We start from the raw sequence: 72,089 nt of genomic DNA on the forward strand, positions 1-72,089 counted from the left end.
GAGGCTTCGAGAACTGTAACTCGCTCCCAAGCTGCAAATGCATAACAGCCAGAGATGTTACGAAATTAATCTGAATAGGTATTTGTCTATGATTTCCTTATGGTAGGATCAGAATTTGGACTGCCAACGTTTTAGAAGTTGGCACAGTTGGGCTTATTGAAGGCGTTATTCGAATTGTTTATATTCTTCCCCCTAAAGCCTTTGTGCTGGTCGTTCATTCCTGTTCTTCCAGCATACAGTTAATCAAGAGTATTAGCGCCATCTGTAGTTGATCTACTGTATATTTACACGATCTTTGGTTCCTCACATCAATATCGTGGTTTCGCTTGAAGCAGCGTTGCACCAAACTCAGTGCGAAAAGCTCTCGCTTCATCAAAGAGAATCGGTAATCCTGTAGACTTTAACCACGAAAATAACAGTGTGCTCCATGCTTGTTACAAACTAACCAGACGAACCACAACTAAACAAATAAATGTCAAAAACACGGTTGTCAAGCCGTCAATGTTGCCAACTCCAACATTGTTGCCAACTTCTGCTATATAGTTTCTTCCAGGGTCAGAATTTGCCAGTGTAACTCCAAGGAAGAATTTAACTTATGGAAGAAAGTTATACTACATAACAAGACTTATAAATGACCCTGAATATAGCTGAGACGTAACTTCAATCTACGAGCTCGTGCTCGAGGACAATAGCTAAGAAAATTGGCAACCATGTTCACTTTAGCGTCCTTTCGTTCATTATAATTTAACGTAGAAGGTACTTTTCTGGTGTTTTTGGAATAATAAGCAGTAAAGTCGACGCGCTAGCTGCGTTAACGACAGGCTGGCTTTGAAGTCCACGGAGCCCGCTCACCAGCTGCAACAATCACATTGAACGCACAGTGTCGCCTCACATCTACTCTCCACAACTACTCTCCATAACTACTCTACGCCACCTTGTCCCTCCGCGCACAACCACCTTCCCCCGGTCTCCACATTGAAGTTGCAAAGTACGGCAACAGCGTATCCGCAGTCATGTGACTGAGACTCCACGTGGAGTAGACGAGCAGAATGACAGCTGCTCCCATTGGCTGAAGGTTGAGTGTGATTGGACGAAAAAACCTCGCCCACTATTTATCCCCACCCACGTTCGTGGCGGCGGCATTCTTCAGTTCTTCGACGTTAACGAAGTAAAGGATTGGACCCCACTTCAGTTCTCTTGATAATTAAAAGTGAAACTAATGAGCGAATTTAAATTATCGTCCGTGTTGATAACTGCTAACTAGTAATAAAATTCAATTTTATTGAAACTCAACAATGGACAGGTATAGAGCGGAAGGGCTGGTGTAATGTGATCTATTGTTGTAACGAATTTCAATTTCTTGCAGATATTTTTACAGCCAGTCAGTCATAAATTTGCTGTGAAATGATGGTGACGAAATTTTGACGTTTTATTATTTTATAAATGTTATACCTATGATCCAACCGTGAAGTTTCATATCCCTCAGGAACAAGGTGTCTGCATTTTACAGCCAGCGTTACATTGTATCTTTTGTATTACGACGTTAAGCTAGGAACTACCAAATGAAAGAAAATACAATACCCTTAGTAAATGTACAATAAAAACTACATCACTAATGTACGCTATATTGTTATTTCTCTTGCGGGGAAACGTGCTAGAAGTTATAGTGTTATCAATGTAGATCAACGGCAATTTTGTAGGGGACGACGGGTACACATGTCCTACAGACATAATCATGAACCAGTGTTCCTTAATCTGCGACACAAACACCTCTAGAGCAGCAGTTCCATTCTTCTTGAGTCACGAATGACTTTTGATATATGTATATTATTCGTTTCGAAGCACTGTCTCAAGGCAAAAATATTCATATACATTTATGACTTCTTTTACCTAACTAGAATTTTAAAGCTATTAGTCGATATATCGCATCTAAAGTTCATTCTAAATATAGTGAATTTTGATGTAAATTGTAATTTTGTTCCATTGAAAGCCTCCAAAAATGGAACATTATATATTTCTTTCTTCAGACATAAATTTTATACATACATGGCTGAAGGGCGACATCTAGTATTTACAGAAGTACTAAACCAAATGACAGTAGCATTGAAAATGGAAATTATGATTAAGCATTTTGCCACATTAAACTTCAAATTTCTATCTCATTCGACATGTTATTTTCTCCGCTAGTTTCAAAGTAAAATGGAGCTTACTTACATAAACGAAAAGCAATACCAAGATAATGTAAATTAAGGGAAACATTTGACACTTGACATACACGTGCTCTATAATACTATCTCCACTGGAAGAATCTATATTTTTGGCGAGCATAGTTTGGGAGCGGCTGATGTAGAGTTGCACTGAATAGTACCCAAGGATAAATCTTGGGAAGGGTGTTCATCACGAGGCACCTGATAAAAAAATTTTGTCTTACCCCACAGTAAATATATTTTCTGGAAGCTCGTAATGTCAATAAAATGTAACAAGCTTACTTTGATTTGATTGATTTTAAAGCTATCCGTGTGGTCAACTAAAGACAGAAGATCCCGGGTTCGAGTCCCGCCATGGTCATACGTATAGAGCCTCCCTTCATTAATATCATCTGTCACTTATTGTATAAATACAAATACGAAATGCAAAATTGATTTTTAAGTATCCTATGAAATATTCAGACGTAAAATCATTTAGCTTATTTACTATTGATAGATCATGACATTTATAAATATCATAATAATTTTCTTATATATGGGATGCAAGTTTGTTGGTCTATTTATTACGTATATTGGTTTCATTATTTACAGACTTATTTGTAAAACAGTGGCGTTTGTAATAAAGGAAATTAAAGTAAAATGTATCTCGTGAGAATATTCGAAACATTACAATTAATAAAAATAATCATTAACCACTGCCATCTATGAGCGCTATGTGCAATGTTAAAAAAGAGTTCGTTCATCACTCAAAATGACTGTTTATGTACGTACCAAAAAAATCTAGTCTTGGTGAAACCATTTCGGAGTACGCATGGTGCTGAATCTTAACCACGAGGACCGAAATATCTGACAGGAAGACATAATTACCTTAACTCTGGAGTCGTACCCACTGCAAGAACATTACGAGTTAATTTCTACCATTACAAAGCCATACTACCAGATTTATCTTCACTTCTGACTTTACTGCTAATCCCTTTAGTTTTTCTTATGATTTTTTTTTAAAGTTGGAGACTAATAGATTGTTCGCATATGAAATATGTCACTTATTAGAATCTATGAATGAAAAATTAACCTCTAAATATTTACCAGCAAGGTGTATGTGAACTTAAGGAATAATTTGTTAATGGCGTTCCATTATGTCAACCCTGTCAAAATTGTCGCTACTCAGGGGTGCCCACAGGGGGAGATTATGGCGCAGGTTGCGAAATCAAAATTTTTGGGGGGTCTTTCCCGTCAAATAATATAAAATTCAACATTTATATATTGTCCCGAATATATGGGATTGTCCCCTTTTTTAAAGAAATGTCCCTGTATCCCGGAAAATGTTCTCGGGACGCCCATTTGTCCCTCATTTACCTAAAGAAATAAAGAATTGAAATTTCAAAATCATTTTATACAAGAAATTAATAACAATTTATAACTAACCTAATTGGATACCAATTATCATTTACCACTCAATCCTCATATTAACATTGACGTAGAACTGCTCTTTGTCGATTGTCGATATGGCATTTCTATGATGACTATTCAGTGTACACTCGCCTCAATTAATACTCCGGGAGTTTGTTTCTTTATACAGCATATTTGCAGAAGATACAATTGAACTTACAAGTGCATCAATATACGCTTTGTAAAACACAGCTTATTACTACCTTCGTTGACCATGTACCAAAGAACGAAATGGGCTGGACTTAACGACAGTGGAAAGCATATTGCAAGTTCTGAATTTTATCGTAATGCATTGGAAAAAAGGGTTCTCTTAAAGGACGCAAGAGTTCACTCACATATTAATATATTTTGTAAAAATGTTGAAAATTAGTGATTAACAATGCTCTAAACAGCAATTGATTTTGTAATGTTTAAAAATGTTATAAAAATAAATTTAACTATATCCATATTTATATAATCTGTTATGCCCGTTTTTTTTTATTGGTAGTGTCTGCTGCCACGCATAGGCGGAGTTCTGGAGGGGCCAGTGGGGCTGCCCCCCAACTTAAAAAAAAACTAAAAAATAACACATGATTAAATTCATTTACTACATTTTTGTTATGAAGCCATACCTCAAATCTTGACGTTTGGCATGATTGCATGTGCAGTGATTGCGCCACAATAGCGGGTCTTAGACGATTTGATTGATGTTTACAGTTTGAAGAAAGAAAAACGGAAAATGACTTTGTGTTGAGTCAACAGTTACTGCTGAGGCATCAAAATACCTTTTCAATTTAATTTTTCTAAAATTTCTGAAGCTTACTATTGTACCTTAACTTTTTTGAAGTAATACGAGTATTGTACCAATAAAAAATTAATGAAATGCAAAATGCATTAATCGTACAGTTTTGCTTCTTTTAAAACTGACAACCAATATACTAATTAATATTTGTTTGCTTAAGCGAGGAAATTTAACATTTTCAAATCTAAACGGCCTAAAACTCAGCGTTTTTAAGTTGTTGTTTTTTTTAATTTCTGGGGGAAGGCCTCCGGACCGGTTATAAAGTAGGGGATATTCAATACCTGAGGGTTATTGAATATCCCCTAGTTTATAATATCATATGCTTCTCCCAGAGTCTGCCCCCCCAAAGCAAAAGCTCAAACTCCGCCCATGCTGCCACGTTGTTTTCCTGATGTAATCCAAAAGAGACATGCACGTGCCAGCAGACTCCGTCTTTGTTTTATCGTGATTTCATCATGCTATGTATGCAATTACGTCCGAAACACATACTGTCAAGTTTTAGCGATTACTTACACAAAAATATTTTAAGATTATGTCCCTTAGCATTGTTCTAATAATAAACCGAAATGCTCTCGTAGTTATGTTAGGTCGTGGTTAGGTTCTGTTAGCATTAAAATAATATCGCTAAATGCTTTCTAAAAAAAAGGTTCTAGATTACCTGTACATTCATTCCCACTAGTCATAAACTTGCATTGTTCTCGTCTTCATCTGCTCTTAATATTTGTAACATCCTCTTAGCAGACGAATTACGTGGCAGGAACAAATTTGACGCTTATTTTCACTCCTGACACGAGCGTGACAGCAGACTCGGCCCTTTTTGTTTTAGAAATATGCCAACCCTAGTGTTCTCCACTAGGATGCAATATCCACTCTTCAATATCAACAGTGAGTCTAAAATTGGATTGGAAATTATGGTGGTAGTATTGAGAATCCTAAGAAAGTATTGACATCATTAAATTAATATTCTTGAAAGCCTGAAAAGAGATGGATATAAAAATTTTCTTGCTCGCTTTGCTCGCAATATTGTTTTGCAAGAGTACGTGTTTCTTTGCAGCTTTACTGAGGTGAATCCGAAGTTTTATACTATAGATGCCTTACAAGACATAAGCGATATTCTCGATATTCATTATTAACATCACTTAATGAGTAGCGTTGGTATACTGCTTAATTTAAAGCTGGAGCATCATTTGGAACAAAAATGTATCGAATCCGTATTTCTAACTTCACGTCTCAGAAAAATTTCACTTTAACAAGATAAATTTGCAATGAAGATAAAATCCACGTAATTATTGTTATGGGTTACTAAAATAATTATATTTACCCCAAGAAATCGGAGGAGGGTGAGTTCTTTGAAAGAGGAACCGTATTATATTATCGTCCTGAGCTTTACTTTGTGGGGTTTACTACACTCATGCTCATAAATTAAGGATAATAGAGGTTTTGGTGCCCCACGATACAGCACTGAAAGAAACTAGTTGTGGTAGCACAGACACATGTTGAACACACAAGAAAGACATCCACATACCCTGCTTAACCATGTTTATTGCAGAAAACGTGAGAAAAACCAAAGAGCGCACATATGATACAAAGCAAGGGAGATTGTAAAATGTTGTTCCACAGTTCTTTGAGCATGTGCACAGGTTTCAGTATGGAATGTGATGCCCATGCACATTGACACATGCAGTACAACGACTTGGCATACTCTGGAGGGGGTTGTCGAGCAGCTGTTGGGGTATGGCCTCCCATTCTTACACCAGTGCCTGTCGGAGCTCCTGAAGAGTCCATGGAGGTGGAAGACGTGCGGCGACACGTCGTCCTAAAGCATCCCAAGCATGTTCGATTTGGTTGACGTCGGGGGAATAGGCAGGCCACTCTATTCGTATGATGTCTTCTGTTTGAAGGTACTCCTCCACAATAGCAGCTCGGTGTGGCCTGGCATTGTCATTCATCAGGAGGAACGTAGGACCGACTGCACCTCTGAAAAGACGAACGTAGTCTTGCAGAATAACATCCCAGTACACCTGGCCTGTTACAGTACCTCTGTCGAAGATATGCAAGGGTGTACGTGAACCCAGGATAATGCCACCCCACACAATGACACCACCACCTCCATACTGGTCCCTTTCGATGATGGTACCGGGTCGGTATCTGGTTCCTGGTTCACGCCAGATGGTTACACGACGAGAATCATTGTTGAGACTATACCTGGACTCGTCAGTGAAGAGTACCTGAGACCATTCTTCCATTGTCCATGCCCTGTGTTCTCTACACCAGTTGTTACGGGATACTCTGTGACCATTTGACAGTGGAATGCAAATTGCAGGCCTCCGGACGAATAAACCGTGCCTGTTGAGTCGTCTGTACACAGTGTGTCTGGGAACAACTGTTCCGGTGGCAGCTGCAAGGTCTCGAGCAAGGACCCTGGCAGTTCTCCGTCAGTGTTTCCGGGCACTTACGGTCAGATACCTGTCTTCTCGTGGTGTTGTACACTGTGGACGTTCACTGCTGTAGCGCCGAGACATGTTTCCAGTCTGTTGGAATCGTTGCCATAATCGTGAGATGACACTTTGTGGCACATGGAGCACCTGTGACACAACCTGCTGTCTTAGGCCCGCCTCTAGCCGTCCAAGTATCCTTCCCCTCATTACATCATCAATGTGTGTTTGTTGAGCCATTTCACACACACACTCACCATTCGCACAACCGAACACAACTGCACACTTCCTATCGGCACTGTACTCTGGTCAGCAGTTTCGCTCCTGTGAGTCATTTGTCTGCTTACAGCGCCACCACACACTGGATCAAGGTCATAGTCAACACAGGTTCTTTGGTACAGTACCCAGACATCATTTCAAGCTGCAACGTGCACATCAAATATTTCTTTGTACAAGATTCAGCATTATCCTTAATTTATGAGCATGAGTGTATATGATCTGAGTGCGCGAATAATATAATTTGGAGGGAAGCATGACATGATTTTGGGGGGGATTGCGCCATTGGCCTTTGGGGGGGGGGGATGGGAACCGCTTTCATTATAGGTTTTTACCAGCACTTTATAGTGATGTTTCAATAACATGAAACACTAGCTTGTGTGGGCGTCGTAGAACATCTTCGAAATAGTGCTGTGCTTTCGGAATTGAGTGGAAGTCACCAATAAAGATAACTGCCGTAAATTAAGAGATTTTCAAATGAAAATTTTACAGGAACTATGATATGAGTTGCATTGCATTTGAGTCGCATTTATCGACATGTGCCAAGATGACAAACACAATTCCTTTTCCCCCTACTTAATAGGTCGGCCTAAATTCTACTGGTGTTTTCAAAGCTTCGTCTACACTCTGTCGAGGGAATGTCCGGAGCGAACGAACGAAAAGAAATCTCTGCGCAAGTAATGACTCGAGAGGGCTCGACCAATGAACTCGTGAGTGCAACTACCAGCTGTTTGCAGCAGCGCGCAATGCTTTGCTCCCCCCATTTCGCTTTCCCCCCCTTCTCTTCTGTTATGCGCGGCATTGCTCCACAGATTCCAGTGAGATTTTTTGGAGATTAAGAAACTGAACTTGTAGACATGCGAGGGTATAACATGTTTAATAACAATTTTGTAATACGGTATGTGTGCTTGAGGAGGGACAGAGGTAGGAGGTTAACGCGACAAGTCAACAATATTTTGACTACAGTCATTGCCACCAAATTATATCATTTGAGCTGGAATCGTCTTAGAAAAACATTTCAACATGATCGACCCAATGTGTTTCAAAATGGCGAATTTGAACATACCGTAACAAAACTTTGGAAACTGCAATTGGCGCGGTTTTTGCGTGCAAGAATTCTTGGAAACCTGCAATGAGCAGGTATACTCCCTCACACTCAAGCACGACCAAGTGCCCAACAATAATATTAACATAAATTGATATTATTTTAAATAAAATAATATTAATTAAATATTATATTATTACATGAATAGGTAAGACTATGGAGAAAGACTAGATATATAAATATGTTTATTATTTATGTAACTTACGTGTAGTTAAGATTGTCAAAATTTGTATTAGATTCAGTTGTCGAACAATTAAATTTCTGATTAATATTTTATGCGTCATATTTGGTAATGGACAATTTATACATATATGTTTGCTACATATTTGGTAAGTGTTGACAAACACTTCATTATTTAACTACATATCCTAATAATTAAGAAAATCACTAATTTTCAGGAAATTGGCTACAAAAATATGATTTAATTAAATCTGATGGTTTGCTAATCAAGTCAAGTGTATGTCCTTGATCCTTCCAGCAAAATTATTAGAGCACTACCTCCATCTACAAGTAGTTCTGGCTCTTTTGACATTTCAGAACAAAGAACTCTCTCAGAGAACTGATTGACGACTGTGACAGTAATCATATTTCCACTTATTTCCCTGTAGAGTACCCTCTTTCGATTATACTCCCTAAGGTAATACTTCATACGATATACTGGCAAAGTGCATTTTTGCCTTGATCGCATGTGATATCAACGAACATAGTGTATGCATCATCTAGGAAGACCTACAAGACTATTTAGATGCAAATATAGACTCTATGGTGTCTTCAGGAATCCATACTTTTTTCTCCTTCCCATCAAAATAATGTTTTTATCTTGTGTGCGTTCTGTGCATTTGGAGATGCGATATTTCTTTTGTTGTTACCCATGAGGCTGGGAGAGTCTCAGATGTCATACTTCCGATTTCTCTATTTCTTTATATTTTCTCTCTGTCTGTCTGTCCCTCTCTATCTTTCCACAACCATTCTCTTCATCTGAACTCTTGCTATTCTTATTTTTCTATTTTGTCTTGTTCGACTTCTATATCCTTCTTTTTGTCTCTTCTTCCACTTTTCTCTTTCTTTGTAATTTATCTCTATCTCTCTCTTTCTCTTTTTATGCTCGGTAATCCTGTCACTGTTTTTCTCTTTCTTCTCCCCTTTTCTCTTTTTCTTACCTTATTTCTTTGTAATTTTCTTTCTCTTCACTGTTTCTCTAGGTTTCGTATCACTGTTTTTTTGTTTCTTCTTCCCCTATACTCTTTTCTTTCCTTATTTCTTTGTACGTTTCTCTCTCTTCTCACTGTTTCTCTATTATTCTTCCTCTTGTTCACGTTTTCTTCCTAGGTGTGTCTATCTCTGCTTTTGTGTCTTTCTTTTTCTTTCGTCACCTGTTTATTTCAACTCTCTCAAAAGTGAGGTCATTAATCTAATTCAATCAACCAATCAAACTCTCTTCCCTTTTTTTCTCTTTCGCCTGTTTTCGTAGAGTTTTCTATCAAATTCACAGCCTTCATTTCTGGGTCCTCGTATTCTGTCTGTATCTTTATCCCCGTGCTTGTGTGTGGGAACTTCACTCTACTATAAAATACTTTGAAAGTGTCCCATACAGACTATTTCATTGGTCAAATACCATTTCACGTTGAGCTATAGCTCACACACACACACCTCTGCCACAAAGAACGAAGTCCTGAAACGCGATTGTCGATAGATGGCAGAGGAAGCAAAATACATAACACATTAATACCGTGATTTTTTTAAACTCATTTCTTTTATGTTCTGTTTCTTTTCTATTTGTATTTTTGCACTTCTGGCAAAATCGCCATGATTCCATAAAATGGAGTGAAGAAACTCTCACTTAGAACAGGCGGGATATGAAACTTCTCGTGCATCTCTACTATAATCGTGGCCAGAAGGATGAATGTTGAATTAATAAAATACTTGTAGGGACAAATGTACAATCATGCCATGCCTAATATTAAGATCTTTGTTCTGCAACCGAGCTCAAGATTGTACTCTTATCAGCAGATAACGTGGAACTTGGAATGCAGTTGTAGGTACACTATTGGGAAGCTGAAATCAGGTTGTTGCCCTTTCTGCGACACTAGCTTTTCAAGATGGCAGCCTGTATCTCGCATACGTATTACGAAATTACAGACGACATTGTACTTGTCAGAAAAAAAGTGCATTTTAGATTCTCGTGACATGTACAGTCACCAGCAATAAACATGAAATGGGTGCATCTAGAGCCTGAAATACTCCCTTCCCAGCATGGCGTTAGTCGTGTTGCCTAACTCTACGGTGAACTTCAAAAGCACAATTTGAATGGCGAGTCCTACCACCGCCGTAGATTTAGGCAGCATTCATAACGCCATACAATGACGCTATTACATGAGGATCTAGGTGTCTAAATTTTATTGCGGGTGACTGTATATATTAGTCATGTATCGTGTTTAATTACGCATAGTAAGTATTGATAATAATTCTTCGTATGATAACACCATTAAGCCTTGTTTCTATGATACCTAAAAACTCAATATGCTGAACAAGGCAGAATTTATTTGATTTTAAAACATAAACTAAACGTTACGTTTCAACCTTCTTGCAAGGTCTTCTTTAGACTCTGTACCAAATACAAATAAAATAAGGTACAAAACAGGAAGTTATACGTACATATACCCAAAAAAATCACTCCACTCCAGACACAAGATTATTAGAAAGTTGTTTATCTGGAACATTCCTTTCCAGATGTTGCAGCAGGTGGCCTCCTCTCAACCGTTGTTTCATCTGACAGGCAATTTAGACGAGAGAAACAGGACATGGCATAGAGTCGGATGAGGCTAAGCAGATAGGAAGGGAGAAGAGAGTACTAGTGAGAATATGGAAGGATTCCAAGAAAATAGAGAATAAAGGGGAAGAAGACACAATGAACTGGAATTGGGGTCTGAACGTAAACAAAGAATGGAAGCAGGTGATAGAATGAGTGGAAAGGACAAGAGCGAAGGAGAAGAAAAGAAGGAAGAGGAATGAGGAAAAAAGGATAAGGAATAAGCTTCCAACCATGTTCCAGATGAAAGGAAATGTTTATCTAAATCGCCTGTCAGGTGAAACAACGGTTGACAGGAGGAGGCCACCTGCTGGAACACCTGGAAAGGAATGTTCCAGATAAACAACTTTCTAATAATCTTGTGTCTGGAGGGGAGTGACTTTTGTGCATATATATATCTTCCTGTTTTGTACCTAATTTCATTCGTATTTGGTACAGAGTCTGAAAAAGACCTTGCTAGAAGGTTGAAACGTAACGTTTAGTTTATGTTTTAAAATCAAATAAATTCTGCCTTGGTCAGAATTCTTCGTATGTATTTCGTGAAAGTATTTTCTCCTCTCTCTACCTAGAGAATCAACCAATACGAACTTTCGGTGTGATCACTGACATCGGTAAACCATTGGTTTTTCAATAATTCAACAGTTTCGGCTTGTTTATAAGAACCAGCAAAAACAGGAATGCATAATACATGCAATTTGCAGTATGGAGTACGATTTTTTTTAAAAAAAACCTTCTTGTTATTGATGCATGTTCCTCTCCTAGTAGCAGCATGGGACCCCGCAAAACCAACCCCCCACCCTTCTCGTACCAAACCACCCCCTCCAGTTCTATTCCATTTGCAGCTTCCGTTCGAATCATATGTACATCTTGTTCTCACACGCAACCACACATCGCACAAACACACACATGCATGTAAATACGAGGCGAGGAACACGGTCCGAGGTGGGGGAGGGGGGATAAAATTTACGCGTGTTCTATTCCGAACCCCATTCACTCTCGGTAACTCATTTAGAACTGATTTTCCTACAAGTATTTGTCATTTGATCGTTCTCGAACCAGGAGCACGATATGAATTATGTATCACGCCATGGGTTCGTCTGTTAAACCCGGCTTGTATCAATTCAATGATTCAAGCAGGTGGAAGAATTCGAACAGAGGTAGCAGCAACATGTGTAGCGCGTGCAAACCTGGATATGTGTGTTTTACATCGATATGCATGGTTCTGAATATGTGGAAGTGTATGGCGCCTCGCTAATTCCCGCTAGAGGGGGGAGGTGATATTCCTTGTCAAGAGTTATCATTGATTCCGATCCACTTTGCACTACAAAATTGTTATACAATGAATAAAATGGATTTATTGAAGTTTTAAAACACGTCCAGGATTCTGTATTATGTGCCTTTAAGGTAATTTAAAACGCGAGGGAAAAATTCAAGCTCTAATTGTGATTTCATTGATGAATTTCTGTTTAATATTAACATGGAAATCATTTGAAATAACAGTCCCTGATAGCGCTTGCCTTTGAAGTCAGATGTTAACAATTTATAAACGCCGTTTTAATTATCGCTAAACTAGGAGGAGCACCGCGCAACAAGTCTTTGGTGCATGTGGTCGCGAGTTTCATTCCCGAAGAAAGCCGCCAAGATTTCCGTGTTGGCCCAGCAACAACAACTAAATTAATGACAAAGGAATTTATGTAGTAATCAACGTTCTTGATAGTTATGTGTTATGGACAGAACGTTTTGAATTAGGAGATCTTCAATGTTTTTTTGCCCCGAAAAAGGCAATGAAAATTGAGGACCACAGGGAAAGATCGTGTTTTGTCCATTTTCTTGATTTTACACGAGAGCGTTATTTCCTTGTTATGAACACGTTGTTTCCCTGTAATCACGTTCTATTCTTGTACAATTCCTATAACTTGACAAGTTTAAAAACAAGACGCTGCAATTAGCTGTTACGCATCTCGCACCACTGTTCCCCACTCCATTCTCCGCAGCTACGTTGGTTCGCAGTGTTGCAACCCACAGGGAGTGGAATGGTCTGAGAATTTTCAACGAAATTTGTATTATCTTTTTCCTGGGCTGTTTTCTAAATGTCGGAGTACAGCAATTCAGCTCACCCCAACCCACTCGGTTTTTTTTTTAAAAAAAAACAGGCTACTGCTGAATGTCGCATTCAGAAAATGAAGTCATTCGCCCAGCAGTTTCTCTTCGTTATATACCTTAACGCGCGTGCGTAATACTACAGTTTACGATCCGCGCACCGCACGCATTTTCAAAGACCAGATTAAATCAAATGAACCACTGATAAACTGATATGAGCCGGCACCGTCAATCCACACAGTAAAAATTGTTTGTCATATTTGTTTTAGCTTAATTTTGCTGAGTTGGCACCACTAATACTCTCAAGGCCAGACCAGTACGTAGAAGAGTGGTGGGGAGGATGACGTAATAGGAAGTGCTCCGCAGCGATCTGCGCATATCGGGACTTAACCCTGTCAGGCTATAGATAGAAACACCCTTCACAGAGCTATTTGATAGCACCTTTACCTGAATTTTGCTAAAAAGGGACAAAGTACATTCTCTGCGTGTGGCCTTCAATTGATAATCAGGTTTAAATATGATATTAAGTTACTACTTCAACACAAAATCGTGAAGAGTTTGAATCTCGGCCTGAGCATGGATGTTTTTTGTGGGTGTCGCTACATGAATGTCATCATATCAGTACTCATCCTCATCCTCATTAGCTAAAAGTTGAGAGAAGGCGACGCTCAATAACAAAATCAAATTACATCTATCAACATTCTATCTCTATCGTTTATTCTTTCCTACTTATCTCTCCATTATCTGTCTCTTTCTCCATCCTTCAATCCGATTTTCAACCACTTCTTTGCACATGTCTCAGTAATATAATATTGACTTCTATTTGACAAGACAACGATCACTGAATTTACTGATCCGGAACTAGTCCAAGCGAACCTACCAACCTTCCCATAATTGATGTCCAGACACATTAAAGCGTTGGACGTTCAGTCTAATGAAACGACCGATCTAAATCAATGATGAATGAACATCGTGTAAACGTAAGTTGAACTAAATTAGTCCTAAACTAATTTAATTACAAGTATTGCCTTGGTAAAGAGGTAAACGTTAAGATTAAATGTTATATCACTACAAACGGGGACGGCACGTAACGCATGGCTGTTTTCAATTAACCTGATACGCGTTTAATCACATATGAGTAGTTACTTTTATTCTGACAGAGAGCAAATTCTGACCACGAAACCGCCTCGGTCATTAGTTGTTTGTTTGATAAGCAATTAATTAGTATTGGAAACAAATATATTTTGAATCATTTACTTGGTCTCAAAGATTCAAAAATGACTGACCAACACTGTAATCACAACTTTACCAATAACTCGCCTACTTTTTTTCAGGCCTACGTCGTTCTATGTGAACCAATTTGTTCACGAGCTATTCCGAGTAATTCATACAGCCCCACTTCCTCTCTCTCTCTCTCCCAATTTGTTGCCGATCTCTATGACGGAGTGGTTAGCACAGATCGCTACGACGCCAGGGGTCCCGGGGTTCGAATCCCGGTCTGGGAGTGGGTGTTCTTTGTGAGTGTCCCTTCAACAATTTCCCCCTATTCTAATCGTCGCTATTAGCCAAAAGTGGCAGAGAGCGACGCAACAAAAGATCAAATCAAGACGACCAAATTGTTCAAGCCTCCTCCTTAGTCGAAGAGTAGGTTCAGTCCAATTTCACAACATCTTAACTAACAAATTCAGGACATGTCACACTGTTTAGATCTATGTACGTATCTTAAGGGCTAACTTCACACTGCCAAGCCAAAAATTTCCTATTCCATTCATACTGACTCTACCAATATCTTGAGGCCAACGTCACACTTTCCCGGTGAATAGGTTTGAGCTAACTTCACATATCCGTTCACGAACTTAAAATCAACAACTTTGACCACCAAAAATTGATCCATAAAACATTTGCAGTAGGTTACGTCTGATTTCCTCAGTTTTGGTAATTAGTTCAAAGAGTATATAGATCTTGCTCAAGATAGGGACAGATTGAAGGCCTGTGTTGCTGCAGCCATGAACCTTCGGGTTTAAGAAGGCTAGAGAGAGAGAGAGAGAGTTCACTAATCATAGATATTTTATTTACCAACAATTGCAAATTCATCGTCTGCATAGCAATTAAGAAAATACAGATAATAGTGACGTAGAACGAGTACAATACTTGGGAACAGCATTTAAATATCAGTATGGAATAATTCAGTGCATCTCTTGTGCCTCTGCATTGGTACGTAGAGCCTACGACTGCAGAAACACAAGGCTGTTTGTTATTTCTACTAAATATTTCACTGAGAATAGAGCGGTAGCCCTTAAAACCATACACAACGTTCGTACAAAGCAAGATATGGGGTGCAACGAATGCACACTATGCAAATATTTTCAGAGAAGTCAGATTCTATGTGACCTCAAGTGGTTTTCTTGCTGGCAGCCTGCAGTTGTGTCCGCGATACCACCGCCCGCTGCAAGCGCGTGTGTCAAAACATGTTCGTCTAAGTAGGTCTATGATAAATGAGTCCCTGGGGTAAAATTACTGTGAAAATAAATATCCTCCGAGTCAACGCATCGTTTCAGAAAAGCGTTTCAGGAAACAAGGAGGTAGTGGTTTATATTTTATACCTGAAAGGATGAAAGCTCGGTTGTTGATAATTCATGTTTTGCAATGTACGAGACCCCTTATTGGTGTCGGTTAACATTTCGTTAGTCTTCGTAATAAATATATTTAAAAATATTTGTTCAGTGTCAAAAAATGTAGTGTCACACTATCGTGACCAGTTGGTTCAAGTATACGTCGTATTAATTCGATCAATTGGTTCAGGTCAGCTTCGTAACATCTCATCCAATTGGTTAAAGGCTATTTTGTACTATCTTGACCAATTGGTTCAGACCTACTTCGTGTTGTCTCGTCCAATAGTTATAGCCTGCTTTGTATTATCTCGCCCAATTGGTCCAGGACTATTTGGTAACATCTAATTCAATTGGTTAAGGTGTACGTTGTATTTTATAATCCAATTGGTTAAGGTCTACATTGTAATATCTCGACCAATTGGTCCAGGCCTGCTTCGTTCGGACCATTTTATCCAATTGGTTAAGGTAAAAGTTGTATTATCTCGATCAATTGATTCAGTCCTGCTTTGAACCATGTAATCCGATTGGTTAAAGTTTGGTTTGTATTATCTCGCCCAATTGGTTCAGGATTGCTTTGCTAACATATCATCCAATTGGTTAAGTTAAGTTCTGTTTACATTATCTCGACTAATTGGTTCAGGCCTACTGCCGACCCCTTGGCGGAGTGGTTAGCATATCGCGCTACGACGCCAGAAGTCCCGGTTTCCAATCCCGGCCAGATCATGGATGTTTGTGAGCCAAAGTGACACAAAAAGCGAAGTAAAATAAAGCAAATCAATAACAATGTTCAGGTGTACTTTGTGGATATTCTTCAGTTATTTATGTATTTTAATGCAATGAAACTATACTTTTTTAACAGTCATATCAGAACAACCAAGTAATTTTACAAAAATATTATTCAAGAGCCCTCTAGGAGCGAAGCTGTACTACTTCCACCATATTAGAAACTATTGATCGATTATAATTATCTAAACCTTTCAAGCAATAAATGTCACACTGAACAACCCAACTTAAGCTAGCTGTATCTGGTTTCCTGTGAGCTTCATATTCGTTTGGAATAAATTCTTCAAGAACCTGGTAGTAATATCTAACTTATTTTCAATACAAATACGCTGTTTATAGTTAATATCAAATAAATTATATCCTTTAAGATCACGCAAGCACTTGCAAGTGTGATGTTGTAAGGTTCAGTCTAGAACAATCTATCCGGGCTTCCAGATTGACTCAGAACACAGTTTGGTTCTTTCAGAGCAAAACCTTTACAGATCTATCTTGGTTCCCTTACTGCTACGAAAAGGCAGGCGTTCCTTTGGGAGATAGGCCATTTGGCAATTAGCCTATTCCACAGAAACCTTGTTTCCACTTAGTGGTCTTCACAAGATAAAGTTTAAATATTCCCTCCCTTCTTCCTCATCTTTCTTTTAGTTAAGCTCGGTAGATTACACGAATATTGGGAGACCCTTTATCTTTCTCATCAAAGAGGACTTAAGTAGATTATAATCTTTTGGTGTTATTCCGGGACCAAATCTCGGTGGAAAGTTTAGGCGTGGCACAACCTTATCGCAATGTCTCGCATCAATGGATTTAGTTTGAGAAAAAAAAGACACAGGAGTGAAGATTTTTTTAAAAAAGTAGGGGGGGTCACTAAAAAAAGACAGTATTTTCACTTTGAAAAGGATGTGTTTATCCAGAGTTTCAAAGGAGAATTAAGCGCCCCAAGCGGAGTTACTGATAAAGACTTTCCTGGAATTGCTGAAGTTAGAATCTGGATTACGTGCTCATAATTTTTTATTCAAGAATAGCAGGATTTTTCGGATTTCTGTAGCGCTTTCGATACTGTGAATGGTATCTCTATCGTACACAGTTCTTATATTCGTGTATTTTAAAGGAGATAGATCTGTAGGTAATTTCCAAATGGAGTTATGTTACTTGGTGCCTGTATATCGTAGATCCAAATTGTGGGTGTTCACATCTGGGGCAAGGGTTTCTTTGTTTGTATATCTTTTCCCCAGTTTCTGTTTTTCTTCTCCCTTTCATGTGCGTTCTGAATTCTAGAATATATTTTTTGCTTATTCTCTTCCTTCTTGGCATAATTTCAATTTTCTCTGTTCTTCTTCTTCTTGTTTATCTATCTCTCTGTCTCCATCTTCCTTTATTTCTCTTCCTTTCAGTTCTTTTGCTCTATTTTCCTTTCTCAGTTTCTCCTCTTTAATTTCTACTTATTCCTTATTCTCTCTCACCCCTCTCTATGTACAGGAGTAGAATTTCACCCTGTTTATTTCTACCTCTGTTTCTCTTTTTCTTTCTCTCGCCATTTGTCAAAGTACGCTAATCGTGACTGAGCCTAGAGTTTAAACGTCGATCAGAACCACTCTGCAAGGTACGTCCACCTGGAATAGAACCAGGGACACCTTGATTACAAGCGATACCTCTTTTCCTTCTCACTCTATTTAAATTTTTCTGTCTGACTATAATCCGTATATGATGTTGCACAGATTTCAATAATTCCCACTCCAGAGTTTCATCAAAATCGGGGATGGTGGATGACATGGCCTGAATGAATTGACATGGAGTGACCCGAGTAGAACTTCCATAATGCCACGTTTGCCCATTGACCTGTGCCATCTAAGAAACAATATAGCCTACATTTTCCTTTGATTCGCTGCTGTCTAGATATATATGCATGAAAATAAGCTTACGGGTGCAGGAAACTCTACACACGTTCATCAAGCAGCTGAATACGTAATAATACTGGTGTAGAGGTTATATTATTAAATTTGTTCTGAATGCATCACTTATTTTTCTGTGTTGCCAACCTGATATAATATGTTTCCGATCCGAATTTAGATTTTTTTTATTTATAGAATTATTTTTATTTAATTTATTTTCGATTTGTATATTTTTTCTATTTTAAATTTTTAAAAAAATATAATAGTGAAATTTATGTGCATATGATATCATTCGTTTCTTTGCTGCGCGTAAGTCAAGAGTGATTTAAAGAATACGAGGTTAGCAACACTAAAGACGCTTCATGTGGTTAAATGTGGCGGAATACCACTATGAAAGAAGAATGTTCACATCACGGGTTTCTTCGGCAGGTTTCCGGACTTAACAATAATGCAAAGTTCCTAATGCAGTGTCCCCCCGCCCTCGCTCGCATTATGACTGAAACCATTGTTCTCCTACTTGTTGAATTATTGCTAGGTCTTTTCATTGTTTGTTCTTTTGGTGATTCTTAAGTTCTTTGGAGTTTTGCGCAGGATCCATTGTTGGAGATTTTGATTCATTACGAAGAAGAAAGGATTCCCCCTTAGCCTTAATTTACTTTGCAGTTCATTCAATTAAGGAAAGTTGACGCGAATTTCTTAGGCACATGAAATTTCTTCTTACTCTAGGGCAGTGGTGGATGAAATTAATAATTTCTATTTGTTTTCCCAGATGAGGAAGAATCTGTAAATGCTTTCACCTCGCTTTCTAGTCTAGATACCAAGGTACGAATTTCAAAGCCATTTATCTCATGTATAATTTTGAAAATGAGAGTCTATTGGTTAGCGTTCTCGTCTTCTCAGATTCGATTCCCGGTGGGAGTACATTGGACTACAGTCTCGTAAATAGCAACGATGGAGCACGTTGCACTGACCACCAATCAACTGAGAGAGAAGCTGTTGCTCTACAACGAAGTTTAAAGTTTCATTTATGTCCACTTTTATGCACAGATAGGTTGATCGGGACTGACTGTACAGTTCAAAGTGGGATCCTTACCACTCCACCGAGTATCGAAGCCAGGACCCTTTTAGACCTCAATGGTCTGTCTGTGCCACGGTGCTATATTAATCAGTTCTAGCTGAGTAGGCTGCAGCTAGGGCGTAGGATTTCTGGGGAAATCTAGCTAACAAATCAATAAAAAATGTATTGGCCCTACGTATTTTTCGTCATTTTTTTCCTGATGAAAACAAACGCGAATGGAGGTTTCGTTCTTGGAATGGTTTTGTACTCTTTGTGCAATGAAATACCAGAACTTTCCAGCAAACGGTAATGTAATTTTTGTGTCATACATATTTCAAACGAGAACTCAAACACAATTTTACCATAAACTACTGTAAAAAGATTCCAAGTTCTAGCAATAGAATTTTTGACCATGATAACGTCAAAGAGTATGGGGACAATTTAGAATCGTATCGAGAGGCAAGGTCTTAAAAGGAGTCGTTTCATAGTTGATAAAACAACATTAGGGGGATTGTTCTCCGATGGCGCAGTGATTTTTGACTGTGCAGGTCCAGTCCCAAATAGTCCGCCTATCTGTACATAAAGTGGATTAAAACAAAAACCTAGTAATATCATGATGAAATAGATTGTTTGTAGTGGTAAATGACAATACTCTAACAATTCTGTTCTGAAACCATTAAAGAATTTTCACTCAACTGAAAATAAATATGCAAATAATTAATTTATATTTAGCACTTTGAGACATAGAGTTCTAATCTCTGGTGGTATGTAGAAACGTTTCCCCTTCCCCTTACAATCTTAACTTTCAGTTAAGAATTTTAATTTGAATAGGTAAAGAAATTAATAAAAAAAAATTGATAAACTTTATTTCTCTAAATTATTCTTTGATCTGTCTAATCTCCACGAGTTTAGTAGTACCAAATTTTATTTTCAGGAAACTTATTTTTAAAGTATTTTATTTCACCATTCGTTTGCACTGTTATTTGGTCTATCTTCCCCTACCTCACCAAATCGTGAAATCGGGTCAATTGAATAACCAAAAATATTACAAGATACCACAGTTCAACAAAGCTACATGAAACAGCGTAATAAACAAACTGTAAAAAGAAGAGAGAATATGGTTGACTTCTCGCAATACAGTTTTAATAAATTTTCGCAGTGCAATATTCAAGTTATAAAATCAGTTGTAATGACCTGGACATTACATTGTAATTCTTTGTTATTTTGTTAAAATATTGTGTTTGTTCGTTTTTTAATTTCGCAATTATTTATGATGTCATAGACAACTAGTGTCAGATGGACAAATATACTAGCCTTGATGTGCCAGGACCTGGCAACAATTAACAAACTGATAGATTTGTCAACAAGCAAAAAAATGCGGTAGCAACGGGGAAATAGTGGTAAAAAATGTCGAGAATAATTGTAATATGTGGTTCAAACTTTATAAATTGCTGTTAAAAAAAAGCATTTACCTAAAAATAAACCTTTTATGAGGGTGAAATAGTAAGTTTTGTTTTCCAGGTCTAGTGATTACATGAGTCTTTTGACAACGACATGAGAATCGAAGGGTAAATTCCTGAGCTGACTGAAAGGTACGTAACACAGTACACTCGGGGAAAGATTTCTCTTGACATGTTCAGTACGGATGTAGTGACATGATTTGTTGTTTATTCGTAATAAATCCATAGACACAACCCTTACCTCCTATTGTGTTACCCTTTCGTACCGAAAACTTTGGTGAAATGGATCCACCATATGATGGGGCACTTTGGTACAGCATTAGACTCAAAGTCCCACAATCGGTTAGCAAATAGTACTGGGTATATGTTACCAGTAATGAGACACGTTAATCGTTTAAGGTAATTAAACTCAAATAGAAAAAAAATAGTTCTGTATCTAAAAGTGTATCACTGGTGAAGTAATAAATCTGATGTGTTAAAAAAATACCATAATGGAGTTTAATCTTACTTTCCGTAATGAAACAGAACAAACTGGCAAATTTTGACGAGATCTTCTTTTAATGAAATTACGATTGTGCATCAATTATATTTCCTTAATAAATAATATTATAGGAGGAGCTATTAACATAAACTGAACTAGCAAAACATTTATGGTTTAATCATGCCAGAAAACAGGTAGCCTAATTTCAGCAATTTTAGGTTATTTTAATTACATGCAATTTATTAGAATAGTGTTAAATAAATTCAAGGATAATACTAGTAATATGATTTTTTATAGTAGCGCCATCTATTTTTAAATGTGCACAAAGGGCATCCCGGATGGCGCAGTGGTAGCGTCGTCGCCTTGTAATCAACGGATCCCGGGTTCGATACCCAGTGAAGGCACGGTTCGGATCCCATTTAAAATTGTAGGTCCAGTCCCGATTAGCCTTACTGTGCAAAAAGTGTACTTAAAACACCAATTCAATAAACAATAAAGGTTCACAACTAACGTTTGTGACGTGGTTCAGTGACAGGAAAGATGGTGCCAACGCCTCTGATGAACCAGTCCGTTCGCCAAAAAACAGCTTTAATACAAATATGCATTTTCTATGCTATTTAGGGCTATATTAAAAGTGACTGGCCCTTTAAGGGAATGTCACTTGCTCGATGATTTTGGATTGTTTGTTGTGGTTTCGTCACTGGAGTGGCTAATAAAAGTCTCATAAATGTCAATATCAACGTATTTTGCATCCTGTTTATCTATTAGAGTATACATTTATTAACTATCAAATGAACGCTATTTTATAAACATTTTTTGTTTAAAGGAAACATGCAATTGAGGAGAAAGAAAGCTCAACCAGGTGGTAATTCCGACAGACAAACATTCAGCGATTATCTTAGGGGGAATGGATTTATATGTAAATACATATTTATGTATAAAGCTGAAATCAGTTATATTTTGTATTATCTTTACGGATCATGTCATGTAGACTCGAAAAATTACGTTTTTATTTTCCATATTTGCACATAATAGGTGTTGGCTCATATTTTACATTTTTTAGATATTTCTACATATTACTTTCATATTGCAGAACATTTCTCAACATATACTTCATATTCGTGCATTAACTACATTTCCCGTGTAACAGAATGCGTTGGGTGAATTTCTTGCAAAGGGACATTACACCATGGAACGTTTACGACCATTTTTATACCCTCCAATAATTTTTGAAATTTACACTTACCAACTGTTTGTTCTTGCTATTGTAAAACACTTGAAATTCCTGATTATTTACAATTGTTGTCGACAATAGAGAATTATGGTTCAAGCATCAACTCTTGGCTGTTATAAACGTAATTTTGGCAACGTTGGAAGAGAGTCTCAAGTCGAGGAGCCCATTGCTAATCCCACACTCGCTGCTATAGTTACGCCCCGACAGCCAAAAGCAACGATTTTGTGGCACACGTACGGGATTCGCTTCTGGTTTCTCTTCAAGACAGTCACGACAGCAGCGCCAGAAGGAACGATTTTGTGGCACACGTACGGGATTCGCTTCTGATTTCTCTTAAACACAGTCACGGTAAGAGCAACAATGTCGAAGCTGTATTTTGTGTAGCTCGTTTAGTGTCTTATACAGGGTTATTACAATTTCCCCTTACAGAGGCATTCCGTAGTTGTAAACCATCGCCGAATGGAGTTGTCACTCGGTACATCTTTCTTGAACTTTGTTCTAAAGTGTCGTTGCACTGTTTTGACCGACTGATATGCATGAAATTCCAGCACAGCATAAGCTTTCTCATTGCCTGTCACCATCTTTACTCACTGCTCAATGCTGCGCTCTCCCGACAGAAATCCGAAAGACGCCTGCAAGAGAAGAAAACGTTTTTAGTTTTTCTACATTACTGTAAAATTTCATTGCAATATGTCAAATATTATAAGTAGTGTAATTGGATTGTTTCAAAATAGTACTTAGTAGGTATGGTCTTTTTTTACCAATTGAATATCACTTTTTGACATACTTTGACAATTTTTTGTCGATGTTTTAGCGTTTAGCGATGTTTTAGTACAAATTTTCACTATACTCATTTTTCCCCCACTCGTACTTGGTAGGTATATCATGATGTTACGTGATACAACTTAACCTATCCTTTTTTTACGATTATTTAATTTTTTTACGATCCTAAGTGATATAACTTAACCTATCATTTTTTTTATTTAGGTACTGTTTGAACGTTATTATTTGAGGATCATATTTTGTAGGTATTTTTTTCATCAATCGAATATAAGTTTTTGACATATTTTGACAATTTTTTGTCGATGTTATAGCGTTTAGCGATGTTTTAGTACAAATTTTCACTGCACTTATTTTTTTCTCTACTCGTACTTGGTAGGTATATCACGATGTTACGTGATATAACTTAACCTATTTTTTTTTTTTACGATTATTTAATTTTCTTACGATCCTAAGTGATATAACTTAACCTATTATTTTTTTTATTTACGCACCGAACTAACCTACAAGGGGGACTCCGTTTGTTTTAATATTTCAGTATTATAAGGTTTTCACAAATTTTATATAACCTAAAATGTGTTGGATGTTGATTTTTAGTATGTGGCAATTTTTTATGAATTTAAAACTGCTCCGTGACCCTTTCGTTCTTCACGTCGTAGGCGAAGGACTTCTCTGCAATCAGGATGATACTGCATAGGGTATCCTCGGGCAAGGCATCGTGGAACTCGCAAACACCGACTCTACAAAAATTCTACTATATGATCTTTCACTGGCTAAGCTAACCTACAAATAGGAATTGGCAGCACTGACTTATAAACCCACTGGGTCTTCTTGGCATGTTTTTTCATGATGTGTTGCCAGGCTATTGCGCATCTTGGCGTATACAATGTATATATTTTTGAGGGGGAGGGGTTATAGCTTTTTATGCTGTACGAATACTAAAAACTTGACAGTGACAACCAACAGAGTAAATAAACCTACATGCAGAAACTAACAACACTAGTTTCTGACAGTGAATTTGAAATAAAATATTAAACAAAATACATGAGTAAGCACTGTGATTACAAATAATACCAGTGTTATGCCCCCAACTCCAACTGGGCAACTGGGGGAAATAATTGTACAACAATTTGTACCTAATTGTACAATACTTGTACCTAATTGAGAGAGCCTTCTCGTAACTTACTTCATGTACAACTGTGAAAAGAAAGCATATGTGTTCTGTATGCACACATTCATTCTTATTTTTCGAAGTTGAATGGAAGCACGTGTTTTACGCCTCTCGTAATACTGACCTTGCCCCACTGATTTTAAATTGCTTCCATCCGGTTTTTTTTTTCCTGTGCTATTTCCGCATGCACGCAACATTCGTTTTCAATAGACAGGCTAGTATAGCAGGCTCCGAGTTTACAATTTATTAAATTAAACAATAATTTATGTAAAAATATACTTGTACTTACCGAACACAAAATAATAAAAGCACATGTGAATCTTTGCGTGCGTTCATGTTATATGACGACTGAGTAAAAAATAATGTTGACTCCCCGAAAGATAAAAGTTCCCGGTTCGACATCAGATGCATGCAAATTTTATGTTTTGCTCTCCAAAATCTTGATTTCTATGTTTGTGCTATTTGCCATACAGCAGAGGAGAAGAGGGGAGAGGGGAGGGGAGGGGGTACTATTAGCGCCATCTATTAGCAAACAATAGAAATAAAAAAGTAGGGTCAAACTTTTTCAACACCCAAAAATTTTAAACGTCCTCGTTTAGTAATACGATCAGCAGAAGACGTTTGAAAGAGTACTCTTAGTCGAGAAAGCTAATTGCTAGGGCCCATATATTGCTAAAATGTTCTTTGATTTGCATATTTCTCATACCGCCATATGTTGTTCTAGTTGACTTCTTCCAAAAAAATGCTAATTAGCGAGAGTTAATTAAGCAAGGCAAGTAAAAGAAGCAAATAGGACAATATGTGGTGGCGTGGAAATATGTAAAAATTCGACTCGATTCGAATTAAAATTGGAGGATATTTTGTATTTTTTTCCTATAATGTACAAAACATTTACCGTACATAATCTTTTCTATTTACAACAGTATAAAATAAGAGGAGTGTGTGACAATATCCATATTAATTAGGAAGGTATGTCGTATGCTAGGTTAGCTAATTGTGTCTTCTACAGCTTCACTGTTTAGAGGAAAGATGGAAAAGAGAGCTCTACGGAAACTAACGCTCTTAACAATATTGTACGCCCCGTGAAAATTATATATAAATAAGCCATAAGCGTATTATCTGCTTTCATGTCAGATTTTCCCGACCTGTGAGCTGTAGTGTTTAGGCGACAAGCGACGCGCTCAAATATAATACTGTTGGTCAATCATTGTCGTGATTAAGAATTAAAAAAGAGGGGTGGGTGAAGTCAGATTCAAAAAAAATGCTACGTGATTATTTTGATTCAATAGCTTCGTCTAGTTTGCTGCATTTTTTGACTGCACTTATGCGTTTAGTTGGTTATACGGTGCAACCTACCTTGTTGATTTTGGGTGTCACGTAGTGTATTTGGTGTCTGCACCACGTCTTGGAGAGGTGTAATATGTGGTGTGGTGTATGACCACGTGGTGGGTGGTTAACTAATCAAATGAATGTTTAAAGCAGCAGACAGGCATTTGTTGAATCTTCTGAACTTGAACACTGCTATTTGTCTACTCGGTTGAATGTTATTTTTTTTTACCAGCCTGACACCGGGATACACCTGCACTGCAAAGAAGTGCGGCGTACTAGACGAGGATATTAAATTGCATACTGATCTATTGCATGCTAACCAAACCTCTTGGGAGGTGGGCCACGGGTCCTCCACATGTATGTATGTATGAAATGCGATTTGGGGGAGGCCAAATTTTAAATTTACAGCTTAATTAATCTGCATGCATGCTTAATGTTTGATTTTTTTGTTTCTAGTTTGACATGAGATACATACAATTTTATTTTTTGAAGTACCTAGGTTAATCTGTGACATACAACTAGCGATCGACACGACCACCTGACATACAGACACAGAGAGAGTGAACAAATTTAAAATGTGATCTATCGTGAATTAAACTAAGCTCCCTTACCCACCCACATATAGCCTTACAGGTGACTCAAAAGCAGAAATTGGTCATAGCGTGACAGGTCGATCTATCGTGAACTAAACTAACCTCCCCCACTCATACATATATACTATGTCTTACAATAAGTAAGGCTGCTATATCACATGTAAGGGCTGACGGTTGCCAACACATACAAGATCTATTGCAAATTTTATTAACCTACGACATAAGCCATGGACACACACACACCAAGCCTTCCAGATAGGCTATAAGCAACTTACTTCTTGCAATTGTATAACGGGGAAAATTAACCTACAGCTAACAACACTGTTTGAGCTGCTTTCGACGAGTAGTGTTACCAAACTTATTTTTTTTTGCAAATAGGCTCTACAGCTAGAGGCTTGAAACATATACCCTACCAGAGTATGCCAACTTACCTCATGTAAAAATATTACCTAGTACGGGTTAAGCTGTGACATACAACTAGCGAACGACACGACCACCTGACACACAGACAGCTTATACGCAGTTTTTCCTACATACGTACTGGGTTTAAAAGATAACTTGCAACAACTATTTCACTCACCTCCTATCATATAATAAAATTACCACAGGTTTTTGATACTTGCTGCCAGAACATGGTGGTTTTAGACTGGAAATTCAGCCCGATTATTCTATTTGTGCAAGAGAAAAATGATGATGCCTGCATTTGGAATATATAATTCTTCTTACGGTATTTTGCGTGCCCCCTCAGTAACCTTGTTTTCGATTCACGGAAGCTATGACGTGTATTTCCTGTTTCGCGAACATACGAGAACCTTTCACAATGTCGCATCAGATAATATATAGCAAGAGCGAGTTGGTTGTGTATATAAATCTAGTCTTGGGGAATGGACATGAATATAATGTCAAAATTATTGCATAACTTAAAAGAATATTTATTGCACTGTGCTTTCTAGCAAAAGTAAATGTGGAATGCCCCGGCCCCTCAGAGATTCGAATACTGTTAGTTAAACAGCAAGTATTGTCATATGGACTGACGATTATTATTTTTTTAAAAAAAACAGACCTCGTAGTAAGTTATAACCTGAGCTGTCTTGCAAGTCTCTCGAGTTTGATATCTGGTGCTACTATAAACTGTACACAAGATATACCCAGTCCCTGGCATGAGATGGACGAGGACCTATACAGTTGTACAATGGTTGTTTTTTTTTATTAAAGCATAGCGCTTATTTCCATGTCAGCGCAACATGCATGCAAAGAAGGGAGGGAGACCATAACGGATAATTCTTATTTCGATTTCAATATTTTTGCTAGTCACGCTATCTAGACGAACACTGGAAGATGGGCAAAAGCGAGGGAAAGAGAGAAATGTTATTTTTTGCCCCCCTCTGCCTGTGTGTGATATACTAGTTTTACATGCATACGGCTGTATCGTGAAGCGAGGCCGAAAATAATTTTTGAAAGCAGTCTCGAGCATCTTCGCGTTCAGCCAACAAGAGAAATAAAACATTACACATGGGTGTGGGGTGCAACAGCCACAGTACGGTAATGTGCATGGATGTTAAAACTTATTAACTACTTCACATCTGTACCTGCACAACTCATCGACAACAAATCAACAATGTTAGGAAATGTGTGCATGACCCCGAGAATACAATTTAAAATCACTGATGTGATATGAACCCTCTTCACTTGTGTGTATTTGAATATGCGAACATGAGGCATTTTGAATAATCGAGGCGGACAATCACAAAAACAGCTTGCAACAGTATGGAGAGTTCAAACTTCAGACGATTTTTGTTAATCTACGAAAAGCCAAGGGGCGAACGGAGATCACTACGAAAATTGTAACGCGAGGCTATTTTGGCTAATGGCAACGATGAGGATGAATAATAGTTGTTTTGATGAAATTGAAAAAGTGGGGCACGTCTGCTTCGAAGTGCATTACACCAACAACTACAATTGTCCCTCTTCCCCACACGAGGCGATTAACAGAGGTGTACTTTTGCCGGTCTACGACTCTGAGGGCTCAAGTTACAATGTTTACCTATAGCTGTACATATTTAAAAATGACCTGAGCAATTAAATATTACAATACCGATCCTGATCTTTGTCGGATGACGTAGGTTGCAATCCCACCCCCGATGGCGTATAGACTTAAATGTTTTCATAACATGAAATACTGTTAATGGAAATCTGTCGTTTCTAATGTAAAAATCATATAACAAGAAAAAAAAAGAAAATAAATGTTGCGAGCAAATACGGAGCCTCAACCCAAACACATAAATAATCAGACAAGATGTCAACGGTGCGTTCATAACTAACAAGTGATTATTCAAAAATTGAAATAGTGCAGGGGGGAAACAACCAACTAACTAACTAGGCTTCTTAAACCCGAGGACAGCAAATACAAGCCTATTCTGATCTGAGAAAGATCTCTATCTATTTTTTTTCCATCCCAACCGATTTTTTTAGGTCTATTCAACCCCTCATGGTACACGAGCTCCTACTGCCCTGATGGTGGAGGAAGCAAATCTATTTGGACATGAAAGAGCATTATGTGTGGGAGACTATAATTTATACATGTGGTTGCTTGGATGCTTACAGAGGATGCCATAGCTCGTGCGATTGAGGTATTTTATTAAGCACATATTTTGATGAGTGTAAAGAATTAAATAAGTCACAAGGGGCTGAGGCATGATTCGAATTTCTCGATCTAGGTATGGATGCAGACAGACACGAAGTTTTGTGTGTGGACACAAATGATAATGGAAAAATGCCGTTCACCTCGATAGCATAGTGGTAATGTTGTTCTTGCCTCGTTTCCATCGACAACATAGTGGTTACACTGTCCAATATTAAGAAGTTCTCAAAATTATTCAATTATTTTCTCTCTTCTTCTTCTATCATCTCGGTAACCAAAAAAAGGTTTTCTCAAACGTTTAGAGGACTACGAAAACGTTGAAATGTAAAATATTGTTGCATTGTAATCAAAAAAGAATTTGTTGAATATGCCTAACCTAAAATAAAATTCAAGAATTAATAGAGTTAAATATTTGCTACTCTGAAATGGCGACGGCTATCATAATATTATTTTCAGCAGGATAATAATGACAATATTATATATATTAAGGATTGGGCCCGAGGGATTCTTATTTACTACACTCGTTTCTAACCTGTCCATACTGGAAACCGAAAACACAAGTACGAGACACTAACTTGGGAGAGGACATGCAAAAACTCTGCGGGGGCTCATCTTAAAAACTTCAGTAGATGTTTGTCATGGAACTCCCTCCTTAAATTTGATTCGAAAGGCACAAATATTCCGGTTCTTGAATAAGAAGCGCGTATGCCTTCGGAAAGAGAGAAGAAGAAATAAATAAATCAACTCATGCATATTCTTCATGTACGTACGCTTGGTGACAAGAAACAGTATTTTTTTTTTCTCTTCAAGAAATTGTTTTTAACTTTTTGCTAGGTGACCCAACAGGAGTGGACGAAATAGCTTATTCATTCAAACTGGAAGCTTGCTTTTTTTTCAACAATGGAAAACACATTATTTCCAGTGAAATATCGACTCAACTACCTAGAATGGCTACCACGGGCTTGGTGACTGAATACTAAAAAACTATCGAGCGACTTACTTCACAGCAGTGTCACTTAGTTTCAACAAGAACAGTTCAAGGCTTCCCGGGTGTCCTGCAAGGTTCGGTATTTATTTTTTTTAATAGCAAGCAGATGAACTGGCCTTACAATATGAAGACCCCTTTCACTGTGTCGGTTGTAGTTATTTTCTGGTAATTATGTCTTGCCGATGGCGTTGTTGCTTTGTAATCATACTTAGGAGTTATTTTTTTTATTTTGCCTTTCGCGACATGTTCGACTAATCGTGACAATACGTTTCAACTTTTCTGCATAAACGTTGATCATCGTTTATCTTGTCCGCATCGATTAATCTTCTTATGTTTTTTTTGTTTTTTCGTCGCGTCCATCTCTTCTGTTATCACAATCGAGACTTCTAGATTATTATTTTTTCTGCCTGCAATTTTAGAAATGTAATTTTTCATGATCATCCAGCGAACGCCTGAGACATTTCAGCAAAATGTCGATTATTCAATGGATGTTGTAAGGTTCCATGTTTTTTTTTTCACTATCTCTTGTTTGGTCGATTTTGAATTTGGGAGTTATTTTTTTTTATTTTGCCTTTCGCGACATGTTCGACTAATCGTGACAATACGTTTCAACCTTTCTACATAAACGTTGAAACGTTTCAACGAACAAACGTTTGTTGTTCGTTGAAACGTTTCAACGTTTATGTAGAAAGGTTGAAACGTATTGTCACGATTAGTCGAACATGTCGCGAAAGGCAAAATAAAAAAAAATAACTCCCAAATTCAAAATCGACCAAACAAGAGATAGTGAAAAAAAAAACATGGAACCTTACAACATCCATTGAATAATCGACATTTTGCTGAAATGTCTCAGGCGTTCGCTGGATGATCATGAAAAATTACATTTCTAAAATTGCAGGCAGAAAAAATAATAATCTAGAAGTCTCGATTGTGATAACAGAAGAGATGGACGCGACGAAAAAACAAAAAAAACATAAGAAGATTAATCGATGCGGACAAGATAAACGATGATCAACGTTTATGCAGAAAAGTTGAAACGTATTGTCACGATTAGTCGAACATGTCGCGAAAGGCAAAATAAAAAAAATAACTCCTAAGTATGATTACAAAGCAACAACGCCATCGGCAAGACATAATTACCAGAAAATAACTACAACCGACACAGTGAAAGGGGTCTTCATATTGTAAGGCCAGTTCATCTGCTTGCTATTAAAAAAAATAAATACCGAACCTTGCAGGACACCCGGGAAGCCTTGAACTGTTCTTGTTGAAACTAAGTGACACTGCTGTGAAGTAAGTCGCTCGATAGTTTTTTAGTATTCAGTCACCAAGCCCGTGGTAGCCATTCTAGGTAGTTGAGTCGATATTTCACTGGAAATAATGTGTTTTCCATTGTTGAAAAAAAAGCAAGCTTCCAGTTTGAATGAATAAGCTATTTCGTCCACTCCTGTTGGGTCACCTAGCAAAAAGTTAAAAACAATTTCTTGAAGAGAAAAAAAAAATACTGTTTCTTGTCACCAAGCGTACGTACATGAAGAATATGCATGAGTTGATTTATTTATTTCTTCTTCTCTCTTTCCGAAGGCATACGCGCTTCTTATTCAAGAACCGGAATATTTGTGCCTTTCGAATCAAATTTAAGGAGGGAGTTCCATGACAAACATCTACTGAAGTTTTTAAGATGAGCCCCCGCAGAGTTTTTGCATGTCCTCTCCCAAGTTAGTGTCTCGTACTTGTGTTTTCGGTTTCCAGTATGGACAGGTTAGAAACGAGTGTAGTAAATAAGAATCCCTCGGGCCCAATCCTTAATATATATAATATTGTCATTATTATCCTGCTGAAAATAATATTATGATAGCCGTCGCCATTTCAGAGTAGCAAATATTTAACTCTATTAATTCTTGAATTTTATTTTAGGTTAGGCATATTCAACAAATTCTTTTTTGATTACAATGCAACAATATTTTACATTTCAACGTTTTCGTAGTCCTCTAAACGTTTGAGAAAACCTTTTTTTGGTTACCGAGATGATAGAAGAAGAAGAGAGAAAATAATTGAATAATTTTGAGAACTTCTTAATATTGGACAGTGTAACCACTATGTTGTCGATGGAAACGAGGCAAGAACAACATTACCACTATGCTATCGAGGTGAACGGCATTTTTCCATTATCATTTGTGTCCACACACAAAACTTCGTGTCTGTCTGCATCCATACCTAGATCGAGAAATTCGAATCATGCCTCAGCCCCTTGTGACTTATTTAATTCTTTACACTCATCAAAATATGTGCTTAATAAAATACCTCAATCGCACGAGCTATGGCATCCTCTGTAAGCATCCAAGCAACCACATGTATAAATTATAGTCTCCCACACATAATGCTCTTTCATGTCCAAATAGATTTGCTTCCTCCACCATCAGGGCAGTAGGAGCTCGTGTACCATGAGGGGTTGAATAGACCTAAAAAAATCGGTTGGGATGGAAAAAAAATAGATAGAGATCTTTCTCAGATCAGAATAGGCTTGTATTTGCTGTCCTCGGGTTTAAGAAGCCTAGTTAGTTAGTTGGTTGTTTCCCCCCTGCACTATTTCAATTTTTGAATAATCACTTGTTAGTTATGAACGCACCGTTGACATCTTGTCTGATTATTTATGTGTTTGGGTTGAGGCTCCGTATTTGCTCGCAACATTTATTTTCTTTTTTTTTCTTGTTATATGATTTTTACATTAGAAACGACAGATTTCCATTAACAGTATTTCATGTTATGAAAACATTTAAGTCTATACGCCATCGGGGGTGGGATTGCAACCTACGTCATCCGACAAAGATCAGGATCGGTATTGTAATATTTAATTGCTCAGGTCATTTTTAAATATGTACAGCTATAGGTAAACATTGTAACTTGAGCCCTCAGAGTCGTAGACCGGCAAAAGTACACCTCTGTTAATCGCCTCGTGTGGGGAAGAGGGACAATTGTAGTTGTTGGTGTAATGCACTTCGAAGCAGACGTGCCCCACTTTTTCAATTTCATCAAAACAACTATTATTCATCCTCATCGTTGCCATTAGCCAAAATAGCCTCGCGTTACAATTTTCGTAGTGATCTCCGTTCGCCCCTTGGCTTTTCGTAGATTAACAAAAATCGTCTGAAGTTTGAACTCTCCATACTGTTGCAAGCTGTTTTTGTGATTGTCCGCCTCGATTATTCAAAATGCCTCATGTTCGCATATTCAAATACACACAAGTGAAGAGGGTTCATATCACATCAGTGATTTTAAATTGTATTCTCGGGGTCATGCACACATTTCCTAACATTGTTGATTTGTTGTCGATGAGTTGTGCAGGTACAGATGTGAAGTAGTTAATAAGTTTTAACATCCATGCACATTACCGTACTGTGGCTGTTGCACCCCACACCCATGTGTAATGTTTTATTTCTCTTGTTGGCTGAACGCGAAGATGCTCGAGACTGCTTTCAAAAATTATTTTCGGCCTCGCTTCACGATACAGCCGTATGCATGTAAAACTAGTATATCACACACAGGCAGAGGGGGGCAAAAAATAACATTTCTCTCTTTCCCTCGCTTTTGCCCATCTTCCAGTGTTCGTCTAGATAGCGTGACTAGCAAAAATATTGAAATCGAAATAAGAATTATCCGTTATGGTCTCCCTCCCTTCTTTGCATGCATGTTGCGCTGACATGGAAATAAGCGCTATGCTTTAATAAAAAAAAACAACCATTGTACAACTGTATAGGTCCTCGTCCATCTCATGCCAGGGACTGGGTATATCTTGTGTACAGTTTATAGTAGCACCAGATATCAAACTCGAGAGACTTGCAAGACAGCTCAGGTTATAACTTACTACGAGGTCTGTTTTTTTTAAAAAAATAATAATCGTCAGTCCATATGACAATACTTGCTGTTTAACTAACAGTATTCGAATCTCTGAGGGGCCGGGGCATTCCACATTTACTTTTGCTAGAAAGCACAGTGCAATAAATATTCTTTTAAGTTATGCAATAATTTTGACATTATATTCATGTCCATTCCCCAAGACTAGATTTATATACACAACCAACTCGCTCTTGCTATATATTATCTGATGCGACATTGTGAAAGGTTCTCGTATGTTCGCGAAACAGGAAATACACGTCATAGCTTCCGTGAATCGAAAACAAGGTTACTGAGGGGGCACGCAAAATACCGTAAGAAGAATTATATATTCCAAATGCAGGCATCATCATTTTTCTCTTGCACAAATAGAATAATCGGGCTGAATTTCCAGTCTAAAACCACCATGTTCTGGCAGCAAGTATCAAAAACCTGTGGTAATTTTATTATATGATAGGAGGTGAGTGAAATAGTTGTTGCAAGTTATCTTTTAAACCCAGTACGTATGTAGGAAAAACTGCGTATAAGCTGTCTGTGTGTCAGGTGGTCGTGTCGTTCGCTAGTTGTATGTCACAGCTTAACCCGTACTAGGTAATATTTTTACATGAGGTAAGTTGGCATACTCTGGTAGGGTATATGTTTCAAGCCTCTAGCTGTAGAGCCTATTTGCAAAAAAAAATAAGTTTGGTAACACTACTCGTCGAAAGCAGCTCAAACAGTGTTGTTAGCTGTAGGTTAATTTTCCCCGTTATACAATTGCAAGAAGTAAGTTGCTTATAGCCTATCTGGAAGGCTTGGTGTGTGTGTGTCCATGGCTTATGTCGTAGGTTAATAAAATTTGCAATAGATCTTGTATGTGTTGGCAACCGTCAGCCCTTACATGTGATATAGCAGCCTTACTTATTGTAAGACATAGTATATATGTATGAGTGGGGGAGGTTAGTTTAGTTCACGATAGATCGACCTGTCACGCTATGACCAATTTCTGCTTTTGAGTCACCTGTAAGGCTATATGTGGGTGGGTAAGGGAGCTTAGTTTAATTCACGATAGATCACATTTTAAATTTGTTCACTCTCTCTGTGTCTGTATGTCAGGTGGTCGTGTCGATCGCTAGTTGTATGTCACAGATTAACCTAGGTACTTCAAAAAATAAAATTGTATGTATCTCATGTCAAACTAGAAACAAAAAAATCAAACATTAAGCATGCATGCAGATTAATTAAGCTGTAAATTTAAAATTTGGCCTCCCCCAAATCGCATTTCATACATACATACATGTGGAGGACCCGTGGCCCACCTCCCAAGAGGTTTGGTTAGCATGCAATAGATCAGTATGCAATTTAATATCCTCGTCTAGTACGCCGCACTTCTTTGCAGTGCAGGTGTATCCCGGTGTCAGGCTGGTAAAAAAAAATAACATTCAACCGAGTAGACAAATAGCAGTGTTCAAGTTCAGAAGATTCAACAAATGCCTGTCTGCTGCTTTAAACATTCATTTGATTAGTTAACCACCCACCACGTGGTCATACACCACACCACATATTACACCTCTCCAAGACGTGGTGCAGACACCAAATACACTACGTGACACCCAAAATCAACAAGGTAGGTTGCACCGTATAACCAACTAAACGCATAAGTGCAGTCAAAAAATGCAGCAAACTAGACGAAGCTATTGAATCAAAATAATCACGTAGCATTTTTTTTGAATCTGACTTCACCCACCCCTCTTTTTTAATTCTTAATCACGACAATGATTGACCAACAGTATTATATTTGAGCGCGTCGCTTGTCGCCTAAACACTACAGCTCACAGGTCGGGAAAATCTGACATGAAAGCAGATAATACGCTTATGGCTTATTTATATATAATTTTCACGGGGCGTACAATATTGTTAAGAGCGTTAGTTTCCGTAGAGCTCTCTTTTCCATCTTTCCTCTAAACAGTGAAGCTGTAGAAGACACAATTAGCTAACCTAGCATACGACATACCTTCCTAATTAATATGGATATTGTCACACACTCCTCTTATTTTATACTGTTGTAAATAGAAAAGATTATGTACGGTAAATGTTTTGTACATTATAGGAAAAAAATACAAAATATCCTCCAATTTTAATTCGAATCGAGTCGAATTTTTACATATTTCCACGCCACCACATATTGTCCTATTTGCTTCTTTTACTTGCCTTGCTTAATTAACTCTCGCTAATTAGCATTTTTTTGGAAGAAGTCAACTAGAACAACATATGGCGGTATGAGAAATATGCAAATCAAAGAACATTTTAGCAATATATGGGCCCTAGCAATTAGCTTTCTCGACTAAGAGTACTCTTTCAAACGTCTTCTGCTGATCGTATTACTAAACGAGGACGTTTAAAATTTTTGGGTGTTGAAAAAGTTTGACCCTACTTTTTTATTTCTATTGTTTGCTAATAGATGGCGCTAATAGTACCCCTCCCCTCCCCTCTCCCCTCTTCTCCTCTGCTGTATGGCAAATAGCACAAACATAGAAATCAAGATTTTGGAGAGCAAAACATAAAATTTGCATGCATCTGATGTCGAACCGGGAACTTTTATCTTTCGGGGAGTCAACATTATTTTTTACTCAGTCGTCATATAACATGAACGCACGCAAAGATTCACATGTGCTTTTATTATTTTGTGTTCGGTAAGTACAAGTATATTTTTACATAAATTATTGTTTAATTTAATAAATTGTAAACTCGGAGCCTGCTATACTAGCCTGTCTATTGAAAACGAATGTTGCGTGCATGCGGAAATAGCACAGGAAAAAAAAAACCGGATGGAAGCAATTTAAAATCAGTGGGGCAAGGTCAGTATTACGAGAGGCGTAAAACACGTGCTTCCATTCAACTTCGAAAAATAAGAATGAATGTGTGCATACAGAACACATATGCTTTCTTTTCACAGTTGTACATGAAGTAAGTTACGAGAAGGCTCTCTCAATTAGGTACAAGTATTGTACAATTAGGTACAAATTGTTGTACAATTATTTCCCCCAGTTGCCCAGTTGGAGTTGGGGGCATAACACTGGTATTATTTGTAATCACAGTGCTTACTCATGTATTTTGTTTAATATTTTATTTCAAATTCACTGTCAGAAACTAGTGTTGTTAGTTTCTGCATGTAGGTTTATTTACTCTGTTGGTTGTCACTGTCAAGTTTTTAGTATTCGTACAGCATAAAAAGCTATAACCCCTCCCCCTCAAAAATATATACATTGTATACGCCAAGATGCGCAATAGCCTGGCAACACATCATGAAAAAACATGCCAAGAAGACCCAGTGGGTTTATAAGTCAGTGCTGCCAATTCCTATTTGTAGGTTAGCTTAGCCAGTGAAAGATCATATAGTAGAATTTTTGTAGAGTCGGTGTTTGCGAGTTCCACGATGCCTTGCCCGAGGATACCCTATGCAGTATCATCCTGATTGCAGAGAAGTCCTTCGCCTACGACGTGAAGAACGAAAGGGTCACGGAGCAGTTTTAAATTCATAAAAAATTGCCACATACTAAAAATCAACATCCAACACATTTTAGGTTATATAAAATTTGTGAAAACCTTATAATACTGAAATATTAAAACAAACGGAGTCCCCCTTGTAGGTTAGTTCGGTGCGTAAATAAAAAAAATGATAGGTTAAGTTATATCACTTAGGATCGTAAGAAAATTAAATAATCGTAAAAAAAAAAGATAGGTTAAGTTATATCACGTAACATCGTGATATACCTACCAAGTACGAGTAGGGAAAAAAATGAGTGCAGTGAAAATTTGTACTAAAACATCGCTAAACGCTATAACATCGACAAAAAATTGTCAAAATATGTCAAAAACTTATATTCGATTGATGAAAAAAATACCTACAAAATATGATCCTCAAATAATAACGTTCAAACAGTACCTAAATAAAAAAAATGATAGGTTAAGTTATATCACTTAGGATCGTAAAAAAATTAAATAATCGTAAAAAAAGGATAGGTTAAGTTGTATCACGTAACATCATGATATACCTACCAAGTACGAGTGGGGGAAAAATGAGTATAGTGAAAATTTGTACTAAAACATCGCTAAACGCTAAAACATCGACAAAAAATTGTCAAAGTATGTCAAAAAGTGATATTCAATTGGTAAAAAAAGACCATACCTACTAAGTACTATTTTGAAACAATCCAATTACACTACTATTATAGCTACAGAAAACTCATGAAACCGCTCCAATCATTTGTAATAACCCTGTATTATTAAAGAGGTAACTTGTAACAATTTTAAGTCCATTTTTAACACCATATTTTGTTGAAAATTACTAAATATATATTTATATATTTAGCACAAACTTTTTACTACATATAAATCTGTTTGTTTGTTGTAAGAACGGCCCGCGAGGCTGAAACACGTCCTCTCGATAAAGGCGATTTATTATTATTATTATTATTTTCCCTGATCATAAGGTTTCACAAAAGGCAAAAAGGAAGTCGATGATGATTTTCATCTTTCATTTCCCAGCGTTCAACAGTTCTTTTCCCCCGCGCTTTTTTTCCAGAGAAGACGAGTTCATTTGGATCTCCCGGGAGCTGGAAGATAAGAAGATTGATGCCGTTCAGATTGCACCCAGCAATTGAGCGATTGGAAGCTTCAATCGCACGTTCTGTCTTCCATCCTTCGTTCGTTTTCTTTGCCGTCTGTTTTTCCTCCGTTGCCACATATCTTTCCCTCAACCGCAGAGCTTTCTCGCTTTCCTCCAGACTCGCTTCTCGGCTGCTGCTCTCCCCCCTATCCCCCCAGAGGACGGTGCGCTGTAGATATTTGTTTTGTGAGGGGACTCACGTCTTCAAGAAAAATCGTGGGATGTGAAGATTGCAAAAAAATAAAAAGAAAGCAACATGTTCTTAAGGGAGACAGTGGAACCTGAATTTCATATCAGTGAGATGGGACACATACGTATGATTTCTCGTACTCTTAGGGTGTGACAGATTGTACAACATTTAACTGTGGTTATTTTAGTTTCCCGTTGTGCTTGAGGCCCAGCTTGTGTCCTCAAATATGAAGAAGAAATGTTGGTCTCCTGTGATTAAATTGTTCTTGCATTTCATTTTCGGAGACAGTCGTTCGTTGAATTCACGTGGCACCACATCAAGTCCTTCTTTCTATTTCTAATTTGAACCATGCCTTATACTGGATTCGAATCCGGTACTTCTGTTTTCGTAGCGTGTCACGTTAATCTCTCCTCCATGCAGGCTGGCTACTGTCATTCTCCGTTTGGTGCTTGCCTTGTCGTGCCACATACTGCTTTCATTATCTTGTAAGGTGCTGCAGTTAAACTTTAACTTTTTTTAATTTAAATTTGTTATTTACTGTCGCTTTTCTGCCAATTTAATGGTTAATCGCGGTGGTGCGGTGTGCTAACCCCTCCGCCACGGAGGCCGGCGAGAGAGATATGTGTAAAACTCGAAGTACACGAAGGAATATTCACAAACAAGTGAATATTAATATCCTTCTTTACAAGTATGAGAGCAAAATACGTAAAGCAAATTTAAATAGATTATACGTATCTACATAAGAAGTCTGAAAAATACATAATTCTCTTTGGCAATTTTGCGTTTTATCATTAGCTTTATTTAGAACTTGTGGAGGTGTATTAGAAAGAGAAATGTATTTAGTAAAAGCAAACATATACATAAGCCTACATACACACAGGAAGAGTTACAGATACGGAGAGAGAGAAAAGATAGATCAAGATAGGGGCAGCACAGAGAGAGAGGAGCAGAAAGAGAGAAGAGAGGAGAAGAGAAAGAGATACAGGGATGGAAAAAGATAGAGAGGGGGAGAGGGAGTGTGGTGAAACATATATAAGCACTCAAAACATACATGGGTAGCCGTTTACAAAAAAAATTGTGCTGAATTTTCACAACGTACCCCAATTACACATGCCAAGTTAATACCCTTGGCTCGAATGGGTTTGAATATTGGTTTGAGTGAAGGTATACGATTTTTTTAGCTTCTCATTGGAGGATTCTAAATTAACGCCCGATAAAACAGAGCAAACATTGGCATGTGCTGCAATTAATCATGTGCCAGCGACAGGGGTTGGACGTACCACAACCTGGATTGGAACTTTGACTGATGAGGAACTGGAAGTACTGAAATGACGTCCGTGTTCGGAGGCGAAGTCTGATATTTTCGTATTCACCTGGGCATGGGTTTACAGGCATATTGTCAAGTAACTGAAAGTTCAAGGTACTTTCATTAATCACACTGTAAAGGATCACAACACTTGCAAACCACGTGAGTGGGAAGCGAATTGACAGAATGATCCCTTCAAATGTTAAGTTAACTAATCGGGGCTGGAGCTCAGTATAATGTAGGGTCCAAACCACTCTGTGACCGCCTTGGATCGAACCCGGAACCTCTTGATTAAAAGGCAAAATGGTTAGAACTAGGGCATCGGAAAGATCCATTCCCCTTCAATGATTCTGTAATACAGAACGACTCCGCGACTATATACTCACGTTCGGAAATGCATTGACAACGAAGGACACCACTTATATTGTTCAAAAAATGAAACGTGTGAACATGTAATCGTAACTCCCCACTGTGTACATTTCATTATGGTAATACAGTTTCTTTATTTTGATCCATCTGTCTTTTATTCAACCTTTAAATTAGGGAGGGTGTTTTGCCGCACCCTGTATAACATGCTAATATTTATTAATCTACGTCTATGATTCTGAAATTTAATGCAAGGATTCTTAAAAAGTAAATGCCACGTTTGAAAATCAGATTCTAGGATTCTGATTAGTCTATAACAAATAAATGCCACGTTTGTAAATAAAATTCTAGGATTTTGATTAATCTAATGTTAGAATTCTAAACAGACAGAAGCCAAGATCTTGTTTCAAATTCCAGGATTCTGATTAATCTGATGGAAGGATTCTGAACAGACATACCAGGTTCTTATATTTCTAGGATTCTGATTAATCTAATGCAAGGATTCTAAACAGATAGAAGCCAGGTTCTGGTATCAAATTCCAATATTCTGAACAAACATACTTGTTTCTTATATAAATTTCTAGGATTCTGATTAACCTAATGCACGGGTTATGAACAAAGAAATGCCAGGCTCTTAAATCAGATTTTATGATTCTAATTGCTCTAACGCAAGGATTCTGAACGAACAAATGCCAGGTTCATAAATCAAATTCCAGGATTCTGATTAAACTAATGTAAGGATTCCGAACAAATAAATGTTAGTTTTCTAAATCAAATTCTAGGATTCTGATTACTCTAATGCGAGGATTCTAAACAAATTTATAGGATTCTGAACAGTAAAATGCAGGAATTCTCTACAAACAAAAATTAGGATTCTGAACAATGAAACAAAAGACGATTGAACATAGTTTCTTACGCCTTGGTGCGAATTCCTGTATCTTTTTCTCCTAAATTTTGCTGTTTCAGAAAAGCAACTGTCCTTGCGTACGTACCTATATCCTAATTAATTAAAACAATATCTTCATATAAATGTAATGTTTTTTAGCCTTATTAGAAGTTAGCATATGTTTGTTTTCCTGGACTGGCAAATATGTATCAGCATGGGAATATTTGTTTCTGTATATTCTGTACGGTATTGGAGGAACGCTTATCAAGATGTTGATAACTGAAAAGAAATTGGGCAATTTTATGGTTGTGAATCCACCCATAAAACCAAAACAAGAACTGTTGAGAAATTGCTTGAACGTTACCCATTATACGACATAAATCAAAAAGCTATCTGGGAGACCAAATCAATAACTCGTAATACGAAATTACTGTAAAAAGAAACAAAATCATTGCGAACGAACATGCTGAAGCAAACGTTTGCAATATTTTGAAAATAAATTCTCCATCTGCCCTGAGAAATGATTTACGTAGCATTTCCTTTCGAAAAACCGCAAAGGAATTTGTGGTCGATACGCTAACGGTTGACGGTGCGAGCTCTAAGGTCTTGTCTTTCCATTACTGCTCCACCTCGCGTGCGATCCGTAATTAAATCCAACTTCCTTACTTTTATCTCACTTCCTACTCGTTCTCCGCCTTTCTCCCTCCCACCTTTTGGCGGCGTCTTCCTCTTTCCCCAAACCACACAGACGCCCTCTGGTCTTTCAGATCTTTCTCCGACACGTCAAATTGAAGATCGCAAGTCGAACTTCTTTTCTATATCAGCCTGTCTCTTGTTTTACTCAATCGACCATTGTTTCTTTGTAATGAGGTACTTCCCCGTTGCAAATTCGGAAGCAATTTATGCAGGAAGAGTAATTTCATCTTTAGCTCTTGATAAATGTGTTCCGGTTTCTCAAAGCACTTTGTAATAGTTCTGAGAAATCGAAATCATAGATTTCCAAAAGTAATAACATCTCAATTACTATTATTACTTCAAAAATAACTGCAAGTTACTCTTTGTGAGTTCCAGTAACTAGTAAAAAATTAATTAACTCGTGTATTTCTTTGCCTCCACTACTGTTTAGTGGTTAACGCTAATTGTAACCAGAGGTTCCCTGTGAGCTTAAATCTCAGTGTTTTCTATCGCTCTTTAAACCATTGGCAAGGGTCTCTTCTTTGACGTTGTTGTGGAAACCCTGAACAAACAATTGCCAGTTTCTAAATCAAAATCTAGGATTCTGATTAATCAAATGTAAGGATTCTAAACCAACAAATAGCAGGTCTCTAAATCAAATTCCACGATTCTGATTAATCAAATGTAGGGATTCTAAACCAACAAATGCAATGTTTCTAAATCAAATTCTAAGATTCTGAATAATCAAAATGGAATATTTCTAGATGAACTTATGTCAGATTTTTAAATTAAATTCTAGGATTTTGATTTATGAATGTAAGAATTCTAATCCAACAGAATGCCAGGTTTCTAAATCAAATTTTATGATTCTGATTAATAAAATGCAAGGATTCTACAACAACAAATACCAGGTTTCTAAATCAAATTTTAGGATTCTGATAAATCAAACGTAAGGATTGTAAACCAATAAATACCAGGTTTGGTCTCTAAATCAAATTCTAGGATTCTGATTAATCAATTTAAGAATTCTAAGCGAACATATTTCAGATCTGAAAATTAAATTTTAGGATTGTAAATGAAAGTAAAAATAAATAACTTCACAAACGATTGACAAGGATGTTTGTATACTTTAGGTATATTTCGTGCTCTTTGATTTCAAAAACGTAGTTCGGAAATATAGCCCATTTATATAGCCTGTGAAACGTTTTAAGTAATATAATAGTTGGAAGGGTACCTATATATTAATATATAGACTTTTGTTATAAGGAAATAAATAACATGTTTCAACGATACTGAAGCGTATTACAATTTAAAAAGTTAGAAATATCTCAGATATCTTATTGCCTTTTAATCAAGAGGTGTCTGGTTCAAATCCTTAGACGGCACATTTTGACGGCACTTAAACCGAACTTAACTAAAGACGTGGCTTCTTTATGAGCGACGTAAACCTCTTGAGGAATTTACCAAACGTATGTGCATGCTATTGACAGTACATCACCCTAAGCTCCATTTAAACTTAACCCTCTGTGTCTGCAAGAAATAAGAAGAAAACACGAGGTTGGATTAAAATAATGGCCGTTCTCTAAACGAGGTTCGCCCGCCAGCGGCCCGTTGATAATGGACATTGTACCGGCGGACAGATGAGACAATGCCGAGCGGCGAAACGAGTCTTGAACGAACTCACAGCTTATGCTGACAGGCACCGTGTCATGTCATCCATTCAGGGGGAGCTTTTTTGTTATAGAAGCCACAAAACTGCGGTTTACCTGCATGTGTCCTGTGGCCTTTCAGCAGACAGTTGTTGATGGTCGACGAGAGATGAATATAGGGGGCGGATGTGTAATGGAATACTCGCTCCGATGCTAATGAAGTGGAAGCCGGGAACGTTAACGCCCTCTACCCGATGCGACAACAAGCCACATACACACGCACACACACAAGCGACGTACGTCGTTCAAATATATGTTTTCAGTATCGATGTCCAGGGTCGCGTTAGAAGAATTTTTCCCCCTGCAACTAGGACATTTACAAGCCGGACAGTAACACGGGTATGTAAATAAAGGTGCACAGGTTGTGTACACGCTCGCTTGTAAACTTTGAAGCATGTTGCTACGAGGGGACGTCGTTCGCAAAAATGGTTAGTTTTACATTATGCAAAATGTTGTTTATGTTATGTTTATACTAAAGCTGTTTTTGAAGCTTATACGACTTAGAAATTAACGATATTCATTAGCCGATGTGGTATTTGTTGTAAATACCTTCCTACAACCTGCCTACCTTCTCTACCTTGTAATCAAAAGACTGCAAAATCGATTCCAGGCGGATTACATTTCAGAGGATGGTCTTTACATTTTACTAATTTTATGTCTCTTTTCTGCCACTTTTGACTAATCGCCACGATGAATGATGATTGGATGACATTCATTAAGCAATGTTCACAAAGGAATGCCCAAGCCAGAGATCAAATCTGGAACAGTTTATATCGAGTTGAGTCGACCACAAGGAGTGCTCGTCCACCGAGGCATTTAGCTTCATGGGCGTCCGGAAGGGGGGGCAAGGGGGGTCCGTGCACCCCCTGGTAAATGAAAGTCAACCAAAAATTATATATTTTTCACATGTAATTTCATTACACCCAGAATAATATGTGTTAATTATTGCATGAATATGATAATTTCAAATGTAAGCAATGTTTTTTGAGGGAACAACAATATTATTGAGGAAAATGTGCGTTGTTTGCCCCCCTGGAAAAAAAACACCTTCCTTGCCCCTCCCTGGAAAAAATCCTGCGAACGTCCATGATTAGCTTTACAAATACGTACACCACTTCAATCTGTAGGTCCGGTCCCGATTGGCCAGATATCAGTAAATTGCTAATTTGTTAATTTGACGCCATGGCACACGAGTATTTCAGAGAAACAAACTAAGATATACGTATCTCTCCTTAGTCTCTTTTAATTAAACTGGTCAGCAATTTCTTAAGAAGAGATGACTACGAGAGGGAACTACTGTGCATTGTTTTAGTTAACCAGTACTTTATTTTAATATTCTTCCATGTATCTTACTTCTTTTAAAAGAAAGTTCGGCCAACTAATTTTGTATAACTCCCTGAACGGTTCTGAATTAACTGCAAAAGATATTGGCTTCGGTTCCGGACTATACAGAATAACCCAAGAACATTTTAAATCCCTCTATACACATTATGTTGATACCTTAGTACCTCGTTATCACGACTCGAGTAATAGAGACTGAACGCATAAGAGAAAAAATCTACAGATTGTAAAATATAACACCATTAATTCTTGTTTCCATGATATGAAAAACTCAATATGCTGACCAAGGCAAAAATGTATTTTATTATAAAACATAAACTAAAAGTAACGTTTCAACCTTGTAGCAAGGTCTTCTTTAGACTCTGCACCAATTACAAATGTAACAAGGTACAAAAAAGGCCGATATATATACACAAATAAAATAAAGAAGCCAATCACATTCTAGATGGAAGTAAATATGTTTAGCCTTTTAGGTGAAAGTACAGTTGACAAGGGAAAGCCACCTGCTAGAATGTTCCAGAACAACTTTCTAATAGTGTGGAGGGGAATAATGTTTGTGTAAAATGTGTTTGAAATTAGTAACCTATCTTTACCATTTTAAATTTTAAAGATACCCTTTAATAAATACCACTTTGACTCTTTTGATGCAATTGGTGGCGGCACCAGGAGGGGGCAAGGTGAGAAAAACCTCTCCCGGTCGCACAGTCCACTTCTCCTGCCCGAGCGAACAAGTAAAGCTAAATTAATAAATTATATTTTATCCCAAATGTGGAGTTTTTATGTCGCTGTATACTAAATATGATGAACCCCCTGCTTTCTACTTATCCAAATGCCTCCCCGATGGTACTGTGGCAGCGTCGTGGCCTTATAATCAAGGGAGCCCGGGTTCGATACCAGGTAGAGGCACATGGTGGTTCGGATCCCACTTTAAACTGTAGGTCCAGTCCCGATTAGCCTTACTGGGCATAAAATGGACTTGAAACATCAACTCAATCAATCAATCTATAACACCAAATCTGGTTTTTAACTAAAGCAGTTCATTAGTTGTCTATAGTTACACTCACAAATGTCTGAAATGCGCCATCGTAGAACAGACAGGCATGCGCGGAAAACGTCTATATTTGAATAAAGATCATTAAGTTTGGGGGTAAAATATTTATGTGCATTACGAAGCCTTGGTTCCTAGGTTCGAACTCTATTTCATCAAAACATCAACACTACGCATATACGTAAAAATGTAGAAACTCTCAATATACGCGTACGTTGTTTAAATCTAGTATATCGGCAACAATTACTATGCTTGGCTGCTGAGGAAGTGATGAACTCTGTGAATTTGGCGAAAGACAAATCCCTAACACAGTTTAAAGGAGAACAGCAGCGACATGGTTAAAGCAGCAAGTTGTGTTCCATACAGTTCATTACTCTTAAACTTCGACAAAAACTTCACACTGACTTCTGAATTCTTTCTTCTGTCTTGGTTACATAATTTCTAAATCATATATCGTGTTCTTCCAATATTTATCGCTGTATTGTTCTTTAGTATTTAAGTCAAGATTTGACAAATTGTATATTATTATCCATTTTTGTAAAATTGACCATCAATATACCTTTTTCCATCCTCTATTTCCATATCTCGTTCTTTCTCTCTCTCTCTCTCTCTCTCTCTCTCTCTCTCTCTTCCACCGTTCCCCCGTTCCGAATTGTATCTCCCCCTTTTTCTCTCTCTAGCTCTTTCCCTTTTCCCTAATTTTATCTATTCACATTTCCGACTTCTCTTTCTATCACTTCCCTTTCATTATTTTCTCTATCCCCTCTCTCTTTCTTGCATTCTTCAATTTTTGCTCTCCACATCTCCTCCTCATCTGTCTCTCTTTCTCTCTTCATTTTTCACATTATATTTTTCTCTCTTGGTTTTCCGATTTTTTTTATTTCTTCCTTTCTCTCATTTTCCTGTACTATCTTTTTCTCTTTCTTTCATTTCAAACTTTTTCCTTTTCTATATTTCCATATTCTCTTTGTCTCGTTCGCTCTTTAATTTTCACATTTCTCTATTTCTCTATATTGTCTTTTATATTCTTATCTCCTTTCTTTCTTTCATTTCTCCATATTATTCCTCTTCCATATTCCCACCTCTCTATCCATCTTCGTCTCTGTATATACGGCAGTCTTCTTTTATCAAAGGAACTAAGCGAAACCAACCTACATCAATAAAATCTCTTATATCATTCTTTACCATACACGCACAAAGAAACAAACACTCACACACACTCAAGAAACAGTCGGGTAGGAACAAACATGGTTACTCACGATAATAAATGATCTCGTAGACACGGCAACAAAATGCCTGTAGGGTCGATACGATGTGGCGCTTCTCGACTGTTCCATATTCTCTCAAATCTGTTATCGCAGACACGATAATTAAGCTAATTAGCAGAACTTAATGCAGAGAGAGCCGTGTCTTGGTGTTGTTCCACTCGATACGTTGCTAGGATAGTTAGAAGACTAGGAGAAGGAGGAAACCTAACATTACAGGCACCACCAAGTGTGTACAAGGGTCCTTGAGCACAGATGAGTGCCTAGAAAGAAAATACAGGAGGGGTTTTAGCAGGGTAATAATTTCTAAAAGAAGTGTTATTATTTCAGCATTGAAAATTAGTAACATACAAATATGTATCGGTTACGTGTACATATATAAATCTCGAATTCAACATACTTGTTCACCTTGAAGTAATCGTTTCTGCATTTCTTAATAGAAGACTGGTATTACCTAGTACGTTTTGGCACCTATAGCCTGGCAGACTCTATTTCCGGTCTACAATAGCAGAAGAGCACGCATGTTCGCCTCCTGATTGGATGTTCCATCTACCTGCCGTGACGTGTACAAAATACTCCTTTCAGAGCCAATCACGGTGTCACCTTCTCCCTAATGGCGCCACGGCCATGTGCGAACAAAGTTGGAATGAATGCCCCACACCTATATAAAATTACAGTGACATGGCTACAATAACTTTTAATACAGCATAATTTAAAATTTAGAAATTGTTCATGATCTTGAAAATCAGAAAATTATATCCCAAAATTGGAATCCTGGCGGGAATATTTTCTCCCAGTTCACAGTAGAAAGATTTCTGGATCTCGCACACTCGTAGTGATTGCAAAATCTTGATGACATGTTCCCTCTCACATGCAATGCAAAATTTAATTAACCGGTATTATATTTGCATGAAAGCTACTGCACTTATGGATCTACATTCTAATTACTCGAAGGGGTGTACATTTAGAAAATGTGTTGGTTACAGCACAGTGCAGTCCGCTATTTACATAGAAATTCTACGCCATCTCTCGTTAATAAAATTAGAGTTTTGCACTTCATATAAATATTGCGAGAAAATGAAGTGGGAAAGGTAACTTTCTATTCTTTAGCGCTACCATTTCACAGATATGTCGAGGTGTTCTGTACCCCATAAAACCCCTTCAGGTACGCCCTTTCTGGCACACATTGACCTTGCATCCACCTAACAAAGACATATACGAATTGAGTGAGTTAATAAGTACGGAAATAAATATTTTAAATTAAAGTAAATAGTATTTGGCTTCTCATTTGTCCATTAAATCGCTAATTATGCTTGAAACAAAATTTATTTTGTTTTATCAATTCAGTTACAGTCATACGTTTGGCTAGATTTTTGTTTTTGCAATTAAATGATTCCATACACATCAAATATGAAAAAATCTCTTCAGACCATGAACCATGTCAAATATATTTTACAAAATTCGCTTACAACATCAACAACACCCCTCGTTATTTCACATCATGCTTGTTATTGATTGATTGATTTCGTTTATTTTAATTCGCTTTTCTGTCAAGATTTGGCTAATGCGAAGATGAGAGGGAATGATGACATGATGAAATTAATGAAGGGACAGTCAGAAAGAACACCGATGCCCAGGCCGGGATTCGAACCCATCGTGCTTGTTATTATTCCCTCCTGTTTCTGGACTAGGTCTTCCAACATCATTGCACATACTGAAAAAGGAAGTTTTGCAGGTTTCAAACCGCCGAAATACCTGAATAATATGATCGATAAAACTTTTTCATAGGATATTTTTAACATGTTAACAACGTTGATTAATCTTGAATTGGAATGCAACTTCCGAAAATTAATTTTAACCTAAGTTATGTTAGTGAAATAGTAATTTCAATTGGAAACCTTATTTAATTCCATTTTTCCATACCGAAAACTAGATTTCACTATACGGATTTGTCAAAACTAATTTCATTTACAGGTGTTGGAAGAAAACTGTTTTCAATTCTTGCAACCAGTATTGCCAGGTGTGCCGGTTAATAATTCTTAATTGATCCGAAAGAAAACAGGTGTATCTGAAAAGAAAGGTAAGAAATGCTTTATTCAAAGTATGCGCCATCGCTAGCTATACATTGTGCCCATCTGTCCGTCAAATTGTGGATGCACTTCCAGAAAAATAGTTCACATTTTGAGGTGATCCAGTCAGCAAACCATTGTTCGACATCTTCGTAATTGTTGAAGTGTTGCTGGAAAAGTGAGTGAGACATCGATGAAAACAAGTGGTAGTCCGAAGGAGCTAAGTCTGGTGAGTATGGCGGGTGGGGCAAGAATTTCCAGCCAAGTGCAGAAATGGTGTCACTGATGCTGCAAAATCACTTTTCCGTGTCTTGTCGCCCAACCTGGGCGCTTTTCGATCAATGCATGGTTCAAATTGATGAGTTGTTGACGGTAGCGAACGGTATTCACTGTTTCACCTGGTTTCAGAAGCTCATGGTACAGCACACCCTTCTGATCTCACCAAATGCACAGCATTGTCTTCCTTCAGAAGCGATTCGGTTTTACGGTCGATGTTGAAGGTCAACCCATGACTTATTGCGTTTTGGGTTCTCGAAGTAGATCCATTTTTCGTCCCCAGTCACTATCCGATGCAAGAAAGACTTTCTTTCATGCCGAGAAATCAACACTTCACACTTCACACATCGTTTTTAGCTTTTCCATTTGTCTGTCGTTCAGATGATGTGGGACCCATTTTCCTGCCTTCTGGATCTTTCCCATGGCATGAAGACGGTCAGATATGGTTTGGCGACCAACATTTAACTTCTCTGCCAGTTGTTGTTGCGTTTGCGTATCGTCTTCGTCCAACAGTGCTTGCAATTCGGCGTCTTGGATTTTTTTCGGTTGGCCCGGGCGATCTTTGTCTTTCAAGTCGAAATCACCACTTTTGAATCGTCGAAACCAACGCACACACGCGTCTTGCGTTAGGACATTATCACCGTACGTTTCCACAAGGATACGATGGGTTTAACTCGCTTTTTTCTTTTGATTGAACAACAAAAGCAAAAGCCGCACATGCAACTTATTTGGTTTGAAGGTCAACATGTTTCCCACACAAACCCAATATGACGATCACTCGCATTCGGTTGCACATCAACGGCGTTTTGATAGGTACTGTCCTGGCAACCCACTGACGTAACAGTTGAGACTGTGCACCAACACTTGCTTCCAGCGCCATCCAGCGACGGAATTAAGAATTATTAAACGACACACCTGGTAGTAAAATTCATATTCTAGCGCACACGTTCCATATATGACAATTTCGATTTTACTCAACCTCCCCCCCCCTCCCCCGATTTTTTCCCAGAGAACACCCGTGGAGCCTAGGTTTATGTTCCACTCGTGGAGTAGTTGATTGGCGCGCCGAATTTGTAGCACAAACACAGGACCCTCGTAGGTTCGATCCCTAGCACCGACATCAACAGACTTGTTCAGCTGAAGACGAGAAGAGGTGTTCTCAAAAAAAAAAAAATATTCTGTTGGGATAAGTATAGTTAAAAGCACTAGACAATGGATAACATTACATGCTCACAATGAAGCATTCTAACTAACATTTGGTTGGTTGAATTGGTGTTTTAAGTCCACTTTATGCACAGTAAGGCTATTGGAACTGGACCTACAGTTTAAAGTGGGATCCGAACCACTATGTGTCTCCAGCGGGTATCGAACCCGCAACCCCTTGATTACAAGTTGACGACGCTACCACCGGGCCATCGGGGAGGCCCTCACTAACATTTGAATTATCAGACCGAGAATAGGCGATATTATCATCCCAAAGTATTGGGTATTATTAGATACTAGCTGATTACTCGGCGTTGTCCGGGTATGTATTTATCCCAATCTTCTATTAGCCAGGAAAATAATAAATTCTAACTATAGTGTAAAATGTAACTAATTTTCTTTGCAGGTATTTAAAAGTATAAGTACAGTATACAAATTATAAAGTAAAATATTATACAAATTCACTATAATATTAATTTAACTCAAGACTTGATTACAAACAACATTTGTAGTTTCACCTCCAGAAACAAGAATAAATCTTAGCGATCCCGAAAGCTATGGATTTCACACTAATATCGGTTATTTTTTGATTACTTTTACATGTCATTACCTTCCCACCCCCACCCCTAGGGGAGCCAGGGGTGTCTTACCCCCAAAGTATTTCTTTCCAGATTGTAAGTCATATGCGTACCAAGTTTGTTTGAAATTGCTCCAGGCGTTCGAGAGTTATGCCGGAACAAACATACATATATACACACACACATATACATCCTATTTTATATATATATATAGATTCTATTATCGTTAACAAGAGTACGTTTCTGTTCGCGTCAGGCTGAAAATACTCAGAATGAAACCGGAGAGTCACTGTTTTTCAATGTGGACATATATCCCACAAACAATGCAATAACATGGACAAAATTGGCATATTTGACGTAACTTCTTGTTAGAGAGGATGAAAGGAAACGACTCGCGTTATGAACTTTCTTCAAGACCCAACTTCCAGGTGGAGAAGAAAGATAATCAAGCCTTCTTTAATAGCAGGAAGAAACTTTTCTGATACGTAAGGAAAAGTGTCGAAAGCATCGTATAAATCGCGAAGTTCCAGAGAAAAATAGTTCGATCGGGAAAATATTACCACCATTTGTGCATTTTTCTTGCAAACCATGGAATGGGGGCTATACCTTCGACATATTTCGGGGTGCATATTCTATAATGCAATATTATGCAGACTCATTGCTTTTATTTGACTTACATTTTTGATGTCGTGTGGGGTATAAACAACTTTGGCTGTTCATGACTTTGGCGTTAAGGGGACTCGAGCTTCAGCAGTTCCCCCAAGGTTAGTGCTGATCCTGAATCGTGTTCGCAAGTAGGTATTCACTTCAAGATAAGCAGCTGGATAGAAACAGTGGCGATGGGACTTCACTGATTACAGGCATTATCGCTCAAAGGGTTCATTTAATATCATATTCTTCTTTATTAGTCTAAGTGTAGTTTGTAATGAGTGTATCAGTGAGCTTAAAGGCCTTACTAATATTTCGAATTTCTAATTGCAAGTGGTTAACTACTAACCTGAATTTTTCAATCTTGACGATCATCCTGATATTCTTATATTTATTTTTATATGTTGTGTGATGACTACCAAGAAAAACGTATGTTGATGGTTATCCCATTAGCCAGCTATTGCCTAATTAACATTATTATGATACTGTGATCTGTGCCAAATAGTATCATATCTGTTGTAACTTATCACTGGGTTTTATCCAGAATTTCCCACCTCGGGAGGGGGGGAGTTGTATTTGGGGGTTAATATAGAGCCAAAATGACCATAAATTAGGCCGTTGTGAAAAAAAATCTTAGGGTGGAGTTGAGCAAGTTTGGGAGGTGTTAGGGGCGTTCGAATAAATAACTGACTTATATCGCTGAAGATACTTACCGAAACATATCCATCATATCATCCATAGTGTAGTGGTTATAACAGTGGCCAGAAGATCCTGGGTAACGTGTTTTCTCACCCCTTTCATCAATTCACCATATCCTCATCGTCGCGATTAATAGTTTTAAAAATAACATACAGGTAATAAAATAAGAGGAACATTGATACATATCTACCTGAATTTGTGACTCGTTTTAAATTTTATGATGTAAATAAACATATTCCCTGCCTTTCGACAAGATGTTGAGTTATGGCTCAATACTTTCTCGACCTCTGGCGTTGGAAGATGATGTGATGAACATTAAGTTGAAGAGAGGCTAGGTGAATCTCAGAGACGCTTAGTGAGAGATATTACAGAAATGTATTTCTATGACAACCAGTCCTTACGCCTGGTAACCAGATGACATGCCAAGTAAAGCATTACTACATTTATAATGTAGCTTTAAAAGTTGACTATAGATGGCAGAACAAAATTCACCTAAACTCAATCTAATTAATTAATAATCATGACATTTAATATTGGAAATATAATAAATTATTTTGATGTATAGAATCGACACATAAAACCAATACAATTTTGACTGTGTAACGGTGGCTTTTCCTTTGTAATAAACGAGTTACAATGAAATTGTACTAATGAATAAACTAAACAAGCTTTGAAACAGAGAAATTAATAGGATTTTACAAGAAATTTATTTACCTGAGAAAGTGCCTTAGAGGCATACGCATTTTTTTATCATTAAAATTAAAAACAATGCATTTTGTTATTGAATCACTGCTTTCTTTGTTGTTTATATAGGTGCAGTAATATAATGATTACAATAAATATAAAAATTACTATCATTAATAAGAAGTCAGAACCAACTACTGCACTGTCACACACAAATTTTATCATTTACTAAATTTTTTAAAACATATATACTAATGCTGAATTAATGCTCTCTTTGTTTATTTAGTGCAGTTATATAGTAATTATAATAATTACACAAATTTACATATTTTCCTAACCAATTTTACATTGTTACTGGCATCCCAAGGGGGTCCAGTAGGCCAACCACGTGAAATATGCCCCTATGTACATTATTTGTATGATTGTATGAACAAAAGTAATTCAGGAAAATTGAGAAAACCCTGGAGAACAATGAAATTTATTTTAAATTTTTTATATAAATATTTACAGTTAAAACACTGGAAAAGAGGAAGAGATTATGAGTCTGACAGATCCCCACCCTACCGATAAGTTTCGGTTAAATCCGGGATGAATCCCATTTGCATCCTTTCAACTTTTCCTTACAATAAACGCTCTTGTAGGCTGTCAGTCTCCAAGAGCTTATGTAGCTCGTTGAGATGGTCACTTCTTGCAAGGTAAGTTTAGTGTAGACCGTAGAAGATAAACGTACTATCCTTAATTAAATATACAAAGGTGAGGGCCTCTGGAGAGTTCTGTACACGTCATTCCCGACGTTGTTGATTGGTCATTTCGAGGCAGTGTTGATGTCAACCCATAAAAGTTGAAATGGTGCCATAACCAAAGGTGCATAACCGTGTTAATGCATTGGATCTTTTCTTCTGCTCCAGCATGGTCTCGACTGCAGGTTTCCAAGCGGTAAGACTACTCTTATGCATTTAGTTTAAGAACGCACACAACTTTAGAACGCAGGTAGTATTCTTATTGCAAGACTTAAACCCGAGATGTGCTCCGGAATAACTTTCGGAGGTGCTTGGACAGGTGCATGGTATTCGGAAGCAGTATATGGTGTTATGTATCTATATCTACGTCTATCTATCTAGATCTAATATTTCATCAAGCGATTGATCTAGAGTGTCGTGTATTGATGCGTTCATTCGTTAGGCTTGGGATGGGTGGGGGGGGGGGGGTTGTTTGTGAAGGGATTTTTTAGAGGTATTATGGGCTCAATTTAATTGAGTTACTCACAATTTTTAATTATACCTTGCAGTACATAACTATTACTGTGAGCCGTATAGTTGGGTACAAAACTACCACAAAATCTGCATCTTTGCCAAGCACTCAGGGATGAGCCTATTGAATTTTTCCTGGGATTGGGGCCAGGGAGGGCTTAAAATTTGTGTAACTTGTACGGTCGTGTGCAAAATTACTTCGAGCCGAGCGACTCCACCATGATGCGTTCCCTGATTCTTCAGCGGTTACGTGGGATCGTATCGTGAACGCTGTGGGACTCAGATGATAGAGCTCGAGGTTTCGGTTTATGATCCCCCTGCACTTTCCCTTATCAACCCTCGGCCGTAGCGTGGAAGAAAAAAAAGGAATGTTATGCGTCGACCGACTCACCTCTCGATCAGGCAGTTCGGCGCAGGCGTCAGGCATTAGGCTCGTGATACTCTCCGTTGCCCGTGAAGCCCACAGTATTCCAGTTCTGTGGCGATGTAGGGTGCCTGGGTACTGGCGACTGGACTTCTCGTGGCGTCGCAGCCTCTCGCTTTGTGGTTGGCCAGCGGCGCGTTAGGATCCGCGGGCGGCAAGACTCGGCCGCGACGACGGTTGGCTGCTTAGACCCTGGCTGTCCGGGTACTACGACAGGGTTCACTTCAGGACTCGCGGCGATGTGTATGACGAGCGTCGGTCTCGTAATGTGGAGCAAGAGACGGCTAACCGCGTCAGCCCAAAGGCTGCCGTGTGACGATGGCGGAGTAGCGATTGTCCTCGGGTCTTCTTCGACGCTCGTCGCAGTGTCCTCAGCTAGCAGACTCTCCTGGAGCTCTTATTCTCGCAGATAGCTTTTGCGATCAACTGGCACCTTTTCCAAATTTACTGGGCTTAACGTCGTTGCTCTGTTTTGCTTTTTGCCGATGAATGGGTCCTGATTTTGTGTGTTTTGATGAGTCTCTTACACCACAAAACCCGGTAGCGCTTTTAGAAATGTTGCATGCCCTGACGTCATTGCTTACACAGCGATGGAACGTGACTGCTGACTTCCTAACCGAGTGTAGGTGAATTGTTTGAGATAATTGACATTTTTATGAATATTCTCTTGTTTCGTTCTACAAAATATACATTTACAGTGTGTGTGTCACGATAAGTATTATTATTTCAGCATTGCTTGATACAATTCATAATGTAATTTTCTTGTATTTTGAAACATGCCGCGCATTTCGGTTGTAAAAATGAAGAAAAATATTCGAAGTGCATTCTTATTGGTTGAGTGGGTTTAAAGTCTAAGAAAGTGTCCAATAGTTGGCTTTATAAAACCACTTCTGCTTCTCATATTGGCAAGTCATTGTGGATTTTCTTAATTGAACGTTGTGATTCTTGAGAACAGAGCAACATCATTTTTCATAATTTATTTTAAGCATTTAAGAAATGTAGCTTTAAATCACCCTCTCTGTCTACGCCCTTGTCTTGGGTTAAGTATCTGTCCCAGAAACGAAAAGTGTTTAAAGTGTCCTTTGGAACATTGTGCAAAATCAGTGTAGGATATGATCCTAATACCGTATGTACATGTAGAATGATAAGCAGCATACAAGTATATGTGTGTTCTTTAATATGTACGGTATATTCGGAAGTACAGTTACTTGGCGATTTCAGAAAATTACTTGAATTTCAATTACATTCGATAGAAGGATCGTTCAAATTTATTTGAAATTACTGATTGCAATGAAAAACAATTAATTATTTGGAAATAAAACTATCGAAAGAAAGAGTGTCTCCCCTTAAACCTTCATGCAAAACCTATTATCTTTCCTCGGAAGACCATGGGAATTGATTGTAAGTTATATATAAACATTTGATCATTATTTTTCGTACTTTATCTTAATCTTACTTCACCGTACTAGCAAGGGCGCCAGCAGGATTTTTCCCCCGGATGGGGGTCAGAGTAATAGAAACGTTTATTATTAATATTATTATTGCTATTATTATTATTAGTTATTACTACTACTACTTTACAAATCATAATATTCAAATTGAATTGAAAATACTTTGACGTTGTATACAAGTTCAGACTAGAATCTGCTGGATTCTCCTTGCTTCCTTTCCATAAACATCTATCACTATGTTGATGCTCTGTCTTTTGTACTTTTTCACAATGCACAGATATCAATCAGAGACAGAATCCAAACAATCACTGTCCTTCATGGTACCTCTGATCCATGTTTTTACGTGCCGGAGGGTACTGAAAAATAAAAATAACAATAACGCTAATAATAATAATAGTTGCTATAACATTCGGCCTGTAAGTCACAGAAAACAATACTTTTTGTTATGAAATATCGCTATAATTTCACCATTCCAATTACATTAACTCGTTCCAGAAATCTCAGGGGGAAGGGGCTCTAATGAGAGTTTTGGATAATTTCATACTTAATAGGTTTTTAAAGGATATTGTGTGTTCACTTCTAATCAGTTTATATTATATTAAAGACATCCGTGCATAATCTTTACATAAATAAATTAGTAACACTTTGATAAATAATCATCGCATTGTTGAGTAATCTAAAACTCTGTAATATGAAAAACATTACAAAAATCCGGGTTTCTAATTCCTATCTTCAAAACTTTCTATTCTGTATTAGTATGTACATACAAATACTTAAAATGGATTTTCATGTAACACAGATAACTCATATGAAAGATTTATTTCTTTGCTCCTCAAATGCAGCTGAAAAATATAAAATTAAGTTCCTACAAGAATTTTTATCGTAAAATGTATCAGTATTTTGAATAGTGGAAATTGTTTTAACAGAAGTTGTGAACCTAGATTGAATATCAAATCCAAATTAAAATTAATATATATATAAAACTTGTTTTACTTTTTATCTTTGCTGCTATTTGTCTTTATATATTATTACATTTTTATTATAGGGTACATCTTCGGCTTTAGTTAGCATCAATATCATGATCACTCTCAGGCTTAGATATCTATATCATCCTATAATGATTCTATTACCAGACTATTCAAACCTTTGCCACACTTACCTTGGATAAACAGTGAACACTTGTCTTATTTACGAAAACCACGAAGTGCAATTAAAATTTAAAATTACAAAGTTTATAACAGTTTCACAAGGTTTACAGACCTTCAAATATGAGTGCAAAACATGAAAATGAAATATGGAAACAACTGGAACATAGGCGTCACATTAATACTGAATGAAAGTCCTCAAGTTACAAAATTCTTATCGTGTAATACGATCTTATTAAATGTATGTTGACAGAATAAGGTATTCAATCATATAAATATTTTTTCTTGCATCAATATTCGAAAGAAAATATAAATTGTGTGGGAGACGTCGCGGTTTCTACCAAAAAATGAATTGTTCGTTGATTCCTGTGTTTATATAGATTACATGTAGTTTTCTTGCAGTGTTGTCTTCTATTTTGGACAACATTATTTACTTATTGACCATAATTCAATAACTGTTGTTTCCCCTGTTTTACGATTGATAACCTTAAACACGCAAACTCCGATATGATGCATTCCTTAAATAAAAATAGAATTTTCGGTCTTTTAACATTGTGGTGGGCTGAGAGGACAAGAATCGAGCGCAAAGTATCTAGATGGAATTTTTACTAGCGAACATTGTGTACACACTATAGTGTGCGGTTGATCCATAGTCATTTCAGCGTCATCCATTTAGTGTACGCGGCATCCCCAATGACGCCGTCGCCATGTAATCAAGGGATTCCGGGTTCGATACCCGATGGAGGCACATAGTGCTTCGTAACCTAGTTTAAACTCTGGGTCCAGTCCCGATTACCCTATCTCTGCATAAAGTGGTCATGAAACAAAAACTCTAATAGAAAAAACTGACGCTAAACTCACTGTGGTTTCAGTATCATCCATAAAGTGTGCGCTTGATCCACTATTGTTTTACTGTCTTCTATGTAGTGTGCGTTTTATACACGGTCTTTTGGTGTCATCCATATAGTGTGTGCTGTCGTTTCAATGTCATCCGTACACTTTGTACTCGATCCACGGCCGTTTCATTGTAATCCATAAAGTGTGTGTGTTCGATCTGCAGTTGTTTCACTGTCATCCATACAGTTTGCACTTGATCCATAGTCATTTGAATGCCATCCATGTAACGTGAGTTCGCTCCACAGTCGTTTCAGTGCCATCCATATAGTTGTGCTCTCGATCCACGGTCGTTTCAGACTCATCCATATAGTGTGTAGTGTTCGCTCCATCCAATTTCTGTTTCAGTGTCATCCATATAGTGTGCACTCGATCTACGGTTTTTACAGCCTCATCCATATGATGTGTGATCGATTTACGTTCGATTAATTGCCATACATATAGTGTGCGTTCTAATCTACTGTACATTATTGTCTTTAAGAGTCTGATACAAAACTTAGTTCCCGTAGATACAATTAACACAGCTGGTTTGAACTCGAAATTTGAACCTTTATACCCAGTCGTTAACGCTAGCGCGAGAATTTTACAAGAAAGCGAAGAAAAAGTTCGTCATGGCAGTTGCTGCTGCAGAAAAACCCTTTCAGCCAAAGTGAACGTTAGTATTGAATTGCGAGCGTGATATTTGCCGATGCCATCATCATTTTATTTTACAGATAATATTCACATCGCGCATCTATCAACGGCACTAACTCAAACGGGGAGAAATCCATGAATACAGCCGGAGACCCATAAAACCGATGGAAGAAATGTGGAAAGGGGTGGGAAAAAATTGGACTGTCCCAATATAAGGAACGAATGTAAGAGAGAGAGAGAGAGAGAGAGAAGAGAAAGAGGAGAGATTCCTTTCGTGCGTTGTACATTTTACGACGACATCTCCTGGTCTCCGGGGAGGATATAAACTGGTAACACACACGCGCGCAGAAAGAGAGAGAGAGAGGAAAAGGGAAATAAGGATCGGAAAGGAAAGAGAGAGAGAGAGAGAGAGAGGGATGGAAAAGGGGTAGAGAGAGAAGGAGAGGGATGGAGAAAGATGTAGTAAAGAGGTCCACTTTCATATGAAGAGAATGTGGTTTGGTCTTCTATTAGGTGCGAGAGAGGTCTAAAGTCCTCCTTCGGAACACGTACGAAGCAAGATCGATTGGCGGAACGGCGATGCCTCTGAGCTCGGCTGGAGCCGCTATCAGGTGCGCTTGATGGCGGTGTTAAATCCTGTGCATGCTGGTATGGTGTCCGCGCCGATCTCTGTTGCTTTGCTTTTACCAGCTTCACCAACAAGCATCGTTCCAAGAAAGCATCAGCGGGTGAAGAATCTCCAATTATATGCAGATACCAGGGTTGTTAGCGGTCCAGGAATCCATAAATTCTAATGGGTTTTATTGGATTGTGCAACAGGAATGGAACTTTTGTCTCACAAAATTTACAATCGGTCCTAGTTGCGTATTGTGTCATTGAAAGAAGGTTCCTGGATCTTATTCAAATTGATTCGAAAGAAGATTCCCTGGACCGTATATAAATTTATCCTGAATAAAAGGTTCCAGGACCGTAATTAAATTCATACGGAAAAAAGATTTCTGAACAGATTTGAAATATTTTACAGATGAAAAGTTTCTTTACGGTCTATAACCCATTCTCCTCTGGACTAGAATTGAATTCATTTAAATTCCTAAACCTTTAACAACCCTGGCAGATACCATTATGAGGTCTCTGGACTAACCATGTACGACAGAAGTTAACGGAAAACCTATCAATTTCATCAACTCCGCCGCTTGTGTACGTCCAAGAATGAGGAAACCATTATTGGCGATAATTTATATAGTGTCTTTTCAGGGTACATATCAGCTAAGCCTACAACGTACCCTTATGCAACGCTTGTTTCATTCAAATTTTGCTATCTATTTATGCCACTTTTGGCTAACCGCGAAGATGAGGATGAGTGATGGTATGATGGAATTGATGAAGGAATACTCGCAAAGTGCAGACCCTGGTGTCGTAGTTTGCTTTGGTAACTACTCTACCACGAAGGTTAGCGGATGAATGATGATTTGATGAAATTATGAACGGACATACTCAAGCAACACCTATGCCCAGACCGGGATTTGAACCCAATGCCGATGGCTTTGCAACGGTTGCGTCCGTCTGTTTGTCTGTCCATCCATATCGGTATCTCAAATCGTACATGCACAATAAAAACAAAAAGTTTGTGTAACAAAATGCAACGTAAATCAACCATTCCCCATACAATAATCGATCGCAGCGTTACGTAGATATCTCGAAAATTAACAAATTTTATGTACTACAATTTCCTGTAATTGAATACCTATCGAATATTAGTTTAACGCGGGATAACACATTTTCATTGATCCTCCCGCCTGCTTATGAGGGTCAAACAATTGAAATTCACTAAGCGATATGTTTTTAATGCTGCAATATCTCCAAACTCATTCGCGTTATAAGTATAAAATTTAGCGGCACATAGTAGTTCATATTCGACTTTAAACTGTATGTCCAGTACCTATGTGTGTATAAAATGGACTTAATACAAACACTCGAGAATTCTTTTTTGTCTTCTTTAGATTTTATCTACGAGTATCACGAATTTCCAATCCATATACTGCGTAGAGATAAATAAAAAAAGTTATTACATCCTGTTGTCTATGCAACCCGCTATGCTACGCTATAAATTTGGTTGCAGCTATGAAAGGCGCCTGAAACGAGCATACGAGATCATGTTCAAACGTGTTTATTTTTATTGGCGAGGCCAGGCCGGCTCGTTAGATCAGTGGAGTTGACCTCCGTGGCGGAGTGGTTAGCACAGCGCGCTACGAAGCCTGGGGTCCGGGTTCGATTACCGGCTAGGACTTTAATGTTTGTGTTTGCCCGAAATGAGTAAGAACGAGATTACAGTAAAAATTGACATGTGTGAAAGTTTGAGAAATGTGTGAATGACGGGGATAGTACTCAATAGGGATATAGGGGTAGAGTAATGGCACGGTATGCCAGAGACCCGGGTTCGAGTCCTTGCCGAGCCTGCATTTTTTGCTGAAAATGTTGTGACGGTCCTGTGAATCCGCACAATATAATTATATGTTTATTGAAATTATTAATTTCATATTATAAAAAAACACTTTATATTAACGTTTAAAAAATGTATAATTATTACTTTGTACAACGTTAATTATGTTTTATGTTATTTATTGCACTATACGCTGTATAAACGAGATATTTGGAATTCTAACGTTCCTATAGCAACAAGAATCAATAGTCATTATGTGGTAGTGTGTCTGACAAAAATGGAAATATAGGTAATAGTGAACTGCATATTGCTTAGTTATTTCACTAATATATAGACCTATAGAAGTTGTATCTTCACCTTCGCGTTTTATTTCAAATATTTATGAACTAAATGTGATCGTGCAAATTATTGACTTGTGAACGTCACAGTATAATTGGTGGTCCAGTATTGTGGAACGTTATCAGCACGATCTTGAGTGATGTGTTTTGCGTAAGTGTTAACTTACACCATTGTTCTCGTGAGTCTAGTTTGTACATAAATTTATATTATGTACGCATCAAGTAATCCTTATAATCTGAGATCCAAAACAAGTCTTACAGCTAGATCTATCAATTGTGGTGATGAACCTGATGAATCACAAAATAAGAATGGTGCCATGAATATGGTGAAGTGCTGCAAAAACCCCGATAAGGAAAGGTTGGTAGCTTGTGAAAATTGTGGCCATTGGTATCATTTACAATGTTTGGGTTTGTCCGATAAGCATTGGGAATTATACCAGTTAAATGAAAATTATTTCTGTACAGATTGTGATCCTTCTTATGATCCGTTCAGTATTGAAGCTTTCGTGGAATGGAAAAGAAGTCAAGAAAATGTTCAAGAAATTGACATTCGTCCTTCTGTGTTGGCAGAGACGTCAACGGGGCAAAGTAATGTTCCTTTTCAAATGTTTGATCTACTTGCAGAGTTAAGGAAAATCAGCGAGTCACAACAGGTGGAATTTACAAAAATTAGGGAAACTCAAGATTCTATGAGGCAAACTCAAGAGTCTCAACAGCTTGAGTTTACAAAAATGAGGCAAACTCAAGATTCTATGAGGCAAACTCAAGAGTCTCAACAGCTTGAGTTTACAAAAATGAGGCAAACTCAAGAGTCTCAACAGCTTGAGTTTACAAAAATCAGGGAATCTCAACAGGAAATTCAAACTTCACAGCAACTACTCAAGCTTGACTTCCACGAATTGAGTACATCATTACGAAAGGAATTAGCTGAAGTTGCCGAGTCCTGCAAATTAGCAACACGTTCATTACATCAGGAAATGGAAAGAGAAGTGCAAGGACTAACAGAGAAAATCGAGGAAGTCAACACTACTTGTACAGAGAATTCTGATAAACTTTCTGGATTGAATGATCAGATTACAGAATGCCAGAACAATGTTTCAGGGTTGTCTCGGCAAGTTCAAAGACTTGAAGCCGTTGTGAGCAAGGACGAAATAACTAAGCGCGTGGAAGCATGTGAGGAAAATATTTCTAAGTTAACATCTAATATGTCGACTAATGTTGAATCAAGTAATCCTGTACAAGTTTACAGTTCTCATGTGAATAGTAACTGTCAACCTGGTATTCCTGCACGGAACCTAACCTCTCCTAAATCATCTGATTCTTCAGCGTGTGATGTTTCTGATGATGAACACAATCGCATTGCTTCAGAAAGACACAAACGTTCTAGAAATAATCGAGTGAGAACCAGTAATACTAACAAGTTATGTCAACCAACCCGTTATTAATATTCTGATGGTTCAGGTCAGGAAAGAAAGAGGCAAGTAAACCAAAAGTCAGCAAATCCGCAGAATCATCGATGTGATTATCCTGACAATTGTATGCGTTCGCTTACTCAAGAACCTCGACGGTTGGTAAGATTGAATGAACTTACTGTTCTTCCTAAATATTCTGGAGATCCTGAAAAATCAAGCCCACGTAAGTTTATTAAAACTTTAACGTCCTACTTAGACTTACTGCAAGTTCCTGACATGCAAAGGCTTGAATGTATTACTAATTGTTTTCAAGGACCTGCAGAAGGTTGGTATAATACTCATGTCGATTCGTTTACATCATACAAACAGTTTGTTGACGAATTTCTGAATCACTACACGTCTTATTCGTTAACTCAGGCTCAATTATCTGAACTTAGAAGTCGTAAATATGATCCTAAATCGACAAGTAGTATGGAAGTTTTTGCTATTCGTACGCATTCAGCATATTATAATTTAGTTGATCGTCCGAATGATGCAGAAGTTATTGATATTTTAATCAATCAGTTGCCCACATCTATTGCACAAACAATATTAGCTGCTAGATTAGTTAAAATGGATGATGTAATTGCGTTACTAAAGAGGTTGGATTTAGTGAATTCAAGATCAAACAAGAGTTTTAATGTTCATGATAATGTACGTGAAAAAAATTTCCGACATGATGGGAATAATTCTAAAAGTTTTACCGACAATAATAGTGCAAGGACAAAACTGAGAGTTCAAAGTGTTGCTAAAAGTTCATCGTTTGTGAACGATGATGAACCTAATGGAAATCAAGCTTCAAGACGTAACGTAAGACCTAATGATACTGTTCATTTTGTTTCTTCTAGCGATGAAAATAAAAGAAATAAGATTCCACGTACAGATGTTCCGTTTGTTGCTGAAAACCAACACTCAAACTCCAGCCAGAAGACGATGATATTTAATAGAAATAATAATTTTGGGAAACCTAACCTAACTAACAGACCATATAATCGTTACAGACGTAATGGTGCAGGAACTCAAAATTTCCGGCAAAATAGAAGTCCACAAAGCTCACGATACTTCAACAATAATGGTAGATTTATGAGCAACAGTTTCAATGCCAGAAACGAGCAAGAACAACAGCAATTTACACTGCGTCCTAACTCTCAGTTCTCTAACAATAATTTCCACTCATTCCAACCATGCAGTGTATGTGCCAATTGCGGATATTCGTCTTCTCAGTTGTCAACGGGAAACAGTTGCAATGCAACTGCAGTGGCGAATACTCCATTAAATGAAAATGCTCCATCTTTCGATCCAAGAGAAACTTCTTGTAAACAGTTCATTTCTTCTGTCCCTGAAGCAACATTAAACGAACGTCGCGGGTGAACGTGGACCAGTTTGCTCGCACTAACATAATGGAGGGTCCGTCTAAATCATATCGTAGTGATAATATAGGCACAACTTGTCAGTATGCTGTATTAAGTAATTCCGTTTTATCTGAAGTTGATCATTGTTATCCACTTTCAATATTTTTTCAATTAGATTGGTACGAAGATGAACCTACTTGGATTTTAAATGATACTGGTATACCTACTCCTATTACTGATCAACCTCTGATCACAGGAACAGTTTGCGGTATTACCATACAGTGTGTCATCGACAGTGGAAGCCAGTGTAATTTAGTCAGTTATGAATTATGGTGCAGTATAAAATCAATTATTCCGAGTGCCAAACTGGATACAGTGGATCAACTTAAGTTATTGCCGTTTGCAGGACATCAGAAGTTTCGTGTTGCTGGTCGGAAGATTATAAGTATTTCAATTAACTCGGAAGTTTTTTCTTTGGAGATGTTTGTATTGAAGCAACTGCATGCTGAATTAATTCTCGGAATACCATTTTTAAGGCAATACAACGCTGTACTCGATTTTAGAAGAAATGAAATTAGTTTGATGGCGTCTACTGGTTCCGAATTGGTTCAACCATTAAATTCTAGCAAAAGTACAACTGATAGGGATTGCTGGCAGATGCAGGAAGTTACTATAGTGAAAGAAGTAGAAAATTTACTTGTCGTTTCTCTAGATCAGATCACAACGAAGGTGCGGTCGTGTGAATCACTCAACACGGAGCAGCAGTCTCAGCTTGAGAATATAATAATAGAATATCATAGTTTGTTTTCTGATCGACCCCGATCTGCATTCGTAGAACCTTATCAAATTGAACTAGACACAAAGGAACCAATTAAGGCACCTATATACCCAGTACCGTTCGCCAAAAGAGCAGCGTTAGAAAAGGAACTAGAAAAATGGAAAGCCTGGGGAATAATTAGAGAGATGTCCTCGCCTTATTTAAACCCAGTACATATCGTCCCAAAATCTAATGGTGAGTGGCGTCCAGTGGTGGATTTTCGTCGCCTAAACCAACATGTAATTTCACCACTTACCCATGTTGAACCGATAAACGAGCTACTTCAACATTTTAAGGGTGCAAGATATTTTTCTTCGATTGATCTCTCCTGTGGATATTTTCAAATACCACTTACGCCCGACTCATATAAGTACACAGCTTTTTCGTATCGAGGACGACAGCACGTGTTTTGTTACTTGCCATTTGGTATCAAATCAGCTGTTTCTGTTTTTGTTGAAAGAATGAATAAGGTGTTTGGACCAGAGACTCATTCATTTCTGATGATATATGTGGATGACATTTTAATATTTAGCCCAACAATAGAGAAACATTTTGAACATCTTGATTATGTTCTACAGACATTGCAGAAGACGAACATGTCCATAAAATTTCCCAAATGCAAATTTTTCCAAACGGAAATTAAGTTTTTGGGTCATGTGGTGTCTGGTTCCGAGATTAAGGTCGATCATGATAAGGACTCAGCTATTCTACAGTTTCCTGTTCCTCAAAACAAAAGGTCACTTCGCAAATTTTTAGGACTGGCAAATTGGAGGAATCGTTTTATACAGGGATTTTCAGATATCGCTAGTCCGTTATATCATCTTTTACGCAAGAATGTGCCATTTTATTGGACACCTCAGTGTCAAGAAGCTTTCTTGTTATTAAAGAATGCTCTAATTTCAGCACCAGTATTGAGTCAACCCGACTTTGAGTTGAGGTTTTGTGTTTCTGTTGATGCAAGCCAGAAAGGATTGGGTTGTGTACTTTGGCAAGTTGATAATGATGAAATTCGTGTCATACAATATGGCAGTCGTGCTCTTAGAGGAGCAGAGATTACATATAGTACACACGAATTGGAATGTTTAGCTATATTATTTGCTCTGGAGAAATTTGCTATATATCTTAAAGGAACAGATTCAACTTATATTCAGATCATAAGTCGTTGTCTTGGCTTAAAACTGCACAATCACTTAATTCTCGTCTTACGAGATGGGCTCTCAAACTGCAGTGTTTTGATTTCACGTTATATCATGTCCCAGGAGTTTCGAATAATATTGCTGATACGTTGAGCAGATTTCCGCCTTGTACTACTTATTCTGCACTTGATGATAAATTATATATCAATCAAGTAATTGTGGAAGATTCACAAGATGATACTTCGTCTATTTGGTTAAAAGCTCAACGAGCAGATGAAAAATGCAATAATGTAATTTCTCACCTGGAAGATAGTACAACTGATAAAAACTTTTCAAAGTATCTTCTTCACAACAAAATTCTTTTTTATAAACCCAATTCAGATGAAATTTGTAAACTTGTAGTGCCACGTGAGCTTATACCTTTGGTATTGCACAAAATGCATGATTTAAATGGACATTTTGGTTATCAGAAGGTTTTAGCAGCTTGTAGAAGGGCATATTTTTGGCCGTACATGAGAAAATCAATTAGAAATTACCTGAAAGATTGCTTAGAATGTGCACGAACAAAGATTGTAGGTCGGCCGTTGCGTAGAGATGAATATCACGTCGTTTCTCACCAACCTCACGATTTCCTCTCTATTGATTTAATCGGAAAATTACCAAGATCACGTACATATGAATATCTCCTCACAATTGTAGACGTTATGTCAAAGTTTGTTATGATTTACCCGTTAAGAAAAGCGACTGCCAGGGAAATTATCAATCGTTTTGAAGAACAATATTTTAAACATTACCCTGTATGTAATGTATTATTATCAGATTGTGGAAGCCAATTTACATCAAATGAGTGGAAAGCCTACATGGATTCAAGGAAAATTAAGCATATTACTACCACTACATACAATCCGAAATCTAATCCTATTGAGAGGTACAATAAGGAGATTGTTAGATTACTGCGATTATTCTGCAATGATAATCACACCAGTTGGTATCCAAGAATAAATTCTATTATTCAGTTATTAAATCATTCATGCTCTGCAGTTACCGGATTATCTCCTAGTGAACTTTTCTTACATGAAGATATGAAGGACTCAATATTTGAAGAAATCAGCTGGCCAGAACAAATTAAATCTTTGCCATGGAAACGCAAATTGTTTTTAGCAGAAATCAGGACTAGACAATCTAGAAGAAGTAGGAAGATTAAGAATGCATTGAACTCGATCAAACTTCAAACAGGAGATTTGGTTATGATAAAAAATAGGCAAGTTAGTTCCAAAATTAACAGCCAGATTCATAAATTGTTCAACTTGTGTATTGGGCCATTTCTTGTCAAGGAAATTAAGGACAATAATGCAATTCTTTACACAATGAACCAGCAATATTATGACAAGGTGAACTTTTCAAATCTTCGCGTGTTTAACTGTTCGGAAGAAAAGAGGAATCAACTCTTGTCTGAGAATTAAATTTATGAGAGTAGATACTTGAAAAATGAAACCATTCTGTTCATTATTTTGTACAATTGAATGTTGTATTATGTTTTGATTTGTTATTACCAGTTAGGCACAAATCTGTTTATGTGCACGTTGTTGTCGAATGTCAGATAATACTGTCCATTTGTAACTTTGTTGTAGTTATGTTGATACACATCTGACTGATTTATAAATGAAAACTCCTCCTCCTTGTTTCGTAGTTTTCATTTTCCCGGAGGAGGGGAATGTTGTGACGGTCCTGTGAATCCGCACAATATAATTATATGTTTATTGAAATTATTAATTTCATATTATAAAAAACACTTTATATTAACGTTTAAAAAAATGTATAATTATTACTTTGTACAACGTTAATTATGTTTTATGTTATTTATTGCACTATACGCTGTATAAACGAGATATTTGGAATTCTAACGTTCCTATAGCAACAAGAATCAATAGTCATTATGTGGTAGTGTGTCTGACAAAAATGGAAATATAGGTAATAGTGAACTGCATATTGCTTAGTTATTTCACTAATATATAGACCTATAGAAGTTGTATCTTCACCTTCGCGTTTTATTTCAAATATTTATGAACTAAATGTGATCGTGCAAATTATTGACTTGTGAACGTCACAATGTTTACGTTGTTTATTTTTGTTTGTATGAAGGCCATTTATACTCTATAAGCTAACGAGGACCCTACTGTTTTTTCTAAATATTATATTCTTAACCTATTTTTTGACAACCATCATAGGTCTTGTTAGCATATGTAGGTGTAGAAATACGTGTACGTATTTGTACAAATCCTTTAAATCTTGAAAGTTTGCCACCTAATAAGACTTAGAAAGATGTTCTTTACAACTGAATAAAGATATCAATATGGAAACAAATTTTCACAAATGACGAAGAACATATACTTGTTACAGAACTTGAATAATTTGACACACAATGTTATGTGGTTTAAAATACATAAACTCAGAAAAATATACCATTTAAGCAGAATTGTAATTCTTAAAGGAAGTTGCCTGCAATGTTGTCTTCGATTCCGGCCTATTTCTCTCGTTATCTAAAACTAGGCTCCATGAATACAGGTGGTATCTCTTTTTTCTATTAGAGATGATGATAAATTGATTTTTTAGTTATTTCATTTTGAGAGAATGATAAACACGCAATATAAATCTGTCAAAATACTATAAAATAACCAAAATCCCAAACAAGGTAAAAAATTTCAAAAATTGAAAATAAAACTTCATTTCCTGGTTCTAATTCCAGAAAAATTGGCTTATGTTATTTTTAACAACACTAACAAAACCAACTTGAATAAAAATACAATTTATCTCTATATTTATCTTCCTAGACTTGATCATTATTAACTGAGGCTGATGTGAACCTTCTACGGTTTAAGGTAAGGTTCAATTCAGTAAAACGTGTTTGACTGCGAATGGCATCTGTATTCGTAACATTGTTCTTGCAGAAAACAAAGAATAGTAACTGTGAAATATACAGGGTGACACGTAGTGAATACATTAATGTTGTTTGGCAATCCTGCCTGATCCCAGGTATGCATGTGCCGGAATCTCCCATGCATAGGCTGCTGCAACGCCCGTAGCCTGGCATGGAACGTTGACCGGTTTTGACGGAACCTGTGGCAGTGCATATATTCATCCGAACGGGTTCCATTTAGGAGACGAAGCGACCATTGAAGCTAATGAGGGTCGTCAGACCGTCACATCAGAATGAGGTGTGTCAGACAATGCAAAGCCAATGGCAGTGAACAAAGTCAGACGTTCCATGTCGAAGAAGACGCCAGAGAATGCAGAGCGAGTTCAGCAGTCTCTCTGCTGTGGCTTAATACATTTCATAAACTATTCTCCAGCACTTTTATTGCAATTGGTAGAAACAATACACGCCATCTTGAATTACTTATATTGAGCTCTTCAGGATGAAAATCAATGTTGTCGCTACAAAATAATTAACATTATGTGAGGAATAGGATATTTACATACGTTTTATTATTATCCATGCTTATATTGCACATTTTCTCATCAAGAGAAAGACAATTACGAAGAAGAGCCAGAAAAAAAGTAATAAACTTTGGACAATTGAAGTCCCCAAAACAATATAAAAGGATTAGGGAATGACATATTATTTATTTTGCCAACTGATGTAATACTATCGACATTAAGATGTTATTTGGCCAAACTAAGATCCCCTATTTGTTACGATTTACCAAATCTGCAGAAATGCTGTAAAAAAGTATAGAAAAAATGGTACGTATAATGCAAGAGGAAGATTAATGGTTCGGTTGTCGAGCATTATTGATTAATAAACTCACTGCTGACGTCATTACCCTCGTTTTGCTTTCGATGATGGTTTCACGTAGAGATATAGAGTTCTAGTATCGATTTATTCTTTTACAAATGGTTATTTTATTGTTACACGGAATAACCGATGTTTGTGAATTCACAGAAACGTTTTATCACATTCACCACCCGTCAAAGTTGACTCTTAAGCTGGATCAAAAAACGTTCGATGCTGAGAGCACCATTGACTTAACAGGAGAAAGATTAAGCACACATTATCAATAGTGGAGATATTTGCACAAATATTATTGTTGTTTTCCTGTACGAGCATTTATGCATTTGTACTTTAATTATTGTACCTCGTCTTTCTTCCTCTTTAGGTCAAATCACGACTATGAGAATGGATGCTGATTTTTGGAAATTTATCTCAAGGGATATCTCCAAAGACCTCTAACAAGGACCTTAGAAACAAGAAGAAATATTTGTTTGTTTGCTTGCTTTTATGTGTGTGTTCCCACACCCACCTGAGAACCACCATGGTGCAGTTCATAATGTGCTTGACTGCCACGTGGGAGATCCACATTCGCTTGAGGTGTGGGACTTTGGGTGGACATTTTCCCAGCAATGCTGCTCTGAGGTTTAGACAGCCTCTAAAAAAGAGAGTATCTGAAGGAGTAAAACGCTTTACTGATCACTTCACTTCCACATACGATCGATATTGTGAATGTGTGGAGTCCTGCATCCACGTGTCTCCATATGCCTTCGCGGTATTTTACGTGCAGGAGTGAGCTTTACTTTTCACGTATACATGTGCCATAAAAATTCATACTCGGAGTAGTAGGGAATTATTTTATCCATTTTGCCATGTTGATTCGAGACGGCAACGAGTCAGCAGGGTATAGCGCCATGTTTCACCCCCTCTAGCTCCTTCGCGGCAACTAGCAATAACAAGTAGTTCAAATATTGTTAAGAATTTATTGATCGGAAGTTGGATACTAACTGTCGATTTCATAATTCTTACTGAATGATTAAATTTACATTCTTGAAATATTTGTTACAAATGATATAACTGTTATCCTCTCAAGGATAGAAATTAGTCTCAATGGCCAGTGTACATGGGTTTATTGGAGGGTTAACTCGCACCCTGATACTGGTGGAGAAATTGGTGAGTATATAGGAACAGGGTCCTATAGTCCTAGTCCTGGTCGAATATATAGTTTCCGCAAAGTATTTACAATGGAACTGGTGGAGGTTTTCTCTTGTGCCTCAACAACTAATTTTATGGGCGGTAGTGCATGGAAGGATGGGATGAGTGTAAT

Source organism: Lepisma saccharinum, chromosome 4 (assembly GCF_977018435.1).
Source record: "Lepisma saccharinum chromosome 4, izLepSacc3.1, whole genome shotgun sequence".
Lineage (NCBI taxonomy): Eukaryota > Metazoa > Arthropoda > Insecta > Zygentoma > Lepismatidae > Lepisma > Lepisma saccharinum.